This window comes from Ochotona curzoniae, unplaced genomic scaffold, assembly GCF_017591425.1.
Source record: "Ochotona curzoniae isolate NIBS_2020 unplaced genomic scaffold, NIBS_Ocur_1.0 contig_517, whole genome shotgun sequence".
NCBI lineage: Eukaryota > Metazoa > Chordata > Mammalia > Lagomorpha > Ochotonidae > Ochotona > Ochotona curzoniae.
The window spans coordinates 1,306,885-1,378,973 of record NW_024466454.1 but is presented as its reverse complement, the minus strand read 5'-3'; positions in this window follow the sequence as shown (position 1 = coordinate 1,378,973).

Sequence of the window (72,089 nt, the reverse complement as noted above, 5' to 3'; positions counted from 1 at the left end):
ACAGATTTGCCCTCAACACACAGTTCCATCAAATCAATCAGGCCTTACTTGACAAAGGAAAAACTATTTATCTTCTTTTGTAGAAAAAATGGAAATAATACTATTGGACAAAATGAAATCACCCATGCTAAGGGCAAGTACAATGTAGCTTTGTTTTAGGACATTCCCTCCTTGGCTCCATTTTGCCTTGGATCAACCACTTTTAAGCAACATCAGTGTTCTTCCCAACGAGCCTTCATTGCTTAAGTGAATGGAAAAAAAGAGGGCCTCTCCTCTGTGGTTTGTTGCAATAGTAGCTTCTGTTCCTGGATCCTGGAAGCCGGTTTAATATTGAGCTCCCTGGCTGGGGGCCTCCAGATAAGCCCTGAGCATATTGAACTCCAGCTGTTGAGCTGAGGAACAGCTGGAAATTACACAATTGACACCTAAATGGAGGCAGTGATCCCTGTACAATCACCTCTTGATTACCTGCATGTTGCATTCTTCTGCAGCCTCACTGATTCTTCCAGGGTTACCAAGGCTCATCCCAGCTTCCCAAGCTGGAACGACGTCTGGACGGTAGCAGGCCTGGTGTTGACGTGCAGGTACAACTGATTATCATCGCCAAATGCACGCACAGCCAGGGTAGTGCACACTGATTCCCAGCATCTGGGCTGCTGCTTCCACGCATATATATATTTTTAAAAATCTGAAGCATTCCTTCACATAGTCACTCACTGGGCATAGCAGAACTGTTCTTGGCTGCTTGTCAGCCCCGGGGCAAGTGGCAACAATCGTTCCAGAGAGACTAAGGAAGAAAGGCAAGGTGGTATGAGAGGAAACCTGAACTTTTGCTACTGCAGGGTCCAATTCCCAACTCTCCCACACCCAGCTGCATGACCTTGGGCATGAGATCTATGTACTCTGTATTACAGATACCTTGCCCAAGGTCACATTTGGGATTCCTGGAAGATATATAGGTACAAACTGTGCTAACCTCTTATAAGCCATGTTCATTCCTGTAAGTCCCCTCTGCCTCACCACTAAACACTGCTGCTCTCCTTCTCTGAACTAATCAAATCTGATTCAACACAGGTGTCTGCACCTGCAGGCCATGCCTCCATCCTTCCACCCTTTTGCTACTCCTCCCACTCCAGCACAGACCAGGGAGGCCTTTGTTGCTCAGAGGTGGGAACTTCCTGAAATATCTTCAGGTATTTCTTTCTCTTATAAAAGGAAAGGAAGAGAAATAAGCAATCATGATTAACTCCTGTCTTCCAGGGGCCATGGCTTTGAGACATCTGTCAAATATATTTTCTGATTTATGCACAAGGTTTCTGAGACCCCAGAGGTCAGGGGGCTTTTCTGCATTCAGCTGGCTCTTACAGCCAGCCAGGTGGAGAAGCAGCCCCCCCCCAGGCAGATGGCAAGGTCTTAGGCCCTTTTTCTTTCAGCTCAGCCTCTAATTTCTCAGCAGTGATCCAAAAGGAAACCCATGGAGGTGGCGAACAGCAGACACAGGGCTACTGCAGGAGGAGGAGTTGGGATGCAGGGGAGGTGCCATGTGGCAGGAGCCATGCCAGCTGATGAAGGAATGACTGAATCCTTGTGCATCCTGCCAAGGAGAGGAGCAACTGTGGCAGAGAAAAGGAAGTGACGGAACTCAGGGATGAAGCTAGAGACCTGCCTTGTTAGTTTTGTGTTTAGGAAGACCTATAGTACATATCTTTCCCTTTTTAGGTTGGCACAGCCTAAAGGGAGACACCTGACAGACATCTGCAGGAAGAGCATACCTATTAGCCTACTTTCTATCTGCATTCAGACAGTACATACTGAGGGTCTGCTCAGGAAGAGTCATTGTTGGAGACTCACAGAATCGAGCAATGAGGGCACACAAAGTCCCTATTCTCATATAACTTTACTCCTGCCAAAAGAAAATAAGCAACAAACACATCTGCCATTGGTTCTGACCCTGGGCTGATACTACCTGCCAAGTGGGGGTATTGGATACCTGCGCAAGCTACGTGTGTGGCAGAGAGGGGTGGAGAGTGTTTGTCATAAAGACTCTCCCTACTCACTTTAAACCCTGCTTGGTACTGGGGCTGGAGCAGGAATGTGAGAAGCAAAATGGTTTGCAATGAAAAGATCATTTCTGCGCAGTGACTATCTGCCCTGCTCAGAAAGCCAGATGTACCCTAATTGAGAAAACAGTGAAAAAAGTACAAAATAAGAAAGCACTCGGCAGTAGAAGGTATCTGATAGGAAACAGAACAAGACAGTGAGATGGAGGAGCAATGGGATTTATTCTAGACTGGGTGATGTTGCAGGGAATTCGAATGGCAACACCCTAGTCCTCAGCCCAAAACCTGTAAATGCTACCTCATTTGGGAAAAGCCTCATTGCAGATGTGATAAATTGAGGATCTTCAGTGAAGAGCTCATCCTCGATAATCCATTAGGCCTCTATCCAAAGACAAGGTGAGAGACAGGGACTGGAGACTGACAAGAGAGGACCAGACAGGCAAATAGTGCTGAGCTAATGAGGGCAGGCGGGGGAGTGATGCATCTATCTACAAGCCAAGGAAGGCCAAGGATGCCTAGTAGCCAAGAGGTACTGGAATGTAGGCCCCAAATACATTCTCCCCACATTGTCCCTGGAGGGTATATGGCCCTGGGAATACCTGGTTTTAGACTTGACTTCTAGAAGTATGAGAGAATAAGTTTGTTGCAATAAACAGAGGTAAGAAATGCAGGAAGGTTGCTGCTTTTCATCCACCCCCTGCTCCTCTAACCCTGTGCAAACCAAAATGAAGCTCCTGGCTTTGGCCTGGCACACCCATCTGAGGAGAACCAACAGATGGAAGATCTCTCTCTTTGTCTCTCTCTCTCTAATTCTTTCTTTAAAAACTTATTTATTTTAATTGGAAAAGAGGATTTTACAGAAAGGAAAGATAGAAAGATCTTCCTTCTGCTGGTTCACTTCCAAATGGCCACAATGGCCAGAGCTGAAGCTAGCAGCCAGGTCTCCCATGTGGGTGTGGGACCCTAAGGCTTTGGGCCATCCTCTGCTGCCTTCCCAGGCCATGCACACGGAGCTGGATGGAAAGTAGAGCAGAACCAGTGCCCATATGAGATGCTGGCACTTTCAGGTAGATGATTATCCAATTGATCCATCATAAATTTAAAAAAAAATGCATGCAAATGGAAAAATAGAACAATTTAACCCCATGGCCAGATTCTGACTCTCAGGGTTCTAACATGATTCCATTAATGAATAGCTGTGTGACCAGACAAGTTGTGATCTGTACCTCTTTTCCTCACCTAAAAATGAGTTTAATTATCATGCTCCTTCCCAGAAGAAAGGGATGAGTTAATCAGCAAAGGGCCAAGAACATCATTTGACACACAAGGGAGCTCACAGTGTTAACTATAATCACTATTACCATTATTATCTCAATTTGAAGTCATTGACAGCCTGTGTATTCTCTTTTTTCATCACACAAGAAGTTTGAGGCTGTTTCAAAAATTATCAGAAGCCACCTTTGTCTGCTGAGCTTCAGGCTGGGACTTTCTGTCGGGCCTTTCTGGTGGCCTGGGCCTCCACAGGGATGGGAAGGGATCACCCAGCTTGTTGGATGGAGGTGCACAGCTTGCAGATTCCTGCCTCTCAGAGATCCGTAATACGTGCCACTCAGCACTCCCTTTAAAGGCACAAAACCTCCTGATAAACAGATGACTGTCAGCTCCTCTGATCCCACACCTGAGGGCCTGCGGGAAGGGAGAGGCTCCTGCATTGTCTCTTCCCAGGCATCGAAGGCTCGCTTGGCAAGCACAGTCCTGTACGGCACCCATCCTTCCCGATGCATCAGAGGGCTACAGAGAATCATGTCCTGATGCGGATGAATGAAATGGTGCCAAGAGCAAGAACCATGCCCTCTTGAAGGCACCTGCCAGAGAGGCTTGCCCTGAAACCCAGCCTGCAAGCAGTAGCTGCACAGGACTGGAGAAAGTCAAGGTGCTGCCAGGTGAGAGGCAGCAGTGGGAGGAGGAGGCAGGCTCAGGCTGAGGAGGTCACTGGGACAGGTTGAGGACAGAATAAAGGTGACAGTGAGGACTTGATGAAGGAGCAGTCAGGACTATCCAATAGGAGAGCTGAGCTGGTATGCCTGCTCTGTATAAGGCAAGGGCTAGGCTCCAGGGACATAAAGGTGAGTTCAATCACAAAATCCTTCCCTCCTCATGCTGATTGTCTGGTGGGAATTGACATCTAACTCAGTAATTCTATTTCTAACCCATGCTTCTCCCCTGGGGCTTCATGCCACATTCTAGACCCTTCCAGGCTGCATCAGACATCAATGTCTGACCCTGCTTTCTACCCACCAAACACATGGTAGGCTGGTACTCAGTCCACTGATGGGTCTCCCCTCCTGACTTGGGTGCTGCTGACAGGGGCTCAGTGATCCTTGTCTTTGTGTCTGAGCTATTCTCTCTCCCAACTTTGTAAACTTATTCTTTTCAGGTTTTCTGAGAGAGGAAGGGTAGCAATTGCCTAAGGTGAGATTGATCACTGTTAACCACAAGGACATTGTCACAACAAAATTCCTATGTTTATCAAGTACAGATAAGTTTCCAGGTGTGGGCTGGGTGTACCACAAAGATTTGCAAAAACATTCCACACTTTTTTTTCTCTCTCTCTCTCATAGTTGTAAGGCTGTCAGATTCTGGCTTCTGTTCCCCCAGAAGGCAGCCAAGAGAGATAACTCAGGGTATGATATCTGCTGATGAGGTGAAATATTACTTCCCGGTTCTGGGCCCCCAAAAGGTTTCAGATTTTTCTTGGACTGCATGAATTTTAATTTCTGTGCAGTGCTGATGGTTGCCATTCAATATACAGTCATTTTTACCTAATTGTTACTCCAATCAAGGAGGTAGACACATTTGCAGTAGCTGGTGAGCAGCAAGTCAAAGTCAGTATGAAGTTTTAGAACTGAATGGCATCAGCAGTGGGCCTCGCAGTTCAAAAGGACATGGGATTAAAACATTATACAAAGTACACAGGGTTATGGATGAAAAAACATTCATATTCTTCACTGTTTGCCCAAGCAGAGCTCAATATCTTTTAGAACTTTGAACTAAAGCTACTTTTCCAACTGCAAAGGTCCATAGGTAGACATCCATGCTAGTGTGTATAATTGTGTAAATGGTACATATGAAGGACTTGTGTATCTGTATTGAACATTAGAAATAGAAATTTTAGACTCTTCTTTCTGTCTAGCAAACATCACAAGGCTAAGGTTCACACATGTAGACTTGTACATGCTCAGCAAACACAGTCCACAGAGAGTGTGGCGGGCACCATATGTACACAAGCCATGACAGTAGATGGCATAAAGCAAGTGCTGTGAACAGATTTCAAGAAGAATAGTCTGGAGGAGGGAATTTTATCTCTAGTGGAATTCCTGGGGCTGCACCAGGTGCTTCACCAGCCCTCAGAGATTTCACTGAACACGTGAGGTCTTCATAGAAAGAGTGTACTGCATCACTCAAGGGAGGGAAGTTAAAGAGAAAGTTCAGTGTAGAGTGAGCCAGGCAGTCTTGAAACCCCTTGCCAGTAATAAGTGCTCACGTAAAGCTGGAGAGGGATTACTTCTGGAATCTTTATGATAAGGCATTGCTTTCATTCTTCCACCTCCTACTCTCTTCCCTCTGAAACTCTCACTGCCAACGAACACCTCTTCTTCATTCCTCAACAACTGACACCTTGGATTACCTACAGGAGCTTTAACTATGTTCTATGACTGGTTCCCTGAAAAGGCAACGAAGGTCCTGGTCATTCTCAGTATTTTATCAAAGAAGAATACCCCCTTGTTTGAGGTATTATAAAAGCATGTGTTTGGGCATTGTAAACCAAAAGTAGTAAAGACATATTGCTATTGGCGACACATACAGTGTTCCATCAGATGAAGGAAACGTGTAGAGATGCAGCTAAACTGAAGGAGGGAAGGGAGTTTCCAAGAGAAAAAGTGTCTTGTTCAAGGTCATTCAGCTAATGAATGGCAAGACCCAAGTCCTCTGAGTTCATTTCACAGCACTATGGTGTCTAAATAATGTTTGGCATTCAATCTTGGGAACAATATCCATTTCCATCTGTCTAAATAAATTACAGGTTGCTAAAAATGCACCTCTGGGTGTTAGCATTTATGTTAGAAATCCCAAAGTTAAAAATAGTTCTCAAACATTACGGATATTTTCTTCAGAAGTTATGTTCAAATGATTCTGTAATTTTGGCAAGTTAATGCACTCTCATTACGAGTCCATTGGCTCCAACTTCCTGTCCATGTGGAGGATTCTAGTACAGAAATTAAAAACTCAGGCTCAGAACAAGACTGCCTGGTTTTGATTCACACACAAAGATGTAAGAGCTTTAACAGAATTCTTAACCTCTCTGCACCTTGGCTTCCTCTTCCATAAAAGACATTAAATGCAGCATTTAACCTGCAAGGTTGTAGTAAGGCTACATGATTTGATAAATGGCAAATGGTTAGAATGGTGGCTGGCACGTGGTAAAAGTGTAGTAAAAGCTTGCATCTATTATCATCAGTTATATTGTTATTTTTACATACTTGAAGCCCTCAATCCTTGTGTGTGATTAGAATCAAGCACACCACAAATGATATTTGTTCATGCATCTGTACTGCATGTGACCAGTCAATTACAGTCCTGGCAGGAAAGAGATGGTATATTCAAACAGGTAATAAAGGAGAATTTAATAGGGCTATTTATAGAGGTGTGGGAAGGATTAAAGGAAACCAGCAAGGGGGTGGTGGAGAACAGAGACAGAACTAGAAGTTTAAAGTAAAAGAAGTTGACCTAATAGGAGCTGCAGTCTTCAGAAAAGGAGCTAACCATCCACAGTGCAGCAGCAGAGATGTAGTAAAGCCCCAGCTTCCATCCTGCTGTTGGTACTTCCCATTAAGCAAGGTCAACCACAGCAGGGGGCAACAGAGCCTGAGAGCAGCAAAGCAGTCCAGAAAAGCCAGCCTCTTGGGCACAAAAATAGACAGACCTCAATGGAAGGCCTGGAGGGGCCATCAGTGAAGGTCCAACACAGTCCTTTAGTCACCTGACATCCCTTAGGAAACTTATCAATGAGAACAATTGGCCCTCATCCCCTAAATGGAAGACAGTTCTTCTTTAAGCCTATATAACTAGAACATGGCTTATTAAAAAACCTTTTCATTCAGTATTTTCCTTACAATTTTCAATTCTACTAGGACTTCCTTGCAATTAGATTGGATGACTAGGTAAGATTAAGACACATGCCAAATTTGCCAAGGAATGTGCTGTGACTATGTACTTTCTGGGTTCAGTACCAGTTCTACTTCTTGTCATCTGAATGACTGTTGGGAAATAAACAAACTAAATTTCCTGGTTGTGGAGGCAGGTGATGCAAGATGCAAGCAGCATCAAAGCATCACGAGCAACAGGTCTTAGCAGAAGCTTAGACGTCAAGTGTAGGGATGCAGAGACACTGAACAGCTAGTTGGAAGAGGCTGAGAGAACAGTGACACCGTGGACTAACTAGAGAATATGGCTGCTCATTCCCTGCGTGAGAACCCATTATTTTCAACTTTTCTTCAAAGAGGTGAACGATGTGATTTGTGCATTTGTCTTCATTTATCAGGTAAGTTGTGTTGGTTGCGATGTGTTCACACATGTCCATCCTGGCTCAAGTCCCACTAGCATTTAGCTGCCACATTGGATATTCAGCAAGGAATGGGGACTGACTCCCTGATCAACGAGGAACTGACTTCACCATCTCAGGACATGGGTAATTAGTGCAGTGGTACAATCTGGCTCCATCCTCACACCAGGACTGCAAGAAGACAATCAACATCAAAAGCCTCTTGGCCCGGATGTCTGTAAGGAAGTGGCTAAGGATGGAGGGATTTTTAGTTTGTGCTTTTAATTTTCAGCAGAACCAGGCCTAATTAGAACAATATCATTCATTACACATGTATCTCCATATGGTCTCTGGGCCCATAAACTACTGCAGATAAGGATTCCTACCAAGGGGCGGTTTGTAACTATATCCCATCTCTTGTATTGCAGCTACAAGGCAGAGTGGGATGGCTTTTGTTTTGCTGCTAAAATATAGACAGCAGCTGGAAAATCTCCTGGGATTGCCCCTTTCTATCCAAACAGATTGTTCTTCTCTTCCTCCCTTTACTGATGACAACCCCTGCAAAGAACAGGCACAATTAAGAAATATGGTCACTAACATTCTAAAAAGAGAGGGAGGTGTGCTAATTTCAAGCAAGAAAACTTAATAATTTCAAGGAAGTTAAGACTTCTCAAACATTTTCCTGAAATAAATGATAAACTTCTCTTAAACATCAGAGGTATACTAGAATTGTGGGGTTACAACACACACTAAAAATGTTTGTCATTAGTTAGTCAGAATTGAGTTAGGCAAACAGATGGACCCCTGTAAACAGATGACCAAGGCAGCACCCATTTCTATAGGACCTAGCTGTTATTCCAGCTCCCAGGGTTCTCCTGTATGAAAAATGCACCAAAATGCCTCAACAGTATGATTATTGTGAACATTAAAATAAAAGGTGCTTTGGATACACTTTAAGACCCAAAGTGTTCATTATCATTTATTGTGAATTACAGAAATAAACTAGAAATAACTTCAGATGTCAGTGCTGCACCAACAAAAATGATCTAATTATCTGAACAGTTGCTTGGGATAAACAGGCACACATTCATGTCAAGCTGTTAAATGAAAAGCTAGGAATGAAAATTCTAGCATGGCATCATTTCAAGTTGATAAAGACAATGCTTAGAAAAAAGTGCTGAGAAACACCAAAATGCTAAATCCCACATTAAATGTCAAAATAATTACTTTCTTGATGGCAATCACAAATACTTAGCATCTAGATCTTAGTTTCTAAATATCTGATCTGCTACAAGGAGTGGGGAATCCTTGAAGAAACAGCTGATGCCAGAACTAGAACTGGGAAAGCATACGATGTGCTTGGAATGTTATAAAGTCCTGCACAGGAGAGAAGGACTCAGAGAGCCACGGCGAGATGTCAGAGAACAGAGGAATCAGCAAGAAGGAACTCCGACTGGCCAAACTCAGGACAGCTTGAAAATCAGAATAAATAATAAATTACAGCACATGGAATGAAATATAACTCTGTGGACCAATCCTAGAAACCAGATTTCAGATTAGACAGATATTGATGGATAATAGACAAAAATTGGAGACAAAGTTCTTAAAAGTAGAATGCCAAAAGACACACAAAGAAAAATGATGAATGATTCAAGAAAGAGAATCAGTCCTACTCAAGCCAGGAGATGAAGTTTTAATGTGTACCGAGTCTCAACGTGTTATGTTTTAAAGATTCTTATTTGTTTTTATTTTTATTGGAAAGTTAGATAAAAGAGAGGAGGAAAGACAAAGAGGAAGATCTTCCATCCGTTGATTCACTCCCCAGGTGACTGCAACAGCCAGATCTGCACCAATCCGAAGCCAGGAGCCCGGAGCCTCTTCCAGATCTCCCATGCAGGTGTAGGGTCCTAAGGCTTTAAGCCATCCTCGGCTGCTTTCCCAGGCCACAAGCAGGGAGCTGGATGGGAAGAGGGGCTGCTGGGATTAGAACCGGCGCCCATATGGGATCCCAGGCATGCAAGGCAAGGACTTTAGCTGCTAGGCTACTGTGCCAGGCCCCAAAGTATTATTTTTAAAAAGTTATTCATCTGATTACAAAAAATAGTTATTCATTTCAGAAGAGGAATGAATAAAGAAATGTGAAGATACCAATTCAGTAGAATGAGCAAAGTCAATATTCTTACTAATGGAATCAATTTATTTTAAATTCATTACAATATAATAAAAAGATATATTTTTATTTCTTTAATGTTTATGAAAATACATTAATTTAAATCCTATTATGAAAAAAACTAAGTCATGTCAAAATGTAGAGGTAATGTACAAGCACTATCTAGTATTTTTCAAGAGTGTCAGAATCATGACGTAAAACTGAAAAAACAGGGCCAGCATGATGGCATAGCAGGTACAATGACTACCTGCAGTGCTGGCATCCAATGCAGGTAGCAGTTCATGTTCCAGCTGCTCTACTTCTGATCTAGTTCCCTATGGCCTGGGAATGACAGTGGAAGACCGCCCAATTACTTAGATCCCTGTCACCCACATGGGAGAGCCAGATGAAGCTCCTGGCAGCTGGGTTTGGCCTGACCCAGCCCTGGCCATTGCATTCATTTGCAATGGAATGCAAATACAGATGAAAGACATATATTCTCTGTGTATGTGGTGGTGGTGTCCTCTGTAACACTTTCAAGTAAATAAACCTTTGAAAATGTATTGATCTCTTTATTTTTTATTTCTAATACAGTTCCATAGGCTCTGGAAATATCCCTTCTCCCTCCCCATTGCTCTCTTTCCACTGATTTCCCCATATTATTACAATAATACAGTCCTTCAGTTCATCTTTCTGCTATTTAAGTGTATCCTGACATTGTAAGAATAGACAATGGCAGAAAGTCAAGATATATTTAACTCTTTCAAGTAAATAAGCAAATCTTCAAAAAAAAAAAAAAAAGCTGAAGACCCAAGGCAACTTAAAATAATGTAGGATCCTGGATTAGATTTTTTTCCATTTTCTATAAAAGACATTATTAAGACAATTAGAGAATTGAAAAGCTGAGAATTGTATTAAGCTCTATGAATGGGAAATTAATTAGCATTGTACAAGTGTTCTGATTTTGATGATTTCAGTTATGTAAGAGATTTTCCTTTTTTAAAGGAAATACATCATTGTTAAGGGATATAAAGGTATCATGTCTCCAACTTATTATTTAAAAGTTTAGATAAAATATAAATATAATAAAATATTTCAAGAATATGAAATATATTAGATAGAATATGAGTGCATGGAATGATTTGTGTTGTTATTACAGTTTTCTCAAAGTTTGAGCTACTTAAACACAAAATGCTTGAAGACATAGTAGTACTGGGTAGTGCGATCATTTTTTTCTTCACGCTATACGTTCATGTGCTTCTTAAATTTGCTATAGTTAATTAACATCAGACAGACACATACATATATCCTTGAAATCCAATAGCACTATGGTCATTGTACTTTTTATGGTTCTCTATTGGAATATATTGGAAATTGTCAAATAATGACTATTTACTGCAGAAACAGGACTACTTCACTCTTGGTGAAACTCTAGGTATATAACCCAGGGGGTCTGGGACAGGTTCACTCTGAGCCACAAAGGGCTACTAATCCAATGTCAAATGGGCCTGTGTTCACATATAGCACATGAATATTTTACTCACATTTCATCAATTAAAAATAAAATTCTATGACCAAACCACAACTGGGTCCAGGAAACATTCTTCCCCCAAGAGGTTCTCTATAAGTCATATAAGAAGAGGCAAGAGTATATAATATTCTTGGAAAGGAGAAAGGAAAACTTATTCCATTGTTTTGCTCATGAATATCTGTTTTCCTCTTTGTGTACCCAAAATGCATTCATTCTCCAGGACAAGTGGTCAAATGTTTGATGGGATCTGCCATTCAAATACTTAGGTTCTTGTTTATAGCCTCTGTATCAAATGTAATGTGTCTTCTTTTGATACATGGGTCTATGAGCCAAAACAAAGTCAATCAAGCAAATGTAGGTTTCTTTTCCCCCAGTCTCATATACATTGGCTCTGGGCCAAGATCCCTGCAGTTAACTTTCCCACCTGTAAAGCAGAGTTGGAAGTTAGAAAGCATCCAAGGGTGGCAGATCCATAGTAATTCTGACGAGCTGAATGTTGCCTTACGTGCATTGGTGAATATTCTGAGTGGACAACAGTTCTGTTCCCTCGATGGAGCCAATACTTTCCATGACTTTTGGTCTCACACTTTTGTTAAGTCTTTTTTAATTATCCTCTTCAAATACATCAGGAGAGAACATTGAAGAATAATACACTGTTTTTGGAAGCTGAGTACTAAAAAACTGGCGTCCCTAATGTTACTTTGTGTCTTTATCAGTTACAACCTCATAATTCAAGCTGGTGGCTCCTTTAGAAATAGAACTTCATGAAAAACATTAATGGCTTTTTCACAACCAACCTTGAATGTCAATAGTCACACTCAATTGTTCTCAAGACACCTCTTTCTTTCTAGAGTCAACTGGAGATGCTTCAAAGTTGTGTTTCCATGAGAAATCAAACCATTAGATTTGTTCTCCTGAATTATTTTGTCAAATTTAAATAATTTATTAATCATTGCTTTAATAAATTAAAAATTTAACATGGGATATGGAACTTACATCTTTAATTTGAATTATGCCTTTAATATAACAAAATGGATTTTTATTGTTTAACACATTTCTTGTCTTAATTTTTATAGGCCATAATGGAGCGTCAGATACATCTTGCAATTCCAGAAATTCATTATTATTCTCTTTTCTCTTTTAATTTCTGCCCCCAAACTGGCAATGACTTTCACTTAGTACCTTATCACTAATATTTAAAATAACTAAGTCAGAGGTCTCCCTGCATTGACCAACATCTTCACCTAAAGCTACAAACTCACTAGGCAAACGATCCATTTGGCATGATACCTCTGAAAATAATTTTTCCAAGTGTTTAGCCATTATCTAAGTTGAATCATTATGGTAATAGATTCAATAATACTCCCCTCACTACTGCTGCTTGACTCTGAAGTCAGTGCTACATAATTTTGGTATTTTGTTGTTGTTGTTGTTGTTGTTATGGTAACATCTAACTTCTGGTACCAATTTCTGAATTAGTCAACTTTCTCTCAGTAAGACCATGGTAACAACCTAAAGTCTCAGTGACTTCCAAAAACAACCGTTCATTTTTGCTCATGATAATGTTGGCCTTTCCTAGCAAGAATTGACATACCCTTACACGCTTGGAATATGAGTTGTAAGGAAATGATCCAGTGCTTCATGGATGGTGTTGAGAATAACCAGAAAACCCTACAGTGGGAGAAAGTGACTCTTCTACAATTTCCCCTAACACAGTGAATGACGTCACCATCTATCTGGCTTTCAGAAGCTACAAATAGAGAGATGAATAATTCTTTCTTCTTCCTCTGCTTCACCCTCTATATCCTGCAGCCATAATGTAAAAACATTTCTGCCAACTAAAACACAATATGATTCACTGCCTAGTCTCTACAAATGTTTATATTTTTAAGAAAATATGAACATATATTTGAGCAAAAAACAATTTGATCTGTGTTAAATCCCCACTCTGAAGCTCCCACAGCTGCCAAGTGATAACACAAGGAACTAATTAGGTCTGCTACACTGAACTGAATGCCACTGCTCTTTTTATAAACCTGTAACTTTATCCGACATTGCTTTGGGGCCACTGGAAGTCTAGAAAGACTCTAGTTTGCTGCTACCTCATCTCTTGCTGTGTATTCCAAATGTACCATGTAGAAGGGGCAGTAGCTGCCTACTTGGTAAGGCTTACCTGGGATGTCATCGTCTTCATCGGCAGGACTCCAGTGCATCATCCTGATCTAAGAGACTCCTCTTGAGCAGCATTAGTCCCTCCCTCTAAACTCCAGACCTTCCCAAGGAGAGATTCGTGTTGCCAGTTTAATTACTTGCCCATCCTTCCCATCAGTCAGGAAACTATGTGAGTAACACGGCACTAACGACTTTGTATATGAGGATTTTCTCACATATTGTAGGGGATGGGTAGTCTTCAATCATACCGCTCAGAATTCACATCCTGATACATCCTCCTCGCTACATTGAACCGGGTTGGTCTCCAATTCATTTTATCAAATATAATGCAACACAAATTTTACTATTTCAAACCTGAATATAAACTTTAAGATAACCTGGCCACTTGGGTACTTTTTAAACATTCTAAATTGCCATGCAAGAAGTCTTGCTACCTGTTGGTAAGTAGACAAGAATAAAAAACATGGAGCAGCTACATGGAGAGCAAACAGTATTGCGTTAGAGGAAGGCAGAGGTGAATACAGCTACCTTGAAATCCAAGTCAACTTTTCCTGATTGCCAAGGCTGTCATGAAATATCAGGTGAAATAATGGTTAAAATATGCCACCTAAGCTGTCATATCACACATTCAATCATTCCTAAGTGTGTGTGGACTATTGAGGTCAGTTAGGCTGTGATAGACAGGATAGGAAAGGAGATGTCAACCCTTTCCCCAGGGATTTCCAATTGGAAAATGAAACAAACTTTTTCACAGTGACACTCTCTTCTCAGACATTTTCCTACCCAGCTCTTTCCAGAATCACAGAGATGAGAGATCAGGGATGGGGGACACAGCTGGAGCGGTGTGTGTCACTGAAGGTCAGAACATATAATGAGGCAGTCACACCACCTCTCCTAGGGGAGACAGATTTGTTATGCTGTGTTCTGGAGAAGTAAACTAACGTGTTATGGGCTGTGCTGGTAAGATTCCACTTCAAAGGGCCAGGATCTTAGAGCAGAGTGAGAGAGCAAGGTGATGTTGTACTCTCCGCAAGGTGCCAGATTTCCGGCCAGTCCTTCTGTAGGGTACACAGGAAACTGTTTCAGGCGAATTATCCTCTGAAATAGCTTTCAGTTCCTGGAAATACCTCTAGTTCTTGGAGAAAGATCAGAAGTTCCTGGAAAAGAGCCATGACAGGCGCAACTCTGGAGATACACTAATACAGAGAGAGAGAGAGCTCCACGGATTCACAGTATGTGATGCCAAGAACTCAAAAGAAAATAAGTGAGGGAAAGTTAAATTCCCTGCTAGCTACAGGGGCCACAACGGCCCTTAGGGGGCAGGGCAGCTACTCAGGCTGCTGGAACCACCCACCAGGTTGTTCTGGACAAGCCACAAGGGGAGAAATGAGCTGTACTCCCAGTGCCCCCTTCCATAGCTCCTGCTTTTACTTTGTGCAAGATTTCTTTCCTAAGCCTATAAAGTTCCAAGAATGAGCAGGGTGTTAAGATTCCAGCCAAAAGTTTTGATGCTTTCTGAGCATCTCAGCATGAGGAATGCATGGTTATAAACTTGGAAAGAATTATCTCAAATCATGCTGGTACCTCAGTAGCCAGACTAATGAAACAGAAGGAAAGAGGGCTGACCTTACTCTAAGGGAAAAGCCAAAGGACCACTGTTGATGAGAAAATAACCGGAGTCATGAAGGTTTCTGTCAAAGGAACTCTACTACCCTTCCTTTGAAGGGGGTGCCGAGGTGGGGTAATGTAACAATGAGAAATCCAACTGGAACGGATTCATATTTTGGACATAATGGGAAATCCACAAAACCCAAGGTATGTGGGGCCACGAAAGATCTCCAGGCCCGCTGATTAATGGGCTGAATGCAACCAGGCAAATTCCACATTATCTAGGGAACTGAATGCAACAAATATTCTACAAGTCTTAGTCAGAATTTCACCCACAGTTGGGCTTGATAAGACACCACTGCCTCAACTTAAAAAGTCAGGAGTTGATCATCTTGGGGATGGAATATTTTTCTTAATCTCTTCTTATATATATGCCTATACTTCTTCTCCCCCCAGGTACACCTCAGAACGTGTAATGAAGAAGTGGTAGACATATGTAAGCAGAAACATAGAGCATAAAAATATTTCGGTTATGGAACCATCATTATCCAAACAACATTTCACACAATGGTTCCCAATGTAGAAAGAACAGCTGCTGAAGCAAGGACAGTGCAGGGAACTTGTCAGAGCTGAGCTTTAAGTCCTTCAGGGACTCAGGGCTCCCCAGGGAAAAAGAAGAGAATGACTGACTTGTAACAGGTCACCTAACTCACAAAAATAGAAACTAGAGTTCAAATTTGGAAGTTTGCTCAAATCACAAAAATATGGCTATCAGAGCCTACACAAGAAACAGTAAATCCTCTGATGCCATGTTCTCTCTAAAATGTATCCAGGTATCTTTGGAATCAGATCATCAACTTGACACATGCATGTACTGGTTTTGGCCCATATCATTTGAGAAATGAGTAACATAGCATTTTAATATAACTCCAAGTCATATTCACCTATTAGAATTTACATAGAACTTTAATTTTAGGAAAACCAGAAAATGCTCAGGTAAGGACAGAAAGAGTAAGTCCATTGCATTAAATAAATATTTCAAATGTGCTCTGAAAAATTTCTAATTAGTCATTGAAACCTTCCTTTGGAAAACCAGCTTATTAATTTCAATAGGCTTGTTAACATAGGTGTTCATGATCAACGCAAAGGGATGGGATCAGCGCTTGGTTGAAGCATGTGTAGAAAGATTAGCAGGATGTGAGATAGCTGTGCTGTGGGTGAAGTTAGTCCAGGGATTCAAGTTTTATAACATGCACATTTTTAAATGAAAAATCAGGACACAGTTGACAAGGAGAAAAGTCTTTCTGGGGACAATGGGCTTGATGAGCTCTGTTCCAAAGACCCCGAAACATAATGGCCCAGAGAGACAGGCTGCAGACATAGTTTTGTGAGACTTCTTTCCTTCACAATCAATCATTTTAAACTAGGGTTAAGGAAGCCGTGTGTATTCCCACTACTGGTGCTGTAACTTTCACTCTGTCCTTCTAAAGCAAATTTTTCTAAGAAAAAGAAGGCTCTTTTATTTACTTTTTTGAAAGATTTCTTTTATTGGAAAGCCAGATATACAGAGAGGAGGAGAGAGAGAGAGGAAGATTTTCCGTCAGATGGTTCACTCTCCAAGCGGCCACAATAGCCGGTGCTGAGCCAGTCTGAAGCCAGGAGCCCAGGAGCTCTTCTGGATCTCCCATGTGGGTGCAGGGTCCCACGGCTTTGAGCCATCCTCGACTGCTTTCCCAGGTCACAAGCAGGGAACTGGATGGAAAGCGGGGTCACTGGGATTAGAACCGGCACTCATATGGGATCTGGCACGTGCAAGGCAAGGATTTTAACCACTACGCTATTGCGCTGGGCCCAAGAAAGCTCTTTTAAAAACTAAAGTGTAAAATAAATGGGCATAGTAATAAGCAACAACATTAATAAAGACAATTTATTACTGCAGTAGTACACAGAATCCTGTTCTCTCACCAATTCAGCACATATTTACACAACTGCTTTGTATGGACATTGTCCTGGGGACCGAGGATAGTGATGAATCCACCATCATCCTTGCCCTGATGAAGCTTACAATCTGAAAGACCGCCCCTGATCCTTAGCACAATATTTAATAGCATGATGGTAAGTTACAATGAACAGCACATTTGTCACACTTTTAATAATCTCTGGGTAATGTGGTGGCACCTCTACCTGTCTTATCAGCACCTAGGCTTACCTACTTAACAGACAGATGAGTTAGAGTGAGTCACTTCATTCCTTTGAGTCTCAGTTTCCATATCTTGTTTGGGGATAAGTAAAACTGTATCATCATAGTACAGCAAATGAGATGGTGTGTGGACAAAGCTTTTGCTGAAACAGTCCTACAGCTTGATTCTTTATAGTAAAAGTAGGAAAGTGAAAAGCCAGTGCAATGGTGTATCAGGCGAATCCTCCACCTGCAGGGCTAGCATCCCATAAAGGTACCAGTTCAGGTCCTGGGTGATCTACTTCCAATCCAGCTAACTGCTTATGACTTGGGAAAGCAGCAGAGGATGGCTCAAGTCATTGGTCCCCTGCACCCATGTGGGTGATCTGAAAGAAGTCCCTGACTCCTGGCTTTGGATCAGCTTGGCACTGGTCATTGCAGCAATTTGGAGAGTGAAATCAGAGAACAGAAGATGTGTCTCTCTCCGTGACTCTCTCTCTCTCTCTCTCCATTCTGCCTTTCAAATAAAAATAAACAAATCTTTTAAAAAATACCCACAGTGCTTTTAAAAGGTATGAAAGTCAAATGTAAGACTAATGTCAGCGTATTAAATCATCCAGGTAAATCACCTGTGCAAAATAGGTTATAAGTTCCCCATTCAGAATCAGAAAGTGACTTGCCTTAGGTTAAAAAAAAAAAATACTCTGCCTTTACTACTGTGTATCCTTACATCTGGAATAAATGTGAACAAAGCTTTTGTTACACTGCTGTCTCACAAACCAGACAACAAATATGACCTACTAGTTGGCTGTTGTCTTGCAAACAGTTAGACCCAAATGAAGTAAGCAGGGATCCCTTTGCAGGTGGTAGAGAGTTCCCACTTTCTTTAGGAGATACAGACTTGAAGACTAAGAGATATTTCTCCCCAAGACCTACAAGAGGACAGCATGATCCCTATCAGAAGAAGGCAGGTTGGAAATGGGCTGATGTGGCATCTCTGAACACAACATGTCTTATCAGCCAGATAAGATCATTTTCTAATTTGTTGTCTGGATGGATTTCTATCTTCTCCCCTCTAGGTCTGGTACATGCAGCCAAAATGAACAATTTTTGACAGCTTTGTTGAGGATTACTAAGTTGTTCTCCATAGCAGTCTAGCAAGCCAGCTTCAAGTCTTTACTGCACACAAATACATATGCAGCTATTTGACACACATGCCCCCCGTTACCCAAGATGGCAAGCTTTCAACGTTAGACCATGTAGGTTGCTTAATGACCGAACAAACATCTGCTTGTTTTGGACAAAAAATAAGTATGTGGTCTAGATAGATGTTACACCAATCATCCATTATCCTCACGTCTACATTACCCTACCAGCAGGTTACCATCCAAGACTAAGAGGGCTTGTGCCACTGAATAGGGTCATAATGGTCTTCCTTTCCTTTTCTCCCTTACAAACAGTAGAAGGAGCAAGCCTTGGACAAGTGGAAAAACAGGAGCTATTTCACATGCAACGCTTACTTCCGAAGGAGCCATAACTGGATGTTGGAGAGAGGCAAGCAGCACAGGACTTGATGTGCATCGTGCCCCAGTCTGTGGCTCACGCTTGGCCGTGATCCAAGGGCCAGGCTCCAGACATGTAGGCAGTGGAGACAGGAAAGTCATTCTCTGGAGGCCAGAAAAGCCAACAGGGCACCTGGGAACTTAGCCACCACTGACATGTACAAAATTCTTGCCATAACAACTAGTGAAAAGCAATAAGCCGCCTTTTACTTAAATAGTAAATGATTAGGACTGTTCCTTTTTTTCCTTTCCACAGAAAAATAAAAGGAAAAGATGCAGAGGAAAGAAAATGAACTACAATTTATTCCTTGAGCAGTAAGGCAATAATTAGAAGAGATTGTAAATGTTTACTTGTTAAATATTTATTTATTATTTTATTATTATTATTATTTTTGGAAAGACCGATTTAGAGAAAAAAGAAGAGACAGAGAGAGGTTTTCCATCACTGGCTTACTCCCCAAATGGCCACAGTGACCAGAGATGAGCCAATCTGAAGCCAGGAATAAGTAGCCTCTTCTGGGTCTCCTATATGGGTGCAGGGTCACAAGAATTTGAACCATCCTCCACTGCTTTCCCAGGGCCACAGGCAGGGAGCTGGATCAGAAGTGAAGCAAGCAGGACATGAACTGGCACTCATATAGGGTGCCAGTGCTTGCAGATGGAAAATTAGTCAGTTGAGCCATTGTGCTGGTCCCTGAGATTACATTTTTAAACAGAGCCCATCAAGGGGTCCTCAAGTGAGACCTCCACTTCATCTGTAGCACACAGTTAAAATTGCTTCTTTTTGTATTGTGTCAAAACCCTTGTAATTCAGATATTTCATTTTGGGTATTGGATATGTGATATAAATTATGATTACTTTAAGATTCTAACTTTGGCATGGATGAACTCATCGGACAGAGTTTTTTCTGCATCCATATACTCAGATGATACCCAGGCATCATGCCTGTCACGTGTATAATACTGCCCAAGCCTGTACCTACAGGGCGGTGGTCAATTGTATGAAAAAGCAAGGAAAGGTTTGTTTCTGAAAATACCATCTCAGAAAGTTCTCGTCTTCCTCACACTTTCTTTACAAAAATTTATCTTATACAACCTTTTACATTGCCAAGTCTATTATAACAAAATCAGAACTTCTTAGCCTAAAGTGAATATTGTCTCATCTGAAACTCCCAGATCAGTCATGGCATCACAGTTTGAATCGCAGGCAGCCTGCTGTTCACAATTGGACATTTGTGTTTGTCCTTAGTAGTTTCCAGGTCAGCTTTAGCTTATCTTCAGGAATTGTGCTGGCTTTCTCTGCCACACACAAGTGTGTGTGCACATACACACGTACACACTCTTAAATACAAACACCTTTAGTGCTGCCAGCATAATTGTCTTTCCACAAAAGCCCATATGTCAGCATAGCTCTCTTCCTAAAGTGAGACCAATCCCGCCTGCCGGCCTTTCAGCCTGGGCTAAGCCCACCTGCATTACTAAGAGTTACCACATCATTTGCCCTGGAAAACTCCATCGACCTTGAACAGATATTCAAAGTGTTTAGGAGAAAAATAAAATACTTTCACAGCATTGCCAAATAACTTGTGGGGAGAGAACCTCAGAAATCACCACAGGCCTGACTGGGAAGTCTATGAATCTTTGCAAAGCAAAAGCCTTTTAGCACAGGCTCCCTCCCAGCAACAGCAAGCGTGCTGGAGTCTATGAAGACAGATGCAAGTGTGCTGTCCACACCTTGGGCTGCCGGCGAACTTGTGCATTTTTTAAAATGGTGTTTATCGGCGCTAGGTTGTTTTTCCAGCTCAAAACTGAGACATGAAAATGGAATTTTTAGCCAGTAACTCATACATTTAGATTCCTGGTTTTTAGGTTTTGGAAAAAATGCACCTAGTTGTTTTCTTATTACAATACTGCTGGTTTTGTTCACCGGTCCATGTTTTTCTTGGACTGTGGTAGAGTGGAATGTTTTAAATTATGGGCTCTTGCTTTTTACCCTCCGATGTCTACTAAATAAGTCCATCGTCTAATTCTAAAATTGTGAAGCAGCAAACATGCACTTGCAGCCAACAAAGCAACATTTTTATTCCAGAAAGGGTATTTCTGTTCTAAATTTACAGCAAATAACTCTGAAGACAAAGGCGGGATTTGGGCCAAACCAGACTTGCTCCTTTATAATGGCATGTCACTTACAATGCCCTTGCTAAGTATTCTACCTTATTGAGGGTTTCATTTCATTAGTTAAAGCTGTAGGGGTTTGAAACCTCAGCTGATGCTTTTTTTTTTTTTAATAGCCATGTTTTCATTTAGCCATCAAAACAAAGTACACAACAACAAAAAATAAACCTACCACTTGTGGGTTGAAGAAAACTGATATTATTTGAAATCAAAGACTAAGTCATATTTTAGGCATCCATTACCAACAATGTTACCAATTGTAAGCACTCATAAATTTAAGTGAAGCGGATTAAACCCTCTTGGTAGAGCTACTGCATTGTGGCCAGACTCCTTCTCCCTCTCTTTTGTACTGTAATCCTTTTCATGCCAGGGGCAGGGGCTGGAGCTGAGGCTGGTGCAGAACCTGGCTTGGGGCTGGACCTGGAGCCTGGACTGAGGCTAAGGGTGGGTCTGGGGCTTGGGGCTGGGACTAGGGCTGAGGGTGGAGCTCGGGCTGGGGCTGGGCCTGGGGCTAGTACTGGACCTGGGGCTGGGGCTAGTACTGGACCTGGGGCTGGGGCTGGGGCTGGGGCTGGGGCTAGTACTGGACCTGGGGTTGGGGCTGGGGCTGGGGTGGGACTGGTGCTGGACCTGGGGCTGGGGCTGGAACTAGTACTGGACCTGGGGTTGGGGCTGGGGTGGGGCTGGTGCTGGACCCAGGGCTGGGACTGAGGGTGGAGCTGGGGCTGGAGCTGAGGCTGGGCCTGGGGCTTTGGCTTGTGTTACAATATGGGTGACCTTCACTGCCCCAACCCAATCTTAGATTTCAAGATTTCTTCACTTTGAAACTCAGAGCTATGCTGTACCAGTGACCCTAAGAATTGAGATTCTCCGAGGGTATGTCTCAAACAACATCAAGGGAACAGGGTACTCCCTTAGTCTTAATGGGAACCATGAGCATTATGAAGTGGAAAGCCATGGTAAACATCATCTTTTCTTCAAAGTAGGCATCCAGTTACTGAACCTTATCCAGACAATAGCTAGAAAATCACAGGCAAGAGGTGATGTACTTATTAGAAATTTGGATCACAATCTGATTCTAAGAATGCACGTATAACAATCACATAGCCATAAATATGCAGTAATTTATACTCAGTAGAAATTTCTGAGTATGTACACACACATACACGCAAGACCTGAAAGAGGAAAGTACAGATGCACACTAGAAAGATCTTTGGTAATCTTTGCCTCATAGCAACAGATTTCCTTTCATTCTTCTTTGAGTTTAAGCTAGTAAGATTAACTACTATTTAAAATTTTTTAATTGGGAAAAACATCAGATTAACACAGTTTCCATGGCTTATGTTGGGGGGAGCAGAAGGGATGACTGTTCCACAGGCACCACCTCCCAGATCCCAGACTAGCTTTGGTTGATCAAAAGCCAGATTCCTGCTTGCTGCTATTCAAGCCAGTAGGGTGAGAACATACTTTCCTGTGTCATTAGAATGCCATATGAAACCAATTCTACTTACAAGGGCTCCTTTCTTCAATCCTTGCTCTAAATCACAGTTCTCCATTACTTATCTACTATTTACAGATTAGTACTAGAATATAGGATTCTGGTAGAAAGCTATATCATTGGGAGACAGGAAAATATGAAAGAGAAAGAGAAAAACAGTCTTGTGTTAGCAGAACATATTCAGCGGGAATCCAATCATTTATTATGATATCATCGTCAAGCACTTGTTTATGATATGGCTTTAGCTCCTGCTAATTTGGGGTCATTGTTCTCAGGCAACTGCTAACTCTGGTATTGGCTTTTCAGAATAAGTTTCCATTGGATGTAGCGTCTCATAATGCCTTTTCTTCCTAATATTTACTATAATATTTACCTTCTGAGGCTTCTGGATCCATTCCCTGTTATGTCATGCTCATATCTAGTCAGGATAGAACTTCTGGAATTCTCAGAGGAAGGAGAGTACTAAACAAAGATGCTGTAGAATTCTAAACATGGATGTATACAATTTAGTAAACATCGGAAGGGATGGTAGCTACCATCATGCATGAGGCAGAAGACATAAAATGTGCCTTTCCCCCTCTAACCATACCAGTAATACTTTAGGGTCTGGAATGCCAAACACTTGTCTTGGAGCCAGTTCAACCCATGGAATGTCCTTCTAGAAAAGATGTAAATATACTCCCTGGGGAGGTATACATAGCCTTCATTTCTTCAACGCAGAGCCATAAAGAATAGAATACCGGCATTTAGAACTGGCCCTGAAAGGTTGCTGCACTATCTGCTTCAGATTATATAACCTTCAAGCAAAATTATTCCGTTTTGCTCATACAAAGCAATTCTTAATGTTAAGACTGATTTTGTGATGGAAGAGTATGGACAGCTTTTAAATCTTTTAAAGTTTTGTGTATATATGCTATAAAAGTTCTCCATAAAAGCAAGTATTATTTAATTTTAATAAAAGTAAGCCTTATTGTTTTAAAAATTTGAAAATAGAAAATGAACCAAATTCTGCATCCCTAATTTTCCTTTATAGGTCCTTTTTCCATGGGAAAAGCATTTGTCTACCTTAAAGTATCAACTACAGTCTTGCTTTTGCTTTTTATAAGCAGAACCACTTGATCATCTACAATTTTTTTTACTCTGATTCCTTCTCCAGCATGCTCTAACACTGAATGATCTCTAGAAATTGCTTAGATATGATTCTGATACAGCTACTATGAGCTTGCACAATATTGGTAACAGTGCAGCATCACTTCCTTGGCTCCTTAGCAGTAGACCAGAAACATAACCTTTACATGACTCCTTATTTATCCCAAATGCCTAGAACACTTTCCCCTACACATCCCACCCCCCAATCCCCAACCAACAAATAAATATGTGAGCAAGGATTTTCTATCTTATAATTAGAAAATTTCTCTCAAGGCTAAATAATGGATTTGTGCACTCTTTCCATTTCATCATGTCCTTCAGGCCCATGATTTTGGCCCTCTGATTTTATACTAACTCATGATCCTGCCTTCAAAATGCCAGTGGTTGCTCTGACTGTTGTTGCATCTGTAAGATGCTCAAATGCTCACAAACTGAACAAGCCTAGGATGAACCAGCAGACAGCAGTTAGAGAGACCAGCCTCCAAGCTAACCACAATGATTTCTAACATATTGGGAAGTACAATGCAGAATTGATGCTGATTAGCATATTCAACTTCCCATATCTTCATATGGAAATTTTCATTTCCATTTCCCAGGTTTTTTTTTTTTATGGAGACCAAATAATTCCTAGGTAATACCTAGAAAAACTGCCATATAGAGGGTTATTTCAGCCGTAGTTTAATTCTCTGCCTTGGTAAAATTATCTAAATAATCAAGAACCAATGCAACCATACCACTAGTTTCACCCATAATTGGCTATAGCTTTATACAAAGCCATGCCTACTCTGCGTATGGTAGCATTGCCCATATTCTGCCATAACATCAAGTAATTGGTTGTCCTTCAGAGATGAGCTTGAAACATCATGATATTATCTGTCACTATTTCACAATGAGTTTGTATCCACTATTCCAGTGGCATGATATTTACCAAGGAATTATTGGTAACAGCATGCTATCTTATACTTATAAAGACTTCTGAGATTGTTATGACATTTTCTCATGTGTGATAACCTGTTAGTCATAGCAAATCTGTCCATTTAAGAGTTCTAACCCCGTATTATAGATTAGGAACCAGATATCTGAGGACAATCAATGTTTTTCTGAAAGTCACAAAATTAATGACTGAGCTGGTAAAAAACCCAGGTCTTGTAATGGTGTCTTGGTACCATTTGAGTTCACTCAAGTTTATTTGAGTTGTCAGGATGGCTAAAAGTTCCAAACATTACCTTTCAAGAGATCCCTATCATACGATTCTGTGTAAAAGACCTTTTCCTATACTAATCACAGGCCTGTATATCAGAATAATCTAAGGAAAGAACAAAATTTTAAGTGCCAGATAAGTCTTCATGGGGGAGCAAATACAGAGGCAAGTGAGAGAAAAAGTCAATCCAGGGCCCAACGCGATGGTGTGTAGTGGTTAAGGTCCTTGCCTTGCATGCCTGGGATCCCATATGTGCTGGTTCTAATTCCAGAAGCCCCGCTTCCCTTCCAGCTCCCTGCTTGTGGCCCAGGAAAGCAGTTGAGGACGACCCAAAGCTGTGGGACCCTGCACCCACTTCAGAAACCCAGAAGAGGCTCCTGGCTTCGGATTGGCTCAACTCCAGCCGTTGCAGCCCCTTAGGGAGTGAATCATCGGACGGAAGATCTTCCTCTCTGTCTCTCCTCTCTGTATATCTGCCTTTCCAATAAAAACAAAATAAATCTTAAAAGAAAAAAAAAAAAGAAAAAGTCAATCCAGGTTGAAACTAATAGTTACAAACCCAGAAGATAACAGCAGGCAAAGAGCTAAGTGAGGGTCATTGAAAGTTAAGGACAAGCTTTGTCAAGTTCACACTGCTTCCCAAACCCAGTTCTGTGCATCAATTCTAGACCTACACTCTTCAATCTCAAATGTTAAATAGCACCTTTCAGCTCTCCAATATTCCCTATGAGCCTTGGCTCACTTTTGCAAGGATCTGTATCACTCGCTTGCACACATTTGCAGAGTAACTGCTCCTGGACGATGCCAAGGAAAACACATCTACAGCGTGGCCATGGTAAAGGTCTGGATGACTTGATTTAACACAGTGGTGCTTAGTTTTCATTACTAAGGACCATTCTTCAGGTTTTCTCAAAGACCTCAGGAAGTTCTACTGAGGCAGCCCAAGACCATCAGAATTTCTGGCCCATGGGAAGCAACAACGATAGTCAAGCATAGTCAAAGAAATTCCATTCCAAAGCACAAACAGCTGATATATTTGCAAGCTGCTTAGTCTTATTTGGGCCAAGTGTACATTTTCCATTAGGCTCATTTATTTTTCTGAATATTTATTTGTATGCATTCATGCCCCATTTCTTTCCACTAAGTATTTGAAGTGGCTGTGTAACATAAATGCAAACAGTGAAACAGAAATAAGTGAAAGGATGAAAGTAGAGACGTGGAAGTATAAATGGAAAATCAAGTCCAAGGAAAAGAAGTCTGTAAATATGTCAACCATTAGGATCTGCGTGGGCACTATGAAAAGACATCTTATTTCACTAAGACCATCTTTCAATGCAAAAAAAAAAAATTGGAAACAAAACTAGCTTTCTGTCTTACTATTGAGAAGAAGAATTTAGGCTAGGATTTCTGCAACACTGGAAATAGTCCTAAAAATTGTGTTTTAACCTAAACCTCGGGGTTCCTATACAATGAAGCCAAAAATTGATTCTTGTCTGGGCACCTGCTCCCCAACTCTTAACAAGTCTGTAATGAATCCACCAGGAATAACAGCAAAGGAAACAGATCCCAGGACCACACAGATCTCCTATGTTCTCCCTTAAATTGGAATTTTTAGGGGGAGAGCAGGCCACCACCCTCCCCCACAGCCACAGGCAACTCTTATAAAAAATGGTGTGAAACCGAAGAAATCATTCCATTTTCTACAGCTATAGGCTCATATGTGCTCAAAACCATGCCAGAAGATTTTGACTACAAATAACCAATTTACATAAGATAAAAAAAAAAGCGATAGTTATCATTCATCGTTCAAGTTTGGGAAAATGGGAAATTTCAACAAAAAGTGTTGAAGTGAACTGCCAGATTTAGTAAGCATGGAGTTGGCAAGCTTTTTATAAAGTCTGTGGGCAGTAAATGTCACTAAATAGTCCACCTTACATCTAGATATAAATGCTTACTAGACAGTAAATATTTCAGGTTTTGCAGGCTATATATTTCTTCTTGTTTACTAAAATTTGCCCTTGTCGTTTTGTAGTGAGAAAGTAGCTAGGGAAAATACACAATTGAGTGGGAAGTGGCTATGTTTCAATAAAACTTTTTTACAAAAGTAAGGGCAGGGACTATGTTTGGGTCACAAACCATAGTTTGTAGAAACCAGTTAAAACTGAAAACAAAACAACAAACTCTAGCTAAGTAATAACTTTCAAAACCAATTTTAGTTGCTACCACAACATTTTTTAAGATTAATTTATATTTATTGGAAAGGCAGACTTATAGAGACTTATAGAGAGAAGGAAAGACAAAGAGGAAGATTTTCTATTTGCTGGTTCACTCCCCAAGTGACTGCGATGGCTGGAGCTGAGCCAATTCATAGCCAGGAGCTGGGATCTTCTTCCAGGTCTCCCACGCGATGCAGGGTCCCAAGGATTAGGCCATCCCCGACTGCTTTCCCAGGCCACAAGCAGGGAGCAGGAAGGGAAATGGAACAGCTGAGACACAAACTGGTGCCCACTAGGGATCCCCGCACTTGCAAGTTGAGAACTTTCGGCTGCTTCTCTGGGCCCTACTGCCACATCTTTAGAAACGTTTTCTGTCTCTGAGATTATCGGAGTTTCTGGAACTTAAAACCAAAAAGAATGAGTACTTGCCTCAGCTTTTTTTCTCAGGCCTCTTCCAAAAGATACCAGGTCTGATATTGTTCATATTGCAAATAAATGAGGATTCTGAAACCAAAATTCCAGTAAACACAAGGATACTGCACTCATACTTGCTGTTTGACACATAGTTAATGCTTCATCTTTGAACTTTTCACAGTCCTCTTAAATGATACTCATAGCTTTCACTAGTCTAGCATGAATTGTTAGGCAGGTCATAAATCTGCCCCAGTGGTCATTAACACCGGCAGCATAATACCACCTTATGGAGTTACTAGAGGAAACATGGAAAGTACTCAAATGCAAAGTCAAAGAACCAAAATAAGAAACTGAGAACTGATGAGGCAGGAGATGCATGCTGCTAGCAGTTAGTCCATCTTTATGTTCGGTTTATTTGAAGCTGAGCAAGAGCAGCTTCTGTGGCTCTATCCCCTCTAGTTCATCTCAGTCCCATCACTTCCTATCGGGCTTTCTTGAGCATACCTCTCCAGCCGATGCTACCTGCTTGGGCTATATATATAATTGAGTTTGCAACTTCTGGCCTAAATGATCCTTTTGTGCTTCTGACATTCTATAGCAGTTACTGAGCTTTCAGTTCATGCCCTTCATGTACTCTGCTGTTGGAGCTTCACATTGTTTTTTTCTTCATTTATTATTATAATTATTACAATTATTATTATCATTTTATGTTACAGTTCCATAGGCCCTGGGATTTCCCTTACCATCTCCCCAAATCCCCTCCCCTCCTATTGATTTTTCCTAAATCATTGCAATAGCATGACTCTTCATATGTCCATCATTGTGGGTATGGACAATGGCAAAGAGTCCAGCATCCTATTGTCAAGATATAGTCAACAGTTTCATTGGGAGTCCATCTTTGGTCTGGAAGTAGAGATGCATACTGCATTGTATCCTCACGTCTGAATCTGATAGTCTCTGTTACACAGGTCCTATACATCCGCTTAAATGAAATGCCACAAAACAAAGTCAACAGGAAGAAAGAAGAAATTTACAATACCATGAAGTTAAAATACATGCTACTGAATGACTAATGTGTTGTTGAAGAAATAAAAAAGAAAATCAAGAAACTTCTTGAAGCAAATGATGCTACTACTATACGACCTATGAATCAGTGAGAATTTAATGTGAGAAAAAAACTGTTTTGAGGAAATTAAAATAAAACAAAAATATTAAAATCCATGAGATACAGTTTCTACTGATCTTTGTTGGTGAGATGTGTTAACTGTAGGCAACAGATCAGATGGGTTTTCTTTTAAATCTAGCTTATTAATCTATGACCCTTGATTGTGGGTTTAATCCATTTACAGCAGGAGCTAATACGAATAACTGGTAATCCTGTCATTTTAGCAATGAGTTGTTCATTATTTGATTGTCCTCGGTTGTTATCAGACTGGAATGTTCACATTTGTCTCTGGTTTTGGTAGGTGCTGTTCCTTTTCTCTGTCAAGAGAGCATCTGTAAGTATCCTTTGTAGGGCAGGACTGGAGGAGGCATATTCTTTGTACTTTTCTTTACTTATTTCATTTTTCAAAGACAAAGAAAAGCTTTGCTGGGTATGTTATTTCAGAGACTTGAATCTAAACAATCTTGGACTTTAGATTAATAAAAATGTAACAACCTGGAATTCAAGTTCTGCCACTTATAGTCTGCAAGTCTTAGGGAATGTTACTTCACATTGTTAAGTCTTGGTATTCTTATACAAGGGTACTTCAAGAAATTCACTAAGAGCAGTGTTTAAAAATGAGATTATTTTGGTGCAAAGCAATTTTTGAAGCTTTTTGCATTTTTTCACTTGCATAGTTTTTTTTTGCATACTTTTCATTTGATATGCATTTCAGCCAAAATTTTTAAGACCCTTTGTATATCCAAAGAGGATTGAAACATAGGAGGCCATTTTGGGTTGAATGCTTGTGTCCCCTGACATTGGCCAAATTCATACACTGAAATTCTAACCCTCAAAGAGAAGGTATTAAGAGAGGGGGCATTTAGGAAATGTTGGGGTGGAGGTTGGGATGGGCACTCCATATCCTAAAACCATCACACTGGCAGCAACAGGAAGACATTCCTCATATTGTACCTAGTATAGTACCTAACATACTGTCAAGAATCAATAAATGTAAATCCTGCCTCTGATGCCAATTTATGGATACTGCCTTACTTGTAGGCAATTTTCCTTAGGATTGCAGTCTTTTGTGTATATTATAGAGATAATGGAATAGGCTAAAGCCATCTTGATTACCACTGTTTCGTCATTGTGCCTCTCTAACTCTCCTGATTAGTCAGATGTATCTTTCCTCCATTCTGGTGTAGAGATATTTAACTCCAACGAAAGCCTGGGGTCTTATGGGTATGAGTCTTCCTGCAAAGCATTAGCTTGTGAATTTCTTCAAAATCTTCTTTTGGGTAATCCCATGGTGCTGGATATATAATTTTCATGATATTCTTTTTAAATCTAGACGTATCTTATAAGTGGGACACCATGTAAGTCCTCTTTCTGCAGGCATTTCAATTGTTCTCACATGTTTTGCTGTTAAATACAACTCTTCAGTGAACTTGCTTAAGCTCTTGAGTTCTTTATCAAGTGTCTCTTTAGAATAAATTCACACATCTTAAATCTTTCTGCATCCTACCATCCACACAGATGGTACTTTCATATCCATCGACTTATACTCCAGTGTTCCCTTTTCTCTCTACTGTTACCAGCTCTAGAGATGAACTCAGTTTTCCCACTTTACCAATCTGCTGAAGTGCAGTGAAAACTTGCCAAATACTTCATGTGCACTTATATTTTGAATGATCAGATTATCTCTTCAGGTGTTTCCAGATCTTCGTTTTCTCATGGCTGTCAGTCAGTTCCACCCAATTTACCATTGGTTTCTTATTTGAAGACTCACAGTTGGATTTAAAGAATTTTAGACCAGATATTTTTCTTTACATGAGAATGTTTCAAATAACCCATCTCTTCCTTTTCATAGATTTTGCATTATGGCTTTATCTCTTAAAAATGATGCTTATAGCCTGTTTTAATGTTATGAACGTCCCTTTATACATGTAAATATATGAACTGTCAAATTAATTTTATACAAAATATAAATTTTTGACTCACTGTTTTGCCAAAAGGTCAATTATTCCAACACTGTTTAGTAAACAGTATTTCCTATTATTGATTTAAAAAACCATTTTACCTTCTTTCCCCATTTATTTGAATCTACTTCCAAACTAACCAATTCTACTCCATTCAGCCATTCTTGTAAGGCCTACAGTATGTATTAATATAACTTTATAACATTTTTAAATAAGTCTTTGTATGATTCTGCTCTTCCTAGTTAATCTTGCATATTTAATCTCTCTCTTTTAAAAATGTATTGCTTGATTTGAAAGGCAGAATGATACAAAGAGAGACAGAGTTTCCATCTGCTGGTTTACTCCCAAATGGTCCCAATGGCTAGGGCTGGCCCAGGCTGAAGTCAGGAACCAAGAATTTAAACTGGGTTTAACATGTGGGAGTAAGAGCTCCAGCCATTTGGGCCATGTTTTGCTGTTTGCCCAGTGAGCTGGAGCAGAAGTGGAGCAGCTGAGACTAAAACCTCATATGAGATTCTTGTCTCACTGGTGGTGGCTTAACCTGTTCCATCACCATGCCCAGCCCTATTTAGTACTATATAAGTAAATTTCAGAGCAATTATTGACAAATCTCCATTACCAAGGCAGTACACATATTGCTTGTTCTTTTAAATAAGATTTATTAAGATAATCTTAACAACATTAATACCATTTAATGTGAGAACAAGAAAATATATTCATTTTTCCTTAGTAATGTATACCAGTTTATTTCAATACCTTGCATAATTTCATTACATTTACACTATATTTTCTAGCTTTTTGTTATCATAAATGGGTCCTTTATCTCCCTATATTTGTTGTTTATTATTGAAATATAAGAAAAATGTTAGTCTTGATTAATCTTTAAATCACTCTCTTGGTGGAACACTTGAAATTTTCTAATGGCTTGTGATTATTTGGAGCTTCTACCATACTATCATATCCAAATAATGAATGCTGTTTTCCCTCTAACATTCATATTTATAACATTTTATACTAACAGTAGAGAATGCTTTCCATGGCTGCCATAACCATCTACCACACATTTAGCATCTTAAGTGGTATACATTTACTATCTTATCTGTTTGAAAGTACCAAGTCAAACACAGGTCTTGTTTGGCCAAAGCAAGGTGTTAGTGGTGCTGTGTTCCCTCCTGGTCTAGGGTCTTTGGGACAGACAGTTTCATTGACCCTTGCAGGTTCAATGCCATTCACATTCATTGGCTCATGGCCACATCCTTCATGCTTAAAGCCAGCAATGTTACACCTCTGCGTGTCTTTTCCTATAATCACCTTTTTGTCTGCTTCTTGCTTCTATTTTAAAGGGCCTTATAATTATACTGGGCATACCTATGTAATCTAGGATAATCTCTCTATTTTAAGATGAGTGTATTTGTAATCTCAATTTAACATGAAAATTTAATCTTCCTCTGCTATGTAACCTGACATATTCCCAAGTTCTGGGCATTAGAAAATATTCATTTGGGGGGACTAGAATTTGTCTGTCCCAGTGGATATTTCCATTTTGTTCCTGACATTAATTTATCATAATTTTCTAGTGATTTACAATTAAGCATGTTCCAATACATGCATATGCAAGAAATGGAAATATCAATTTTATCCTACCAAAGTAAGGATGTTGTCATTATTTTATAATCAAGAACAGAATTTTGGTCTTAACAAGTTCTTAATAACCTATAAAGAGAATAATATTATACATGTTTAATTTGTAACAATTCTGTCATATCACATTATTATCCTATATTCAATTTACTGGCACTAATTATTCTTGATTGTGGCATAAAATGTAAACTCCTTGAATGACAGGAGTTTTGCCTGTTATGTTTACCGTTATATATACCTGAAACATTATAAAGACTTAAGGGCCAAGAACAATGTTTCTTTGGCTAAATCCTTGCCATACAACTGCTAGAATCTCACAGGGGTGCCAGTTCATGTCCTGGCTGCCACACTTCATCCAGCTCCCTAATGGGAAAGCAATAGAGGACGGCCTAAGGCCTTGGGACTCTGCACCAACATGCGAGACCCAGAAGAAGCTCCTGACTCCTAGCTTCAAATCTGCTCAGCACTAGCTTTTGCAAGCCAACTGGGGAGTGAATGAGCAGAAGGAAGATCTTTCTCTCTGTCTTTCCTCTCTATAAATCTGTCGTTCCAATAAAAATAAATCTTTTTTTTTTTAAAAAAAAAAAGCTAAACATATCTTTTAGCAAATTGATCTGTCTACTAGATAATCAATATTTACTTTCTCTTACAAAATTTTATATCCAGGGCCCTGTGGCATGGGCTGGTGGCTAAAGTCCTCGCCTTGAAGGCCCCAGAATCCCATATGGGCACCAGTTCTAGTCCCGGCAGCTCCACCTCCCATCCAGCTCCCAGCTTGTGGCCTGGGAAAGCAGTTGAGGATGGCCCAAAACCTTGGGACCCTGCACTCATGTGGGATACCCAGAAGAAGTTCCTGGATCCTGGCTTCGGATCGGCATAGCATCAGCCATTGCGCTCACTTGGGGAGTGAATCATCGGACAGAAGATCTTCCTCTCTGTCTCTCCTCCTCTCTGTATATCTGACTTTCCAATAAATAAATCTTTTAAAAAAATTTATATCCACATTTATAAATAAGAGAGACCTGCATTTTTAAAAACTAAATGTATTGATAGTCATCAAATACATTTCTCCTCCATGGTAGAATTGGCTGCTAAGATCTTTTCTCCCAATCTGTTATTTAATATTTAATATTATATTTAATAGTATTTTTAAATGTATATTTACAAAGTGTTTTACTTGTAGTCACCACAATTGTTTATGGATAATTAGGTGTTTGCCACACTTAATATTCAGTTAGGCCTTTACACATTCAGGATTTCCCATTCTTGAGCTCTCTGATTCTCACGATTGGGAGTTTCCTGATTGTCTGTATTACAACTTTAAGTAGCTTTTCAGGAAGAGCATAGGGGTGAAATATTTCCCAAGACCTTTTACATATTTTACAGTACATTGTTGATTTTACACACTGGTGGGACCTTAGCTGATTACAAAATTGGAGTTTCTTGATCAATATATTTTGGGCATCATAAAGTCAGCCTGATTACCTGATTTATTTTTTCCCTTCAGCTAATGTACTTCTCATTAAATTTGAGATTTTTGTTCTTTCCCTTGGAATCCAATAGCTACATGATGATGTTTTGTTCTCTGTTAAGTTTCCTGATACAGGGTGAGCCCTTTATATTAGAATGTCAGTTACTCCTCCAAATCCAAAGCATTCCTCTTAAGTCTTATTTTTTATTCTATTGCCAGTTGAAAGGCCATGTTTTGCTCTCTAATATCTGTTCTCCCTATCCTATTATCATGCTGGTGGATATTTTCATCTTTTTGTATTTTTTTTATTCTTCATTCTGCTATATTCTCCATCTTAACATGACTGACTAAATATTTTCAAGTATTACTGTTGATAGTTCGAAGCTAATAAGTTCTTTTAAAAATATTTATTGGAAAGGTAGATTTACAGAGAAGGAAATATGGAGAGAGAGGTTTTCCATCACTGCCTCACTCCGTAAATGGCCACATTGGCTGGAGCTGAGCTGATCCAAAGCCAGGAGCCAGAAGCTTCCTGCAGGTCTCCCATGCAAGTGCAGGTTCCCAAGACTTTGGGCCATCCTCTGCTGCTTTTCCAGGTCACTAGCAGGGAGCGGGATCCAGTGGTTGTTAGGTGATGATTTAGCCACTAGGTCAGCAGGTTGGGCCCACAGCAACCTAGGACCTGTGGCTGCAGAGTTTGAGGAAAATGTACAGCATGGAAACCTGGACTAAACTCACTGGAGGGAGTGGCACAAGTAACAGAACTGGGCACTGAACAGGATCAGTAAAGTCAACCTATAAACCTTTTTAAGATACAGCTTAAAAATTGCTCTAAAGAAGAAGAATCTGCTAATCTGAGCTGTAATGACCAAGTGCAAAGCAAGAGGTACAGACACAATGAATGAAGTTGCTGACACTATATCAACCTCAGAGTCAACTGTGGAAGACATGGAGGAACTATTGGATAAAGAATTGTTAAAAATCATTGTAAAGCTTTTAACAACAACAAAAATCACATGCAGGAGTTCAAGGAATTTAAGGAATGCATTACACAGGAAATAGCACTATTGTAACAGAATCAAATTGAATTATTAGGAATGAAGAATACAATTTCGTGAATTAAAAATTCAGTGGGAAATTTCAAAATAGAATGAGTGAGCTAGAGGAAAGAGTCTCAGAACTGGAAGACTCCTTCTGCAATAATGCTGAAACATATGGAAAGCTGAGTAAAGTTAAGGACACCATCTGAGAATTAAGAGACACTATCAAAAGTTCAAACATAAGAGCTGCAGGAGTTCCTAAAGGCTTAACAGTAGAAGCTGAGTTAAAAGATGTATTCAATGAAACAATAATTGAGAACTTCCCTAATATGGAGAAAGAACTGGAAAACAAAACACAAGAGGGGCACAGAGCTTTTAATAGATCACCCAAAAGTGATCTTTGCCATAACATATTACAATCAAGCTCTCTTTTATGTCGAGCAAAAGAAAGACATTCTTAAACACACATGTGAAAAAAAAACCTAATAACCTGAGAAAGAACTTCAGTCAGACTCATAGCTGACCTCTCAGTGGAAACTCTACAGACCAGGAGAGAATGGAGTGACATATTGCAGATTCTAAAAGAAAAACTGTCAGCCCAGAAAAATCAACATAATAGATTCCCCACTAACCTAACTAATCAAAAAAGTAGGAAGAAGATACTAGGCAATAGAATCAGAAACAAAAAAAAAAAAAAATAGCACAGTGGATACCTCAAACATACAGAGAATAAGCAGTTGTTACAAGCAGCTACACACCAACAAATAGGAAGAACTAGAACAAATTGATAGATTTCTGGACACATACAATTAAAAAATTGAATAATGAGGTCATTAAAATCTAAATAAAACTATAAGCAGGATGGAGATTGAGTCAGTAATTAAATCCCTCCAAACAAAGAAAAGCCCAGAGTCAGATGTCTTCACAACTAAATTCCTCAAAACATTCTAAGCAGAACTTACCTCGTCCTTACACAACCTATTCAAAACAATAGGAAGGGAAATAGTGATATAACTCACTCTCCAAACGATAAATACCATATGATCTCTGATATAAGGCAGAATTCGTGAAACATAGAAAAAATAGATATACAGATTCACACAGACACATATATACACATCACACAGATATTTTCACAGAAGAACTGTATAATGGAGACTATACTGGGAAGTGAAGACACTTTGCGGTATGCATCTCTACTTCTGAATAAAAAGAGGACACCCAATGAAACTGTTAAATATACCTTGATAGTAGGATACTAGACTTTGTACCATGGCCTACCCAAACAATGTTATTATACACTTAAATAGCAGAATGTTGGACTTGTGACTATTACTGAACCTTACCATTGCAATTATAGTGGGAAAACAGTGGAGAGATGGAGAATGGGAAAGGAGAAAGGGAAGACAGAGGGAGGAATCCATATACCTATAAAACGATATCATGAAAATTTAAAAAGAAGCTAATAATTTATTTTTGAATTATATCATACGAATTAATGCTGTAAATCCTTTTGTCATCTTTACCAATGTAATTATCAATGCATCTCTAATTCCATAAAGTATGTTTTCCTTGAGGATGTGAATTACTTTTAGCTAAATTTTCTATTTCCTTGAATACATCTTTCTTTAACTTCTCTGTGTTCGTATTTTTCATGTTCTACTCCATTTATTCATTTATTTATTTTCACTAATTCTTTTTTTAAAGATTTATTTTTGTTAGAAAGTCAGATATACAGAAAGGAGGAGAGAGACAGAGAGGAAGATCTTCTGTCCATTGATTCACTCTCCAAGTGGCCTCAACAGTTGGAGCTTAGACAATCCAAAGCCAGGAGCCCAGAGCCTCTTCCTGATCTCCCACATGGGTGCAGGGCCCCAAGACTTTGGATCATCCTCAACTGTCCTCCCAGGCCACAAGCAGGGAGCTGGATGGGCAGTGGGACCACCGGGAACAGAACTGGTGCCCACATGGGACCCTGGCTCATGCAAGCAAGGCTACCATGCTGGGGCCCAATTTTCACTAATTCTTAAGTGGACTCCTAGTCAGGGATATCTTTCTGCTTGTCATAAATAGGGGCATTGTAGCTGAATTCATTCTTTTCAGAGCTGCTGTGGCTTCTGGTTGCCCAGAGCCTTAGTTAACTCTTTCCCGTGGAATATTATCAGCAACACTGGGCTTACTTTTTCTTCTAGTCACTTAAGTGTCCAAAAGTTATGGACAAAGAGCTGGGACTTTGTGAAATAACTGTTGGAGAATTCTGTCTTTCTTTTCCTTCATTATATTTCTAGAAATAACTAGGAATAGCACCAAAACATTGATGACTCTGTTCCCAACTCATGGGGCGCAGGGCTGCACTTTGGATTTGGGTCAGAGCCTCTCACAGTGACTGGCTGTCAAAGATGCTGTCTTTGTTCTCATCCTTGTCTCCTATATACATTTAGCTTGCATTAGCCTTAAAGATATCCACAGTCTACTGATGTTGCTGTGTTAGCCCAAGCAGGGAATCCTGAGGAAGTGTTCCTAAAGATCTCTCGTACCTTCTGTCCTGCCAAAGGTCAAAATAAACATTGGCAGCAACTTCAGTTTGGATTTTATAAGGCATTTTTATCAACACTGGGAGGAAGGTTCTGAAATAATCTTCATTTTAATCCCCATGCCTCCACTTAGGGAATATCAGTAAAACACAAGTTTTCCTATCATTTCTCCCTGCGCTGTTGTAAGCATCCTCTTTAAGTACAGTACAAATTGTTCTGAAGTTGAGAATCATTTTTCACAGGGTATGAGATGGGAACACTTCCCGTAGTTTCCACAGATGGTTTATTCTTTGCTGTTTGTTTCCGTGTTTCATTTTGTTTATCTGAGAAGAAGCAAACTTTATGGATCTTTCATTGGTTTCTTTTTCATTTCCTAATCACAAATATTTTTCTTTCTAGCCTTCATTTCAACCTGTACTATTTTATAGTGTACTTTAACAAAGTTGTAGTATATCAAAGACATGCTGACACTTTACACTTTCTTTTCAGGACTCGGGCTACTGTTCTAGTATAAACTTCTTTAGCTCACTTCCTCTCTCCTGCATTATATTATCCAGATGTTAAAAAACCAGCTTTTATCAGGCAGTCTGTCCATAGTCTTCCAGTGCCAGAAGTTCATAAAATGGAAAACACCAGCCCTCATTTTTGAAATTGCCACTGTCTTTGGTTTGGAATCTGTCTAGGGAGGGTCTGGAGGGGCAGGAAGGTACTGGGTTCTAATCTGTAACTGAATCATCTGGATCTGAGAGCATGCAAACTGTGAACAGCACAGGGGATACGCCTGGAACAATCCCAAAGGAAAACAATGGTTCAGATTTCAGCCACTGGCCTGGAAACTTAACACATCCACCTGGCAAGACTCCCAAACTTGAAGTACAAGGAGAAGACTTCACATCTGAAATTCACATCTAAAAATATGTATTCTTTGAGAGTTGTGGTGAAACACGATCCAATGAATATCATCCCACTGTTTGTTGGCACTGATTCATCAGGAACGAATCAGGGCCAATCCAACCTTATCTAAATCTAGTCTAAGACAGTAGCCAAGTATCTACCCCAGAAATTTCATCTACCCCAGTCCCTAAAGATGAGGAATAACTGTTGTGCTCTACTGGAAGCTCAGCTAATTGCACAAACCCCAAATCTAACTCTGTCATCAAAGCGTGCAGGGCTCTTCCATTTATTCACAGGCAGGGCATTCTTACAGATTGGGTAATCTTTGGAGGAGGAAAGAAAAAAAAAAAAAACGGAAGGCAGAGAAGGGGGTGGCAAAAAGGAAAGTAATTGAGAATAAAGGAGGACTGTTAGGGAGGCTGGTGCATCGGGTCTCACCACATTGTTAGTTTGTTCAGAGCCCTGAATCCTAGTAACCCTGTGGCCAGCTAGGATCTCCCTTCCCCATGTCTAGACAAGAATGAGTCAAAAATCTCACTTCATGCCTTATACAAGTCTATGACAAATTCTCTAGAGGACTTGCGCATAGTAATCTTATTTTCAAATAAGATTTCCTTTCTGTATCCACTCAGATTTGACATTCATCTTCCTTATGAAATTTCATAAAAAACCAGCTTCCTCAGTATCTTCAGAAAGCACTTTTCACTTAGAGGAGAGCCTGAGATGAAGGTGGGCTTCCATTATGGCTCAGTTTGGGCTTTGAATTAGATATCAGGCATTCTCAACCAAAAACCACCAAAGTCCACTATTAGAGATGTCTCCTGAACATTAAGGACGTGTCTTGCTTCTAAAAGTCTGTTAGGAAGTATAGATTAAATGCTATCTAACAAACAACTCCAAAATCTCAGTTGCTTAAAAAATTGTGTTTGCTGCCCATATGACAGTTCAGTACAGTATCAAGAACAAAGTCTTAAATAGTATTTCAGGAATCCAATTTTCTTTTCTCAGTTGGTTTCATCTCAGAGATCTCCGGATCTTCTGAAGTTGAGAAATATCAAATATGTAATATCAAGTACAGAGGACTACATAAGCTTTTGAGGTTGGCAAAGGGTGTAAGCCAAGATATCCCACATATTATTTCTGTCAGTATTCCATTGGCCAGAGTTAAATCACATAGCCCAATTCCACAAAAGAGAAAGCTGGGAAATGCAGTTGTGAGAGTCACAGACGGTTTGGTAAGGACACAGCTTTGCTTCTTCTATACCAACTTTCTGTTTCTCCTCCTTTTCTTTTCCTCTTTCCATCCCTATTTCTCATAGTCTCATACAGAGCAGTTTAAATAATTTTTTCATTATGTCTTTCACACTAACTATAGATAAAACATCATAATGCTACTCAATACAACAGGCATGTGTGCCAGAGTGAACCTAAGACGTCAAATCTAGTTTTCATATAATCCAATTATGTCATTTCACAGAAAGAAGGGATTGAAAGCCTTAAATGTTGTTAGTAAAGGAACTTAGATTTTAATCAGTATCTTAAATTCAGTACTTTTTCTACCCCATCACAATGTACTCTAGCCTCAGTCCAGTTGTGAATCCTATGTCAAAAGAAGGCAGCTACCATAGCCACAACTCAACCTCAGAACTGAGTGCACAGATTTGCCAGGTGACAAGCTCCTTAGCAACTTAGTGGAGCAATATTCTCAGCATAACAGAAGGGTTGTTCTACTTTGGTGGCCATGGAATCTCTCCCAAGGCAATACAAGTTTACTTACCTTAGTGTAATTGAGGCCACTTGGAAACAATAGGGCATCTTTTGATCTGATTTAAAAAGTTTCCCATAAACTATGAAAATTTTCCTAGCATTCTTCAGACCAGAACCCCATGTTAGAGCCAAGTTTCTGAACTCATTTTTTAAAAAGAGATTTTATCGTGGAAAATGTGACAACAACAGAACTCTTGGGGCATGAACATGCTGTTGTAATTGCTCCTCCAGACACAATGAAATCAAACCCAAGTTAATTATTTATCAAAACCAATCCACTCAGTGGAAGCATCTTTGTTTTGGCAGAAAATTTTCCTTTCTCCAGGAAATGGGTCAATGGTTTTCCCTCCCACGTTTCTTTATCATAGATCTGACTTTCAGAATTAGTTACCTCAAGTGTTGAGGCATTTGTAAAGCACCCAGAGCTTTGGACTAGCAACATCACAGTAAGATTCCTGGACTTCCTACTTTCTGGATTCCTCCGATTCCAGTATTTTTCTTCATTGGGAGCAACTCTAAAGAAAGAGAAGGAAATCAAGCAGGCTTCATAACAGGCCTAATAGTACATTGTTTTGCTCAGTTCCCCCCCACCCCAAGATTTCAAGTATCACCTGTCTACATAAGACAGAAAAAGATCAGAGAAATTAGATGATTTTCACGTAACATTCAGATCTGTCTGACTCCATGGACATGGTCTCCCATGTCTGATAAGACTGATTATAAGCTGTCAAGAAAGTTTCTATAGAAGCAAAAATTGTCCTGATGAATTAAGGATGTCTACATGGCCAGATCTGAGCTGAGGTATTAGAAATACCCTCTCCCTCACCCTCTCCCCACCACACACACAGGAGTTCATCCTCATTCATTTGGACAGCCCCTTGCCAAATGACTTTCCAAAATTCTCATCCCAAAATTCCTACAGCATACTACATTTCTTTCTGAGAAAGAGAAGCTTTGCTACTGTTACAAGAAGACCCTGTAAGGAAATGAGGGAAAATTCAAACCTATCTCCCCATTCAAAAGGAATTTGGGAATTTAGAGGGTTGTGGGAATGGGACAATACTGGGTAAAACTCAGTGGAAGAACAATAAATGCAGGGAAGCGTGTGTGGAAACTCCTGGGAGCCTATGTATTAACAAATCATGCTTTCACTTCTGTCACATATTCAAAGATGGCCACTGAAACACCTTTGCTAGAGTATTATTCACCATTACAATGAACCATAAGGTAAACCTCTGGTCAATCTGAGTTCATTGTATGAATTCCAGTCACAATTTTGGCTGCAGCTGGTTCTGTCCTCTCTTATAAAGGATGCTCAAAAAGAAGAGCCCAGCTAGATTTTTGACAAAGGATAGTAAGTTACTATAGAACAATAGTAATAAATAAGCAAATTTCTATTATAGGCTATTAGTATGTCAGGAAGCTAATGGAAGTTTATTGCTAACCATGAGGAAAGGGGATCTTTACTGTTCAGTTGCAAAAGTTAGTCTTTAAATATCTTAACCTTAGAATTATTGAAGCGTAATTGACAAAACTATAAATTAAAGATGGTTTGGTAGACAAATGTATTATGAAGTGATTATCACAATCAAATGAGCTAATATATGTGTTACCTAACAAACATGTGTGGGGGGTGAGAACATTCAAGCAAATCTCAGTATCAGTACTCTTACCTAAAATCACTGCGCTGGACAGTAGAGTTCCAGAAATTACTTATGATTGAAAATGTATTCCCTACTCCCTATTTCTGTGAGCTCATTAAGTCTTTACATTCTGAGGCTGTAATCTTATTCATCGCCACTTAAGTTCTAATATTGATGAGGGTTTTTTGTTTTGTTTTGTTTTCCATATTGTAGCCAACTCTGCATTCCCAGTGACTCTCACCTATTTGCTGTTGAAGCTAAACAGGTCGTTAGAACACTCATCCACATCATTGACCTGGGTTATGAACCTTCATTACCCATTAATAGGTTCTTCATCCTGGCCCTTCCCATCCCTTCATTCAGATCCAGAGTAATCTGCTTCAAGTGGATGCAATAAAAGAAAGCAGAAGGCCAGGTCAGAAGCAGGAATAAGAGGATACTGGAAAGAATAGGAGAATGATAGAATTGTTTCTTGGCACTTTTCAGCCTTTGAAGGTCTTGTCGTGAACAGCTTGGTTCTATAGCCAAAGCTCTGATTTTGGAATAATGAGATATATTAATGAGATTATCTCTTGCACTTTCTACTGTTTTATCTCAGGAAAGTCTTCCATCTGGGCCTCCACTTTATCATTTGGACATAATCATTACTAACTTCTTCACAGTTCCCTGGGTTGGGTCTCTTCATATGTATTTCATTTACTCAAACCCAATCGCAAATTGTCTAGAGCTCCTAGCCTTCACTTCGATAAGATCCCTACTTGTAGTGTTAGATTCTGGAGCACCCAACTTTCCAATTTTCCAATTATTCAAAAGCTTTGTACAGTCAAAACGGGATACACAGAACTTCTACCTCTGATCAGCAACTCTACCATCTCCTATTCAACCATCATCTGTGCTGGCAAAGTTTCTCCCTGCCATAGTAGTGGAATACCTCCATGTTGCTGGCACTGCTAGGGCATGGGAGAAAAACGTCTGATTTGTCTCCATTTGTGGCATAGGCTGATATGGTTCTTTGGAGGAATAAATCCTGGACGACTCTACTCCCACATAGTTACCCTTGACCCAGGGAGGGGCTCCTCACTGAAGCTTCCCAGTGTGTGGTTCTGAAAACCTAATCATTGCAGTCACCCAGCCATTCCTACACTAAATGCACCTGCCTCCAGAAATACCACGCCCATTAATAAGCTGTAATAATCAAATAGCTCAAGTTTTCCTGAGCTTAATCCCAAGTTTCCTGGGTCTTTTTTTACATAGATTCAGTATATCCAATGTAAGGCTTGGCTATGTATATTTTTCATGAGTAGCATATGTGACTCTCATATAATATATGTTGAACTGCAAATTGAATGGCCAGTGCTTTAGAAACACAAAATTATTATTTCTGCTCAGAGTTTGTGTGTATGTATGACAGGGGGAGGGGTTTATCTATCCCATGTCCAAGGGATAGTGCCAAGGAACTTTCTTGGCACTGTCTTGTAAAAAAGACCCACAACAAAAACAACAACAAAAACGTTGACTGATTGGCTACAATAATTCAGGTTACTAAATTTCCATGCAAAAGTTGACCTGTAAGCTCTTTCTGAGACACTTCCTGCTATGTGAAGGGTCATTTATTGCAAGAAGGATGGGAAAACTTTCATGATGACCTTCTCTGATGCAGAGGACTTTGATGCACATCAGTGGAAGCAAGAATGATCTCATATAACATCTCTACTTGTCAAGCATAATTTGAAACTTTTACAAGAAGAAATGCACTTTTGTTTCACAACCTGCCTGGAACTAAAGCTAGTGTAACGGGGCAATTAGTGTTCCCAAAATATTCTGTGTTCTCCCCTACATTTCCCAGCTGCTCCTGCTATTATGCTGGGGTTACATTTTGAGTTCAGAGAAAGTGATGACCATGAGTGGAAATTACATGTCTCTTCTGATCCAAGGCAGTTAGAATCCTGAATATCTCCTCAACCTTTCTCCTCCACTTCTGCTGGACCCCTAAATATTTTACACTAAAAATTGTACTACCAAAAGATAGTAGGGTCTTTATTAGTGTCCCTGGGTGACCACATGAGGTACAGCTCCTCTTGTGCCTTGTCTCAATAACTGACAGCGTTAATGTAAATGGGAGTTGGGGGGCGGGGATACTATTGTATTACTGAGCTACCAAGACTCAAGAGTAACGTGTTACTGTAGCACACCCTATTCTATCCTGACTAATATAGCTAGAATGGTAGGGGGGGAAAAGCACTAAAATTAATCAATTTAATAAATCAATAGACTACCATAAAAATATTATGGGATCATAAGGTTAAATGCTTTTCTTCAATCTTAGAAACTGTCGGTGACAGCAGGTGTTATAGCCAATCTGTGGGCACCGATCTATCAGTTTTTATCATGAAAGGGAAGGAAAGGCAACTGCTATTTATTGATGTTCTTTATGCTAGGCACTTCACACAAATTATTGCGCTTAGTTTTCTTGATAATTTGAGTTAGGTCTTATTAGTTGTTACATAAGCAAGGTTTATTTCTCATACATTACTAGGTATATGCTAGAGTCAAGATTTGAAATTGGTAGAGGGTGATAGCAAAGCACTCTTTAATACATTACACTACCTTTCCATTTTTAGCTATGACTGAAGAATTCAAAATCAGAACTAACTTCTAGTGATTATGAGGTGGCGTTTGCATTTGCCAAATTCAAATGCCAACATTCATTTCAAATATTTTCTGTTAGAGCCAATAGCTTTCTTTTCAATCTCTCCCATGCCTAATCCTCAAGATGATCCCATGGGAACTGAAATTCCTCCCAATAGCTCAGCTTCCACCTTTGCCTTGGCACCAATGGCAAGTGCATGTAAGCCTCTGGTTTGAATGCTGGTTCCAACTCTTGAATTCTTTGTGATTACAGTTACCTATCTGAGCTCTAGTCACTTCATTTGTAAAACTGGATCAAGTAATAATGCTGAGAATCTTGTTTCAGTGGATGGAACACAATACATACTATAAGCATTTACTATAGTATTAGTATAGACTAAGGACTTAATAAAAACATGTGATTTGTTGTTTTACTTAATCATATTTCCCTCACCCTCACACCATATGTGACTCACAGTAGATTCCCCAATAAATATTTACTAATTGAATAAATAATTAAATGAAGAGTTAAATTCATTCAAATGACTGAATAAATTAAATAAATCTACCAATACACAGGGGTCTCCTGGAAACCTTAGTATCAAATAGAAAGCCAATATTTTGTTATTATCTATTTGCATGTATGCACACATACATACACTTCAACTCTTCAGCAAAGCCTGGGCAGAAACTTGCATTTAATTTCAAAGTGAAAATTGTTTAGATGACCCGAGGATTTTCTTCCTCAAATTCAGAGCTGAGGATTTTATTTCTCCTATCCAAGGCCAGGGACTGCTTAGATCTGAAAACTCTGCTTGTCCATAGCTAGTAGCTCTTCAGTAGAGTCAGTCATCCACATATCATGGACCACTGACCATGATGTAAGGTACTATGCATCTGGGTTTAACAAGGTTCATCCAGACAGCCAACTGAACATATTTCTAATCTCAGAAATAATCTGGAACTTGTCTAGCACCACAAGAGAGAACAAAAACATTTCTGAGGAGACATCATTATTTCTTCCTCCAGTCAGTGTAATTCAGCAGGACCATCAAGAGATGACATGGAATCAGACGAGCAGCTAAGCAGAGGAGAGTTCTGACTGTGTTGGTGTCTTGTTGAACATCATTGCTAAGTGCCTTTTCCCTTTGGGACTTCTGTCTCTTATATTCCAGGCGGCTAGAATGCATCTCAGTTTCTAGGTCTCTCTCAGTCTCCTTTTTCCCAACAGTGAAGCAGCCACAAACACACCCACAGCCCATCCTGCTTTTTCTCCAATTCTGCTATAATTAGTCATGGGAAGCATCAGAATTTCAGATGTCTCTGTAATAGGAGTTCTTGCAACCATTAAGTAACATGATTTTTTTTTTATTTTAAAGGGAAATAAAAAGCCCTCAAATGCTAAAGTGCTATAAGTCCACTTAACTGAGAAGCCCAGCAATAGAAGGAGCAAGACTTCAGTTCCCCCTGCAGTCCTGCAGGTCCTGCCTTCCTCTTGGTGCTGGCTCTGCTTACAGACTGGCTTCCCTTCTGGGGGCAGGATGGCAGCACCCTGCCTTTAGGGACCCTAACTCCTTCAGTCACATCATGACGAGAAAGAGGAAATCCAAAGGAGGTTAGATCCAAGGAGCTTCATGCTCTAGCTCCAGGAAAATTATCATGAACTCTGACTTGAGCCTAGGTTACCAAAACCAAATTGCTGTAAAGTACACGGATTAATGTTTACTAACTGAGGTAGTATATGTAGCTCCCCAAAGTGTGAGGCTGGCTCACCCTGAAGGAAGCTGGACGGAAAGAGCCATGCACACTGTCTATTCACATACTCTTCTGTCAATCCATCTTATTGTTGCACTCAAGTTCAAATAAATGGCCAAACTCATCTGATTTGTTTTGTTTATACTATAAGAATGATATGAGTTTATTTGACTGAAGAGCAAAACAACTACACCAAACAAAAAGCAAAACAGACACAAGAAATGATTCAGAATTGGCCATTAGGCAGGAAAAACAAACCTCTGAGCACGCAAGCCGGAGATCTTCTCTGCTGGGCCTGGTGGGCAAAGCTACACTCACACCACATGAACAGATTTGATCCAACAGAATATTCTAAAAGCTGTACATTTGTACACATAGAGGAATCACTGTTTTATTAAACCTTCCTGAACATCTTTGAATTTTAGATTTCTTTCCATGTGATAAAATCCCAGTTTTCCATTCTATTTGTTTTTCAGAGAGTATGTTTCATTGCTAACTGTTTCTCATGGTGTAGAGGATGACTGCGGTACTCGGCCATGACAGTTGTATCGGGTGTTATTCTTAATTTCTGCTAATTTTGGCAGGAAAATGCTTACAGGACACAGGTTACTATTTTGACTTTCATTGTTCTGATTAGTGTAGAAGAGGCTTTGCTCAAATGTTTACAAATCATGTGTTTCCTTTTTTATATCTGTGATATCTGTGTTCATAGCGTCTCTCCTTTATCCATCAAGATGTTGCTTCCCACATCAGGTTGTATGGAATCGCCAAATACCAAGGCTATTAATGCTTTCACTCTGGTACCAATTCAACCAGTTTCCTGCTTTCATTTGTTTATGTTAGTTTTTTATTTGCAGATTGAGGATGTTTCCATTCAGTCACCCTAGTCAACCTTTTCTTTGGTACTTGCACTGTTTCAGGAGTACAAATCCATTCTTCATTCCTCAAATACTTAACCAAAACTTAACTTTGATTTTTGTTTCACTTCTGCAATTTGATTTTTAGTTTTATATTTAACTCCTAATTCCGTGTGTTTCAAGTACCTTTTATTAGCTAAATCTTTGTGTAATCTCATAAAATGATACAAATCTGTCCTTTATACAGAAAGAGGTTGGCTGACCCATTAGATCATCTACTTCAAAAAATATGTTCTACTGGATAAGTAATTTGGAGGAGAGCAAGCAGTTTTAGAAATGAAAAAAGAGTGGGTTCATGATCTTGAGGCTGAGTGCTCTCTCCGGTGCTTAGTCAATTTGTAAAACAGGGTCTTTGGATACGTCATCTTTAATGAGTATGTTTCAACTGCAAACTTTTTAGTTCCAGAAAACACTTTTTTTTAAAATTTCCATGCACTCCCCTCTAGTTTCTTATTTTCCTTATTCCTTCTCCCACTTCAAGCATAACTTTCATGACCAAGTCAGATATATTCCTGTTGTGGGTGTGCTTTTTAATGGTCCTTGACCACGTCCCCATTTCTCCTCTCCACTCTATCCAAAATGTTTCCTGAGGAAGCCACGAGCAGCTGTTGGTAGTGCCAGGTGGCCAGTGGTTGAATAACACGTGGACATTCTTTCCAGGTGGCTCGTCCATTGACCAAACAATACCCCACAAGGTCTTCTTAAAGACATTCTTCAGTGGAAGCAAGGATAATTATCAAAGCCAGCTACAAGATCTCCCTCCACAGCTTACACTTCAGCTGCCAGACAGGTATTTCCTTGGCCATGGAATTTTTGCCAGAGCAGACAGAAGCAGAAAATCTGTGAACTGAAGACCTTGTAGGGCCTGGCGCGATGGCACAGTGGTTAAGGTCCTCGCCTTGCACGCCCGGGATCCCATATGGGCACCAGTTCTAATCCCGGCAGCCCCGCTTCCCTTCCAGCTCCCTGCTTGTGGCCTGAGAAAGCAGTTGAGGACAGCCCAAAACCTTGGCACCCTGCACCCGTGTGGGAGAATCAGAAGAAGTTCCTGGATCCTGGCTTGGGATCGGCATAGCATCGGCCATTGCACTCACTTGGGGAGTGAATAATCGGATGGAGGATCTTCCTCTCTGTCTCTCCTCTCTGTATATCCGCCTTTCCGTTAAAAATAATAAAATAAATCTTTAAAAAAAAAAAAAAGAAAAAGACCTTGTAGCCCATGAGAGAGATCAGGAGCAAAATGGGTGCACTCACAGTCTGCTTAGTTTAAAACACAACCACATTCCATTGCCGGCCTACACTCACCCTTACAATAAGCCTCTCTGTTGTTAAGATGGTTTCTGATTCTTGGCAGAATCAAGATGGTGGAATAGGGTAAGGACACATCTAAATGGACAGAAAAACATTTAATCAGGATGAAATAGAGAGGACGCAGTCCACAAAATAGGAAAGGACAGAACAACAGCGGAGGGGTGCCTGGAGACTAACAGACACAGGAAAGCAGGGGACACAACAGTGTGGTGTTGCAGTGACTGATACCCCAGTAGCATTCAGCTAGTAGCGATCTGAACTTCACCAGCAGCCGGAACTCCACCAGCAACCAGATGGGAAGGGACTTTCACTGGGAGCTTGGGAGGTAAACCCAAAGAACTGTCCATCCTACTGGTCCGTTTTATTTGACCAGGAGCAGACAGAGTAGCAGATCCCAGAAGGGCAGTGCAAGAATAGGGTGGATTTCATAGCCCAGTCAGCCGCCTAGAGTCGCATTGGGCACCATCTTGCATAAGGAGGAAAAGGCAAGGGAAAGGACTGAGCATACACTGAGCTGGGAGTGAACTCATTTCTGACTCAGTGAACTGCATCAATGTGGCATTCTACAGGTTCCACCTGGGGCAGGTCTGGATAGCCCTCAGATCTGACGGCCAGTAGATGAAGAACTGAAGTAGTGGTACGCCACACGCCATTTTGTACACTGTGGCAATAGCTTTAGGACTGCAGGGGAAAACAGTGAACTGCACATGTGCTGAGCTCGCAAGAACTCACTGAGCTCAGTGGAGTGCACTGGTCCCGCAGGAAAATAATACCGATTGTGGCATCGTACAGGTCAAAATAGGTCTGTGTGACATCCAGACCTAACGTCCAACAGGTTCTGACAAGATCAGCACTACCAACAACCTAATTATATAGGACACCTGGTGTCTCTAATCCTGGGACCTGCTCCAACCAGAAGTGGAAGAAAGGTTGCAGAGACGACACTGCAGCCTCAGCACGGTATCACAGGAGGAGGTAGAGAGTGATGAGCCAGGAACTGGGGCTATGGAGATCACGATGGAAATCTAATATAAGAACCTAGACCTGGAACTCGCTGGAGGTTGTGGCACAAGTGGATGCAAGCAAAAAGCTGTGTACCAACTGCCGTAAATAAAAACGCATTGTAGACCTGTGGGTGACACAGCTTAGAAACCTGCCCCAAGGAGAAGACTCTGCTAACCAGAAGAGCAATGACCAAGAGCAAAAGAAGAGACAAAGGCACAATGAATATTACTGGGCACTCCCCTGCAAAGGAGCAAAACCCTATGCCAACCTCAGAGTTAACTGAAGAAGACATCGAGAAAATGGGGGACACAGAATCCATAAGACTCATTTTGAAGCTTCTGATAAAAAATGAGAAGCACATACAAGAGTTCAAAGAATTTAAGGAAGCAGTAAAGCAAATCAAGGCTGGTATATCAGAAATTAAGAACACAGTAGAGAAAATTACATGTACAGTGGAGAGTCTCCAAAATAGAATGAAGCAAGCAGAAGAAAGAATCTCAGAATTGGAAGATACTTCCTGTCATCAGAGGGAAGCAAACGAAAAGCTGACAGCAGAGCTGGATCAGGTCAAAAAAAGTATTCAAGAATTGAAAGACTCTATTAAGAGGCCAAATATAAAAGTTATGGGAGTTCCAGAAGGTGCAGAAAGAGAAGCTGAGTTTGCAAATATATTTAATGAAATAATCAAGGAAAATTTCCCTAATCTAGACAAAGAATTGGGAAACAAGATCCAGGAGGGGCACAGAACTCCCAACAGGCTTGATCAAAAGCAATCTTCACCAAGACACGTGATAATCAAGCTCTCTTCAATTAAACATAAGGAAAAGATCCTTAAATGTGCACGTGAAAAAAACCAACACTTCACCAACAAAAATCAGCGGAAACTATATCGCATGGGTTTTGTTGTATTCTGTTAGTTTCACCTCTTCAAAATACTTTCTTCTGATTAAATCATTCAAAGACTCATAGATCATACATTAGCATCATTTTCTTCAAGCAGGTTCTTGATTTTCATTTCTTCAACTATACGTTAGTCATTTAGTAGCATGTTATTTAACTTCATGGTGTTAATTCTTTTTTCTGCCTGATGTTGATTTTGTTTTGTGGCTTTTCATTTAAGGAAATGTATAGTAGCTGTGTAATGGAGACTGTCATATCCAGATCTGAGGATACAATGCAGCATGCCATTTCTACTTCCAGACAAAGATGGACTTACAATGGAACTGTTCACTATATCTTGACAATAGGTTGCTGAACTCTGCCATTGTCCATGCCCGCAATGATGGACATATGACTGTGTATGAACAACTATATTCTAATAATGATATAGAGGAACGAGGTGGGGGGGAGCAGGATTGGGGAGGGGATAAGGGAAATGCCAGGAGCCTATGGAACTGTATCATAAAATGATAATAATAATAATAATAAAATGTCAAAAAAAAAGATGGTTTCTGATTCTTGCCAATGAGGACTTGAATAACATTTTCTGAAAGGTTCCTTTCTCCTTCTTACATCCTCTCATTCATTCACCTGGGCAGGGGTTCTGGCTACCATTTCACCATCAGACAGAATACAGGAGGTGCTGGAGCAAGGAGATGACCTGCTGAACAGTGGGCACTGCCACACTCCCAGCTGTGACACCCCTGTAACGCAGTGAGTACCTTCACAGCCTCCGCTGATCCCGATGAGGTTTTTCAGCTGGCAGGAAGCACTTAATCGTGCAGCAGTTTGCCTCTTCACCCTCTTCTACACGCCTTCCTGAGAATTGTTTTATAAAAATGTTATCGTTGTGCCCAGGGCTGGCCCCAGGCAAAACTCAGAAGTGAGCACAGAAGTTTTCATTTGCTTCTTCCCACTCCTCGATGGGTCTGCTCCCTGCTGCAGACTGCCAGCTGCGCCCCTGACCTGGATCTTCTCACCCCACTGTGCTTCCATTAACAACTGCCTTGTGCTGTCTCCCACCTCCTAAGAGCCCTGCTCCAGCTGGAAAGATGCCAGTGGGTAATCCTTAGTAGAGATCCTGCAGAGTCAGAATTTGACCCCCAAAACATTGTCAAATTGGAAAGGTCACATAGCAGGAGAACACTGTAAAAAAAAAAAAAAAAAAGCGGCACAAAGCTGGCTCCAAGTCCCCATGCCTGTCACAATGTTGCACCCAAACCCTTACTCTGGGGTACTCCATGTTTCTTGCCTTTCTCTAGTCTTATTTACTTGTGGCTTCTAAGTCTCCTGTCTTCCATTTCCCATCTAACACACTCTCTGGCCCCAGGTCTTGGCACTATAATGCTGCACATGATCCTCTTTCCACAACCCCATCCTTCACATCTCTGCAGCCAGATTCTAACTACACCCCATAGGACGCTCCTGATCTGGGGCTCTGACGGAGGCCTCCCACAGGATCTGTTCAGACGTAGTTCATAGGCAGGAATCCTTGATCTGCAGGCAGCCTCTTTGTAAAACTCCCACACCCTAAGCATCATGAAAATAAAACATTTCTGGGCCTCAGTCTCTTCACCTGTGAAATTGACATAAAAATTCCTGAGGTGATTGGGAAGGACTTAATATGTGTAAAAGACATGCAAGTGCCTGGTACATGGCAGGCAGTCTGACAGTGACACCAACATACTGTTAGATCCTTCGGGCCAAGCCCTGCCAGGGAACCGTGGCAGGGGCTGCCTAGGCCAGCTGGGGGCAGCAGAGAGCTATCTGAGGGTCAAGTTGGGATCAGTGGGGCCACCTGGGAGTCCAAACTGGGACACATGGACAGTCACCAGTCAGAAAATAAGTACTCAGACAAGATTCCAAAAGCCCCCTTTCTGGTCTCCCAACCTTCTGTCTCACCTCCCCGGTTGCTCATTTACACTTTGCTAACATGATCTCTATCTAGGCTGCAATTCTGATGTGATAATTTCCTTGATGAAACCTGCAGGACTCCGCTGGCCATCCTCAAGTGGATAATCTAGGCTTCACCAAAACTGCCTCTCTTTTGCCTCTACACCTCAACTTCTTGCTGTGGCTAAGCCAGTTATTCCCCAACATACCTACAGGTCACTTGTCTTTATTAAAGGTATCTTCTGGCCTTTTGCCTCCAGGCTAAAACCCTGCCCTGCTTTGCACAATTGACTCAAATGTGTCATGAAGTCTACCTGGTTTATGCACTTGCCTAACGAAAAGCATCGCTCTTCAGGTCTTGCCAAGTCCTTCACATCTGATTGATTTTCTAGTGGTACCTGTTACCATTTCAACACCGCTTTTGCAATGATTACATCTCCCATTCCTGATGCACTGTGAACACTGCTAATCTGCCATTTCTTTTGCAAAACGGAGGTAAGGACAGGTGTAGATTAGTGCAAGGAGATAATGCAGAAAAGCACCTGCAACTGGAACTGGTTCTTGGAAGTGTTCCGGAAATGTTAGAGATGTTTCTTTATTAGCATGATCTTGATAACCAGCATCATTATCACCCTCAGCATTATCTTCATAAGTGGACCTCTGCCCCCAGTGGTCAAGGATTTGCAAGCTGAAGTCCTCAACCTAATCCTAAAACAAACTCGAATTTACAGGGGAAAAAAAAGTTCAAGGATTCCTTCCGAAGAGGGATGTAAGAGCTCAGTGGTACACAGTGAATCCTGGTGTCCAAGCTGAGAGGAGGCTTCCCAGAGCACAGAGAAACAATGAGATCTCCTGTGGGGAAACAAGGAGAGTGCAGGGAAAAGAACACAGCAGCACAGTGACAGCAGTGACAGCAGAAGAAACTTTTTTTTGTTGTTTAGAAAGATAGTGATGTTTTCGATGAAAATTTCAACCCGGAAATTAAAATTTAAACAACGTAAGTGCCTCTGAGAATGAAGCAGCAGCGAGCAGTCCCTTAATGGTACTATGCTCAGCCTTTATTTTTTAATGTGGAGAAGGAAAGGATTTGTCATTAAAGTTTAAAAATAATCAGAATCAAAATCCCTTTTGTTCCTGCGGGCTGGCAGAGCTGAGGGGCCGATTGTATGTGCTGAGTGGGTGTCCAGGAAACAGTAGTCATTTGTGTGAGTGTGACAGGAGGAGAGTCCAAATCTAAATTTAAGTAAGTGTCGGTCTTCTTGGAACCCATAATTTTTGGATCAATTATCCCAGGCTAAGTGTCTGACTTTTTTGCTCTCTCACACGTTCTCTCTCACACATTCTCTCTCACATTCCCCCTCCCCAATCCTTCCCTCCTACATTTAATAATTACAACACTTAAGCCAATAATTTGCCAACCAGCTGTGGTGGCCTGTCTGGTTCGCTCATAACTTCTGGAACTTGATACAATCATGGCCTTTGAGCCAATTAGGATAATATTTGCTGTGTTGGAAGTCTGTTCCCCACCCTCCCACCAACTTGCCAAAGTAAGACACAAACAACCCATGTCTCTCCTGCGGGAGAAAGCACATATTCCCAGATTTTAACGTTCCTGTCCCCTTCAGTTTTTCATCCCTGTCCACAGTTTGGGAAAGAAAGGCATATGCCTAGCCCAAGAAAACCTTGAGATGAGAGTCAGGTAGCCCTCCACTGCCCCTCCAGGGACTGTATGTCATTGGCTGGCTCTCTTCCTCTCTGAGTCTCAGCTTTCTTTCTGTTACCTGTAGCAATAGTGGTTCAGGAGGAGTGGGAGCATTGCATGGGTTTACATCTTGTCTCCACCACTTTCCAGCTGCAACACTGAACAGATTACTTGACCTTTCTGAGCCCTGATTTGTTCATACGCAGGATGCAGTTCATTATAATAGTCACCTTGACACATAGCCTATGAGGTGTTAGTAGGTCATTATCAAACCCATACAAGGAGAACCAGACACACACAAGGTCCTGGAGTTTAAACTGCTCAATGAATGGCTTTTGTATGTGACTATATCACTAAGATCCATAGCAATGTCAATAACTTTCCATGTGTAAATCAATGAGTGAGTCAGTAGGTTGATTTATATGTTCACTAGTCATGTCCAGCTTATTCTTCAAAGTTAAAAATAAAGTCACATTTACCACAAAGCCATGACAATGAGACCAGAACACGGAAGGGTAGAAGAAGGAAATCACAAGCAGAGGAGAGCAATCCTTCCACTCAGAACTTTCTAGCAACCCAGCTACCTCAAGCAGCTCTGAGAACCTTCACAATGCTGACATCTCAAGAGTCTGAGCAATGGAGTTGGCACAAAGATTTTTAATATCTGGTGCAACTTTGGCAACGTTCTGCTCTCGAAATCTCAATTGTTCCACCTGTAAAATGTGGAGACTTGACCAAGAGAGCTAGAATCCTGTCTAGGAATCTAGCCATTCTTGTACCAAATAGCCATGGAGATTAAAAACAAATCTGATTTCTACCATCCAGAAGTTTTCGATCCTCTTGGAGGACTAAGACACACACACACAGAGCTCTCTAATAGAAGCTAGCAAATGGTCTTTTATCCGAAGAAATAGTGGAGAAACAAATATATTTACTTGCAAAGATTTCACAATAGATGTACAGGAAAGCTGTTTATAACAGCCCATGAAGAACATTAACAGATATTAATGAGAAAAGCCTTTCTTACAATAGGAAGAAAGACGAGAAGAAGCAGGGCTGCATAACATTCTGTTCTGTCCCAACAAAGCTAACCTGTTGAGCAGAGACAGGAGTAGATACGTGTACCATTATCTCCCAATCTTTACTTAGGGAAGTTTTATCCTGCTGTGCCAGGATGTGGCCTCAGAATCCTTCTGAACACAGCATTCCAGGCCACTACATTCAAGTGCTCAAAGTTGGGACATAGAAGGAAGCCTTTTTTGCCATCTTGGCTTAAAGTATACACATACAAACCAATATTAGAAAATAGCCTAGAGACAGCAAAATGAAGAGACTCTTGAATGTCATGATAGAGGATAGAAATAATCAAAACATGCCCTTCACATTCAATTGCTCCTTACATTGGCGTGATGATCATGGAATTTGTGGGCGCCAGAGAGCACCAAAATATACGTACAGTGAGCCCGCAAGAACTGAACCCATCCCTGGCAAGGATTTCCGCCATTCATCTGGGACATAATCCACCTCCCAGGCCACACAGTGCCTGGATTGTGCTTGAACAAGGCACACACTGTAGCAGTGTTCTCACATCACGCTGTGGGAAGGAAAACAGTGTTGGGGACCCATGCCAAAGTTTTCAAAAGGGCTGCCCTAAAGTGTAAACATGGCCTCCGTACATTCTTAAAGCAACACAAGTTGTCATCTCGGTGGCACCAGGACCGAGAGTCGTCCTATTGCTACCTGATGCCTATATTGATGAATGCATTGCTGTGATGGTCCCATTTAACCTTCATCCAGGAAAAAGAAAAATCTATTGCAAGGAACATGCAAGAGAGTTCCATGAGCTCATGTCTAGTGGGGAGAGCAAAAGGCATCTGAGGGCTGCTGGGAAGTGAATCATATTGTTTCCCGGCTCCAAGTGTAACCCTATCCTCCTACCAGTCTTCTACAGACCTCCACGCTCAGCCCCAGCACAAGGGCCCATTCTAGAAGCAGGAACTGGATAGGAAGTGGACAGGCCAGGGAGTGGCTAAGCCCTCAGCCCCAGGTCCGTATGTTTTGAATTAGTCTTTATATATCAGCATTTGTCTATACCCCACTCCTTAACAGAATTCTTTGCAGGCTGCCTACCTAATCACTTCTTAACATCACACAAGGAAATAAAGGAAAGATGTGTGCATTGAAAAAGATCACATGAAGGGAACATAAATGCTGGTATTATAAGATGGAACCTGGAGGGCCCAGCATGGTAGCCTAGCAGCTAAAGTCCTCACCTTGCATGTGTCTGGATCCCACATGGCCACCGATTCTAATCCTGGCAACTCTGCTCCCCATCCAGCTCCCTGCTTGTGGCCTGGGAAAGCTAGTTGAGAATGACCCAAAGCCTTGGAATCCTATACTCGTGTGGGAGACCTGGAAGAGGCTCCAGGCTCCAGGCTTTAGGTCGGCTTAGCTCTGGCCATTACGTCGTCTTGGGGAGTGAATCATTGGATGGAAGATCTTCCTCTCTGTATATCTGATTTTCCAATAAAAAAAATCTTTAAAAAAATCATAAAATGAAACCTGGAGTGAGGCAATCCACTTAACCTTTCTTACCTTCAGTCTCCAAGTCATAAAATAAAGGTAATGTCTTATTTATACAGTTCTTAGGAGAAGACACTGAAATACTCTACCCTTGTTCCCCAAAAGGGAAAACAATGATGGAAATAGGGATGCTACTGATCCTATTGGCTGAGAGACTCGGATCAGGTCCAGCTCTAGTTTTGAACTATCTGTTCCCTGTCAGCTTGGCTTACGTCAATCCAATGAGACACTTGCTGGCCCTACTGCAAGAGTGAGGTTCTCGCTTCAGAACTTGCTAAGAGTGTGCACTGTGGCAGGAACTGTTAGCGGAGGCCTTGTCATGAAATGAATCACCAGGAAAGGGAAAGCAACACAAAGCAGTTTAGACAAGTAATTGAGACAATTCTCAAGGTCATTTGAGTACCTAGATCCCACACTACCTGAAGTTACAGCTTCTGGCACTTTCTAGTTCTGTAAGTCAATCATTCCCTTTTGTTCTTAGGCTGGGGTCTGTTGATCCCAGAAGCTATGACTCGTGTCAACAAGAATCCCATATGATAGAAGGCAATGATCCATATAGTCTGTGAATATTAGCTATGACTGGAAGAACTGCCACTGTGACCACAGAAGCATTGGCTGCCTCGGAGAAAAACACCGAGAGGGAAATTGGGAGTAGAGTAGATGATTCATTATACGGAGATGCCAGTTGATGGTAGTTGAAGAAACATGTCCCTCTCAGTAGCAGAACTGAAGGAAAGTAGAGGATTTCTCCCCTAGAAGCATTTGGGAGATTCATTTAAAGACTTATTTTTATTGGAAAAGCAGATTTACAGAGAGAAGGAGAGACAAAGATCTTTCGTCTGCTGGTTCACTCCCCAAGTTGATACAACTGCTGGAGCTGAGATGATTCAAAGCCAGGAGCCAGGAACTTCTTTTGGATCTTCCATTTGGGTACAGGAACGCAAGTCTTCGGGCCATCCTCAACTGCTTTCCCAGGCCACAAGCAGGGAGCTGGATGGGAAGGTGTAACAGCTGGGACATGAACCAGAGCCCACATGGGTTCCTGGCACATGCAAGATAAGGATTTAGCCACCGGGCCACCATACCAGGACCCCATAAGGCTTTTAAATCAGCTGCCCTGGTGGGCCCAGGAGCTGCAAGTTCCTCCTTCATTCAGTTCACCATGGCTATGAGGGAGATCTGGGGCATTGAAGAGCAGACTTTGAAACTAAATTCACCTGGTCTCAAATTTCACCGCTGGTGATTAATGCCCACTTCTTAACTCAGCAACCATTGCCAAGTAAATGCTTAAACTCTATTAAAGCCACATGAGTGACTTTATTTCTTTGAACCCCAATAAATGTGAACCACCACCTTCATCTCTTACTAAACCACAGAAAGGTCCTCTCATTATTCTAGAATAGTTTTCCATTATGAAGTCAGAAAAGCCTTTTATAAGACAACTTGGGTTGTGTGGCTCACTTCTCTTACAACATTGCTCCCAATTATCATTAGGATAATGATTCAAATTTACACAACAGGCCTCAAGCCAGTGCGTCATTGGAAATCAAACATTATGCTACTTTTGCCTCTTAGATTCTTTTCTCCTCTTTTCTCTACGTATTGAAAACTAGTTAATAATATTTAAAACCCACATGTATTGAGCAATATAGTATATCAAGTTTTGTGCTAAGAACCTTACTTGAAATAATTTGATTAATCCTAAAAACAAGCCCATAGAGGCTATTAGGCTTGCAATACAGATGAAAAATAAATTGATACAGAAAGGTTAAGTAAATTGCCTAAAGCCAGATAACAAAAATGCATCCTACCCAGAATGCCAACTTAGGTGTCAGCTTCAAAGCTCCCAAGTTCATTCACTATATTATACTGCTTCTCCATACGCATTCCACAAACATTTTCCCCAATCAATGACTGTGTTAAGCTAAATAATGGTGTCCCAACATAGTCACATCCTAATCTTCAAAACCTATAAATGTTCCTTACATGACAAAAGGGACTTTGCAGATGACGTGAAGTTTAGAGTTTGAGATGAGATCATCCAGGTTTAAGCAAATCGGTCCTACCTGTGAACACGAGCATCTTTATGACAGGAAGGCACAGGGACATCTGAAGCAGACAGGGGAAGGTCATGTCATCTACAACTATGGAAACAGCATGGAGTGAGGCCACTGCAAGCCAAAGATGTCCTCAGCCACTGGAGGCTGGAAGAAGCAAGGAGCCTCCAAAAGGAACCAGCCCTGCCAGCACAGTCACATATCCTCTCCTCCTGAAGCTGATTCTGCATTTCTGACTTCAGAATGTGTCAGAGAATAAATTTCTATTGTTTTGAACTACAGATTGGGGAAAATTTGCTACAAGAGCAACAGGAAATTGACATAAACGCAGGCTATTTCTTGCACCACAAATGCTTTAACCCACACCATTTGCCTTCTTTAACTTCCACCTACTCTCTTACTCAGCTCCTAGCATCAATTTCACCCCTCGCAGCAGCCTCCCTTGCCACTTCAGCTTTGATTTCCCTAATATACCCTCTCATAGCACCTCAGATCTCTTTCTAAAATTCACTATACTTATGATTCTCAGTTAGTGACTGTTACTCATGCAACCAAATCCAAGGGAGTTGGTACAGAATGTGTCTGTCATATTCCTCACTGGATCTCAGGAGGCTAACCTAAGTTCTGGAATATTATAGATTCTCAATAAATATGCGGTTAAAATGAATACATAAATAAATACAATTACTCTTGGGATTTGGGATTTTTTATTTAAAAATCATGAGTGTAAATCACTTGGTACAAGGCATACTACGTAATAGCTTTCAGAAAGTAGAGACAACTGGGGCCTTCTCTTCAGGGCCTTCTCTTCACCACACTTCTTATAGTTACTCTAACTTAATAGTCATATTGAGTATTTAAGAAAGTGAATGATCAGGGCAATCCCATCCACAAGGAGACACAAAGGGCTCAAAATACCACCTTTGGTTTTCAGATTGTAGCAAGCCCTTAGTCACTCAACAGTGTGTTGGGAATGGGTACCTTCAGCCTGCTCCTGGCCTTGTCGTGTGTGTGTGTGTGTGTGTGTGTGTGTGTGTGTGTGTGTGTGTGTGTATGCATCCTTGTCGTGTGTGTGTGTGTGTGTGTGTGTGTGTGTGTGTGTGTGTGTGTGTGTGTGTATGCATGTTCAGCTGGGCCAGGAACTGACTTTCCAGCCCAAAATTCTCCTCATTTCCTAGGGATACTTCAGCTTGAGTTTGGCTCTTGCGCCAAGGCTCTGACAGTTTTATTAGCACCTATAATTCAATGTAAATGTCTATGTGTTGGGAAACACTTTGAGGCTATCTTTTAAAGTCAACTTAATTCCCTCTCAAATGCCTCTTTGTTTGCCAAAATGCCAGCCAGAAGACTTCCAGGTAGGCAGGGAGATGAGCTCCAGACAGGGGATCAGCAGGATGTGTCTGCTGGGCGCCCAAGTCACTTTTCTGGTAGCTGATGTCATTTCCAGTTAGTGGGCTCCTGGCAGAGGTGCCTGCAGATGCTCATATGACATCACTAGGGACTGGCCTGTCACCATGGGAGATAACAAATGGAGCCCAACCCTGACTTCCAGCTACCCCAGGAAGTCACAATTCATGTTTTAGTCTTGTAATCACCATGTTCCCTGTGCTGTCACCATGACCAAGCCCAGCACCCTCCTGCTGGCTGTTTCACTGAAACAGAATAGTGGGACACTGAATTTTTCCCAAAGTGTTCATTGGTTATGATAATATGAATGGGTCAGGTTTGGCATGGCACATTCTACTGGCTATTGACAACATTCTTTTACATTCCTTGTAGGCTAACAGAATCCAGCCTTGCTCAAAAACGCACATGCCCCTAGAAGATATTGGTTCATTCCTATTCTCAAAAGGTGGATCCTCATTGATCTGAGCCAATGATTCATTCATCCAACAATACTATTTACCTCTTTTATACAGAGGGTGTGATCCTAGGTGCTGAGAATGAAGTCTCACATACACACACAGACACAAGGAACTTGCTTTGCCTTCATAAAGCCTCAATTGTAGCAAAATGAAAAATAAGCACATAAGTCTGTATCATATAATAAACATGCAATGTCAGATCAAGTAATATGGGTTGTACAAAGAATACAACTGAGTAAAAGCATAGAGATGGGTTTGCTGTTTTAGATAAAAGAGCAGGGGAGGTGGATATGTGAGTAGAAAAGTGAACGAAGAGAGGACAACCACCTAGAGACTATTTGGAGGCAAAGTACTGCAATGACAGTGAGTAACAGGTACAAAGGCACCGAGGTGGATGTAAACATGCTTGATGAGAAGACACAAAAGACAAAGGCAGTGGATTGTTGTGAGCAAGGACAAGGTCGTGGAGAAGACTGGAAGCTTTTTTCCCAATGCGATCAGAAGTCATGGGCATCTTGCGTGAGGGAAGAAGATGGTGATGGTCCTCACCATTTGGAAAGTAGACTAAATATAGCAAGAGGAAAGTAGGCAACCAAAATTGAGCTGATGGACCACTGGTTGGACCTGGACTCTCTTTTGAAGGTAGAGGCAAAAGGATCTCCTAGTGGACTTGGCAGAAACGGTAAGAGAAAGGAGTGGAGACTATCTCTACAGTCTGGTGCTGACACAACCAGATAAATAAGAATGTCCTTGTGTGGGTTGAAAATCACTGAAGGGTAAGCACTTCAGGGTAGGAAGAGGCTGGGAGCTGGGTTAATATGTGCTCACTTTCAAGTGCCCATTAGACATCCAAGTGCAATGTCAAGCAGGCAGCAGTGACAGAAGTGTTGAGATGTGAAGAGGTCAGTTCCATGTTTCTATAGTTAATGGGAAATGTGTAAGCCTAGGGTACAGTTGTAGCCAGTAAGATATGCTCACAGGAGATACATGGCAAAGGAGTCTTCATTTATAATGAAGAGTTAACAGTGTTTAAATGAATAAATGCATGAACAACTCTGTAAATTTCCATTCAGTTCTATGGTCCTTCAAATTCTTTAAAAACATTGCAATTGGCATTACGTGAACGTACCTTCTATCCTGATTCTTACACTCATTGCAGCTCTGGGCACAAGCATGACATCCCTGTGCCTCAGTCTTCCCATTCTCACAGTGAAAAATATTGGTCTGGATGGTCTCTGTAGGTTCAATGGGCCCTTGCAATCTGTGAAGTTCTAAGAACACAGACTTTTGAACCAGAGGCTCTGAGAGCAATGTTGACTTTCCCTACTTGACATGTGACCTCCAGCAGTCCTGAGTTCCTCTGTGTTATGGTTTCATCATCTCTGAAATGGTGATTTATGGTCCCTTCCAGCACTAATTTTCACCAAGTCACAACATTGTTTCCTTATTACTTGTATTGATGGAAATAATGAAAACCTCTAGGAAAGTAATAGCTGCAAGAAGCCAACTCTTTTGTCCACACATACACACACACACTCTAAGAGGGTACAATAGGCTTCTCCTTTAGGAGGAATCATACACTGATTTTTTCTGGGTACTGAGTCTACTTAGAGTACTCATATTTAATTGTCCTAGAAGCTCTTGGCCTAGAAACTCATTCCAAGGAGCCAAGGAGCTGTCCTAAAGAACCCACAAACTCAGTCCTTCTGCATCACTCATATATGTCCACCACAGAACTCTCTGATAAACAAAGCACCTTAACACCATAAAGTCCCTGGCCCAGACTTGGCACACTGTAATTGTTCAATCTGCTTATACCTCAGGGTTCAATTCCCAATGAACTACAGGTAACAATTAACCAAGATAAACAAGAATGGTGGAGTATAAGAAGGTTTTTAAGAGCCTGAGGTTTTAAGGTCCTGGGCTATTTAAGAAGTCTAAAAGAGTCAGCATTGCAGCATTGAATTCAGCAACCACTTGCAACAATGGCGTTGCAAATCAGACTGCTGGTTCTAGTCTCGGCTCTCCACCTTTGGTCCAGTTTCTTGTTACTATATATGAGAAACAACAATTGATGGCTCGAGTATTTATGCCCCTGTCACCCATGGGAGACCCAGATAGAGATCTCAGCTCCTGGCATTATCGTGGTCCAATCCCTGGGCATTATAGCAACTTTTGGAGTGAATGAAGAGTAAACCAGCAGATATGGTCTCTCTTTGTATCTTTTTCTGCTCCACTTTGTCTTTCAAATTAAGAAAATTTTTAAAAATTAAAAAAACAAAAGTCTAACAATAATTGCCAATATAAAATAGAAGACCCCACAAAAGCCTTCCTTCCATCATAGTGAAGTCCACCTTGTCTAACTGAACTTTGGTATGAATTATTTCAAGTCCTAATTGCTAGCATTATTCGGACAGAATTGTATACAAAGCTTGATTAATATGAAAAGGGCAAATAAGCATATTATGACTTAATCAATGCTTTGCGTGTGAAGACTTGATCTTTCAAAACTCAGGAAAACAGACTCATAAAAGGAATTTTCAGTACCAAAAAGTTTGGGATGGACAAGCTAAAGTGCAAAATATTTTGACTGAGGACTATTGGGGACTACAGCCCTCCCCTTTGATCTCTGAGCCCTACGAATCTCTGAACGGTGTAGGAGTGTTCTGCTAAGCACAGATCCCAGGGGGAAGACACTCTGCTAACAGACATGCATGTCATTTTAGCTAACTGGCTTTCAGCAGATATGCCACAGATGTTCAGATAGCCTCCTAGGGACCAGGTTGTTGACAACAGGACAGATACATACAGAGCCCTGGCTAAGACTTCTATACATTCTATAGATTTTAGGATCTCTGGACTTGTTTCTAAACTCTTCTAAAAGAAGTAAGGAAGAAATGAGAGACTATGGCTTGATCATGAAGAATTTACAAAGTTGGAGCTTATTATCTGAGACCATAGTTGCTACAATAACCAAGTGTCCTCTCTTCCTGTATTTCACAGTTGATCTTCTTATTTGACTGTATCAGGAACATTCCCTCTGGGAATGATGGAGAAGAGTAGGAATGACCTCCTTGGGGCCAAGTACAAACCAACTACCAACCTCCAGAGACAGAACTTACATCTCTGTAGACCTAGAAACCCTGAGTGTTTGGGCCTGAACTTAAACATCTGCTTCCTTTAGACTATGAGGAAAGACTAGAGGATGAGTTTTATTTCACTTTCTGTCTGGAGCTTCTCCCAGTTCAGAGCGGTCCATGTTAAGGACATTGAGGAAAATCAACCAAGCTGAACAGGTTAGCAAAGTACGTGGCACACATCAGAAACAAAGAAGATTGACAACAGGGGTGCTTCTTAAACAGGTAAGTCAACAGATGAGCAAATGTCTTTTTTATCTTCTACAGCAGTAGCAATTCTGAGAAAGCCCTGAAGATATTTTACCCAATAAACTCCTTTCCAGAGCTAATAAGAAAAATTTCTTGCATGGTGATTTATGCAACAATTTGACATCCTTTATTTCACTTCAGTACAATTCAATAAATAATAATGAGAGTCTTCCAAGCGGCAGGCACAGTGTTCAATGGTGGGTGATGGCAGCTGGAACAGATGCTGGCCTTGCTCTCAGGGAAGTTTTGAGTGCAGGGCTAAAGCCACATAAGAATAGCTCGTGGATTTAGAAAGAGCATTTTATTGAGTCAGGCACCAGACTAAGTGTCTAATACACTCTGATGGGCCTTGTGAGTTGGGTGACTTATCCAGGGTAAGCAAGCGACACAGCCAGAACTCAAACCTGCTGGTTTGGCTCCTGAACCATCCTTATTATACCAACAGCCACTCTCAGTGTTATGAGAGTTAAAATAGAAGGCAGAGGGGTCAAGGAAAGCACTAGCATTTAGCCCAGGCTGGTTTTAGAGCCAGAGCATCTTCCCACCAGTCTGCAGGAAGGGTTGGAGCAGCGGCTCTCTCTTACAAGCTGTACTCACAAGTCTCCAGGGGACTCCGGATCTAACTGCCCATTGGCATCCTCCCAATAGTCTCAAAATAAATAACCAGTAGGTTCTCTGCACGCCCTATAAAGAACTTAGAAGCAAATAGTCCTTCTGGTAATTGCATTAAGGGAGTGTTTCTGTTTGTTTGTTTAACTTAGGAGTTAAAATAGAATGACTTCGTTTCAAAAATTGTAAAATAATGGTCAGCAGCCATTTGCTTATGCTTTTTTTTCAGAATTAAAGGATATTCATTTGACCAAATGCAAAATGGGTGGTGAATTACATGGCTGGCACAGGACTGGGGGCCTTCTGAAAGGTGGACCATATTATTCATTCAGCTTTAATGATTAACAGTTAAAAATCCACTCTTGTTTGTTCTCCATGTCTGGGGAAGAATAGAAGCTTTTGTTTTTTTCTGAAACAAAAAGCCACATCTTTATTTCAAGGAATGCATTAGAATGAGGGGTTTCTACAGACCTGGAAAACAGCCAGAGTATTTTAGAGTCAAGGTGCTCCCCTCCCATACATCCCAATGCTGCCTGTGTTCTCATAAGGGAGGTACAGTAAGTGTGGAGGGAGGGAGAGACCGACTGCACCTGGCAGCCTTAACCCCAAGGGGCATCACAGCATGGGGAGAGTTACATACAGCAGAGTAGGGCAACACGGTGGCACCAATCACAGCTCACAATGAACATGCATTCAGCGCTTCTCAGGGCCATATAATAGTCTATCCTCTTCATGTTCATCAGTTCTTTTCATTAGAGTGATGTAATTAGGCAGGTAACAGACATAATACACAGGGGGTTCACTTGCTCAAGATCATGTTTCTAGAAGGTAGAGGAATCAGAATTCAAGTCCAGACAGTGTGGCTGCAGAAGAAATAACCTGCTCCTTCCAGCAGCATGCAACAGCAAGAGTGCCTTTGGTCTTGATATCACCACCCTACTGACTTGGGCTTTGAGACTTTCCCAGGATCCTCCAGGGAGCATCATTCACTGTTGACTTTTCATCCTTCCAGTCTCCTTACAAACTGCCAGCTTCATTTAGCCACAGGACTTTGTTCCCCACCCGGAAACTTAGGGCACAAATAGGATAGAGTGGGATAGGGGGCAGAAAGAGAGACACAGGTAGAGGCAGAGACAGAGAAAGGCAAGCTAAGCATTTGCCAAAAAGTCAGACAGCATTCTAAGCAGGCTCTCATTCCAGCCGTGCAAATGCTGTTGTTCAGGCACCTTGGCACCAGAGAGGAAGACAGCGATCTTCCCGAATCATCTTTTTTTTTTCTTTAGGTTTCACACTTTTCCTGGGGCCTCTGGGCAGCCTTCCAGACCCTCATGCCCGTGACTGACTCTGAGTTCCTGAGTAAGTGATCTGTCACTCCCAAGCGCGGGGAAGGGGCAGGCGGAGGCCCGGACAGGCGGTGCTTGGCTCTGCCCCTGACATTGTACACACTAATGCAATGTGAAGTAGCACGTCTAAATAGCCTGTCCAACTTTTTTGATGTTCTTGAACCCACAGATGGGATTCATTTCCACACTGTTCGCAAAACGTAAACGATACAAGGACATTAAAGAGCATTAAACTACTTGATGACATTTTGGTCACGTTAATGAAAAGTGGCATTTTTTTAAACTACCAGAAAGAAAGACAAAAGAGTCTGGGAGCAGAGAGGGGAAGAATGAAGATACAGACACACAAAGTTGGGAGGAAGGAGGAGAAATAGGAGAGGGGTTAGAATCCATCCAAAATGTAGAAGGAATGCTGGCCATTCTCGCTGTGGTAAACCCCACTGGGACTTGATTCAGCATGACACAAGAAAGCAAACAATTCAACAACTGGACAGAACTGCGCAAAATGCCCACACCTACACAGGGAACAGTATAGATACATCAAGACATGCATGTGCCCTTCTAGTCTGGTTCACTTGTCCAAACAAGCTCATATTTCATGGGGACACAAAGGGGACTGGAAGGAGGGCAACACACCTCCTCCAGGAAGCCTTCCACGTGCACATTTCCAGGATCACTTAAGTTTCTTTATATTTGCAGAGGTCGAAAGCTCAGCCACATCATAGCCCCCATGGCCTTGTTATAACTGATTGACATGTATGCAGCTCCCCGGACAGCAGACTTCCTGAAGGCACGTGGTTAGAAGCACAAACTTAGAGACGAGACGCCTGTGTTCAAAGCTCAGTGAGTCCATGAGTTGGTTTTATAACTAGAGCATAATGTACCTGTCTGGACCTCGATGGTGACATCTGTAAAATGGGGTACGAAGCAAATCTAGCTAAGAGTTGGAAGGAGGCCTAAAGGAGGTAATGAAAGGGAGCTCAGGGCATCGCGCCCGATGCACACACTCAACATGTGTTATAGATTAGCATCAGCATCGTGCCCAGCACCCCCAAGTACTTGGCACATACAAGGCATTCAATAAATACTGTGAAATAAATGAATCTCAACAGACTCACTTGGGGGAAAATATCCATCAAGTGGACTAAGGAATTAGATGCAGTACTACAGAAAGTGCAAATGGGTGGCAGAGACACTCTACAACTTACAAGTTCAGGACACCTTGTGTTCTTTCAAGAACAAAATGATAATAATAAAACTACAAACTTTTAGTCCTGTAGTCCGTCTTGAGCATGCCAATTCACTCCTCCAACCAAACTTATCTAGCAATTCAGGGGAATAGACCCACACCTCCCCACCCCGCCCGCAGCCTGAGCCCCCTCCCCTCAACCACCGCCTTGGCAGGGCTTCCTCCTTCCAGCCCTGGTGGTTACATTAATTGCTAATGACAATGGCAACCTTCACTCTGTGTGGTTTCCTGCCCAGATTCTGGATCCTTTACAAGGCTCTCTTTTCTTTTTTTTTTTTCCCAGATAGGAAATGCAAGCCGAGACGTGTGAAGCAAAAAAAAAGAAAAAAACACAGTGTGCTTATTGTCACAGCCTCCTCTCCTCCCGGGGTCCCGGCTGGCTGTGTGTGCTCTGGGGTGTCTGCCCCGCCACAGGGAAGAATAAACCCAGACTCAAATCATAGGAAATTCATCAAATGTGCTTCTCAGAGCTCTGTCTTTCAAGGTCTGTTTCCCTGCCATATGATCTCTATAAACCAAATCACTGTTAGCCGGGGCACAGGACCAGAGGCGCCGGGGGCTCATGGATAATGAATGCCAAATGCATGTGACAATAGACTGATCAGGGAGCTGAATGGAAATTTCTGAGCCATGCTTCTCTAGATGTATACCTACACTATGCATACCGAAGTACAGGCATGAAACCCTGCACACACACATGCACACATACACACAGGTCAAGCACATGGCATGTCTTCATGTACACAGTGGTCCTTGGTGCCAAGTCCAGATAATTCAGCTTTCAATGACTCAGATCATTAGAACAAAGAAGTCCATGGATGGAAAGGATGATATGGAACGGTACTGGGGATGCTTAACATAGAAGGATCATAGGTATGACTTAGAAATCCAGGATGCCACACACTGGGGATTACCCAGGAGCCAGAACATGAAGCCCTCGCTGAGGAAAATGGAAACAAGGATTCATTCCTGGGCCCTGGAGAGAAACAGGAGCAATTCCCTGTCACTGAATGACTCTTTGTATGATTCCTCCTGGCCTTAGCCAACGTTATTCACGTGCTAACCGGTTACCCCATGTGGCCAAGGAAGGGAGGAGAGCACAGGACAGAAGCTAGCAGGCCACCAGCTGAAAGGCAAAAAAGGTAATTAATGCTAGAGCCTTTGAGATTCTAGAAAATACCGCACTTAAAACTGCAAGTCAACTAACGGCTGTCGGCAACCGATAAATGCTTCCATATTCACAGGCATCAGCAGTCTTCCCGTTGCAAAAAAAAAAAAAAAGTAATAATACATACATATTAATGGATCACATTTTGTCCTTTGGGGAGCATAATTTTTAAAAGGGCCAAGGCAGCAATAATAGTTCCTTTAAAAACTCTAAATGCTGTAATTGTTTTCTCTGAGTTATGGTGCTAGGATTTAATTAGTGATGAATGTTTGGTATGGGGTTTGGACGTTTTTGATGAATTCAGCCAAACAGAAAAGTAGTCTTGTCTTCATCGTTCCCTCCCCAGCATTCCCCCATCCCCTTTCCTTCTGTAAGAGCCAGGGCTCTGTGTGTGTGTGTGTGTGTGTGTGTGTGTACACGTGCATGTGTATCATGAACCATGTCCATTCAGGGATTTTATTTTCAGCCTTTGGCCAAGGTTAGAAGGAGTTTGCTTTAGCCACAGTTCGAGGAGGAACATGAAGCGTGGTCAGTGAGATCATGCAATTCAGCACAAGTTTTGAGGTTTTCTGGTTATATGAAGGAAAATAATACAATGTAAACGGGAGCAACATTCTTATCATTTAAAAAGTTGCTGAGGTCCTGGACTTGGGTTCTTGGGCTTAAAAGGGTACCTGAGCCAAAGGGCTCAAGGTATATAGGAGGAGGCATTAGTAAAGCTGGGAATCTTTCTCCCTTCATCCAACCAATATGGTGATTAGGCAAACCGGACTGGGTCCAGGCTCTGAGTTGGGCACTGCAGAATTGTATTCTGCAAAGGAGTCCATGCCTGGAGTGAATGCAATCGCTTTGTTCCTCTCCAAATCACTTCTTTGTAAAAGCAGCTGGAGGGAAGCCCAGACTAGAGGCCTTGGACACAGGCAGAATGGACCTTGGCCCCCACAGCAGGACCCCTGGGGGCCGTGCCCAGCCCTCTCAGCCACCTTCAGCACTTCTTTCATTTGAGACCTGAAGGCTGTTCCTGGGTTCCCACTGTCCTTTATTCGCATGCAAATACTCCTGGGAAAGGTGACACCTTGAGACCCCATCAGTAACCTCCTGCTCACCAGTCACTTCTTAGCTAGGATTAGCAGAAATAGAACACCACAGAGGCTTGGGGTGAGGGCTGGCAGAGGTCAGGGCTGGTGGGGAAGCAAGGTAAAAGGTCTCTCCCTACTGCCAAGATTTTCCTGGACAAAGATTTGATTAAATGTGATACTACAAAAAACTTTGCTTTCCAATAAAGATGCATTTTTTAAAAGATTTATTTATTTGTATTGGAAAGGCAGATATAGAGACAGGAGGAGAGACAGAGAGGAAGATCTTTTGTCCACTGGTTTACTCCCCAAATGACCAAAACGGCTGGAGCTGAGCCAATCCAAAGCCAGGAGCCAGGAGCTCTTCTGCGTCTCCCACGTGGGTGCAGGGTCCCAAGGCTTTTTTGGGCCATCCTCCATTGCTTTCCCAGGCTACAAGCAGGAAGCTGGATGGGAAGTGAAGCTGCCAGGATTAGAACTGACCATATGGGCTCCTGGAACGTGCAAGGCGAGGACTTTAACTATACACTATCGTGCTGATGCACGTTTTTAACTGTAAAATAAGATGAAAATCCACTCACATACTTTTGTAATCGTTAAATAAATTTCCATTTGATTTCATTCTAGGCTCTACCTATTCTTCCAAGGGAAATGTAGAGGCTTATGATCTTCACCCTCCCCCGGTTATACTACAATTGGCACCTGTTTGATAGTTTTGATCACAAAGTAAAGACAACAGACCAACAAGGTCAGTGGGAGAGGTTTTCACTATAGTGCCCCTCTTGTTCCCAGTATGCTCTTCCCCTTCCATCCTGTTCTTCCTGCCTTCTAATTCCTCTGAGCACAGCACATCCTCTCTCCCACCTTCCTCCACCATTGGATTCTCTAGAGTGATGTTGAGCTCTCTTGGTCTAACTGCTATATAGCATCCATCATTATTACTGAACTTAAAATGCTATTATGGAAGTGGGAATTTGGCCTAACAGTTAGTATGCCAATGAGGAGATCCATGTCACTGGTTCTCCTCCCTGGAGAATCAGGTTGTATCCCCAATTCTGACCCCTCACTGCGGATCTCAATTGGGAGGCAATGGTAGTCACTGGGTTCCTGCCCCCTTTCCCGCCCCCTCCAGGTAGGAGACCTTGATTGATTCCCCAACTCTCAGCTATGAACCCAGACATTTGAAGGATTTGAGGAGTGAACCTGTGAATGGTCTCTGTCTTTCTGCCCTTCAAATCAATAAGGATGTCATTCTAGAGAGGGCCCAGGAGAAAAGGGTAGGATCCAGGATCAATCAGAGAGCTCTGGATTCGAGTCTAGCTCTTCCTATTCTCTAGTCATCAGTTTTCTCATCATTTGTCATTTAAAAGGAATAAATGAAACTGTAGTATGTGCTCAATAAATATTTGCATTTTCTTTTTTTTTTTAAAGATTTATTTTTATTATTTTTTCATTGGAAAGGCGGATATACAGAGAGGAGAGACAGAGAGGAAGATCTTCCGTCCGATGATTCACTCCCCAAGTGAGCGCAACGGGCCGATACTATGCCGATCCGAAGCCAGGAGCCTCTTCCGGGTCTCCCACGCGGGTGCAGGTTCCCAAAGCCTTGGGCCGTCCTCGACTGCTTTCCCAGGCCACAGGCAGGGAGCTGGAAGGGAAGCGGGGCTGCTGGGATTAGAACCGGCGCCCATATGGGATCCCGGGCGTGCAAGGCGAGGACCTTTAACCACTTGCGCCACCGCGCCGGGCCCGATATTTGCATTTTCTATTGTTTCAATGCATTATTTTGTTAGTGAAATCAGATGGTAGGTAGTTATAAAGGTTAAAAGTCTCCTAATATTAGAGGTCCACATCTGTGTGTTCTTCCCTAGGGAAATATTGACTTATTTCAATCTTATTGTCACTGGCACTGTGTGTTACCTATTTTACAAATATTAAGTGTCCCTATACTATATGCTTGAGCTCTGATTTCTAAAAGTGTGCATCTAAAGGCAAAAACAAGGCAAGCCATGCCAATCATTGAATAAGATTAGAAAACTGTCGGAAAAGCAACCAGCTGCCTGACAGCAGTTAAAGTCACCAGAGGCCTTTGGGCTGAGGATTCAAGGAAGAGAATATTTATTGCAATGTATTAGGATTTTTCTGGGTGCTAGTCACTGATCAGGGATCTATCATTTTAATTTATTCCACATAATAACCATGTAGGATAAATATGTTCTCATTTTGTAGATAAGAACTGCAAGTCTTAGGAGGTTAAGAGGCGTGCCTATAATCTTACAGCTGGTATGTCAGCATCACAGAAATTTCAACCCAGGGCAGCGCTGTTCCAAAGGCTATACTCTCCCTTGCAAACTAGTGGGCCAATTAATCAGTCACTCAGAATAAAAAATTAAAATGAAAAATGGCCTTGCTCTTTCTAAACATATCTTTAGAAGTTCTTAGTTTTTTATTTCATCATCTTTGATGTATATAAAATAATTTGCTAATACAGTTAGCTTCCTTTCTTAGAAATGTCTGCTATTTCAGGAAAACTTAATGATACAACCATATATATAGATAAATGGATGAATGGTGAATAGCAAGCATTTTTACAGCCAGAAAAATTCTAATCACCTGCAAATATGAACATATGTTATGCACATTTGCAATTGTTTATACTTAACAAGAGATCACAACCACATTTTTTACATCAACAAATATATATTTCTATCATCTTTATTAGTTGCTGCTGCATGTTCTTTGAATAGACAATAATTTTTAACCCATTTTCTCTGCAGACATTCAGCTTCAATTTTTTAAATGATCATGAATATCATTATAATGATTATTCTTAGCATAAACACCTTTGTAGTATTTGTCCAATCACTTTCTTAGAATAAATTTATGAGAGAGGAAATTGCTGGGTCAAAAGTTTATAATCTTTGAAGTCATTTTAACGTGTAGTATTTATTATGAACAAATTTAAGATTTC